General features: G+C 34.2%; 1 protein-coding gene and 1 non-coding gene across 2 annotated transcripts; both read right to left on the reverse strand.

The window, feature by feature from the left end:
* Nucleotides 1-22089: 22089 nt before the first annotated feature.
* LOC123666650 lies at nucleotides 22090-22251 on the reverse strand. Its single transcript, XR_006745302.1, has one exon. It is a non-coding gene; the product is annotated as a U1 spliceosomal RNA (small nuclear RNA).
* Nucleotides 22252-33084: 10833 nt separating this feature from the next.
* LOC123666481 lies at nucleotides 33085-52213 on the reverse strand. Its single transcript, XM_045600572.1, has 7 exons — nucleotides 52203-52213; nucleotides 51883-52133; nucleotides 50644-50775; nucleotides 47852-47985; nucleotides 35217-35413; nucleotides 33874-34019; nucleotides 33085-33155 (listed from the first exon to the last, which is right to left on the reverse strand). Exons 1-7 carry the CDS (start codon nucleotides 52211-52213, stop codon nucleotides 33085-33087), a joined length of 942 nt encoding a protein of 313 aa, XP_045456528.1.
* Nucleotides 52214-72089: the final 19876 nt, after the last annotated feature.

Below are 72089 nucleotides of genomic sequence, written 5' to 3' on the forward strand. Positions count from 1 at the left end.
GGTATAGGGGTATAAAAAATGGGGGTATTTTTCCAAGCAAGCCTCGTTCCGACAATAGCTTACAAAAAAATAAATAAATATCCAATTCGGTCCATTAATTTGGTGGTTAATGTTGCTGGATAACACTACGTACATCACCTAAGTTTGTAATGAACCTAATTTTAAGATGTAAATTTTTATTTTTTTGATATTTTTGCTACCTTAATATTATTTTGTTTTATTATTATTTTTTGTAGATGATATTTTTTTTTGATGTTCGTTAAGTGTGTGTCGCTTTATGGCAAAATAATTAAATTTATTACTCCAAAAAGGAGCTTAAAACGGTAAAATCGGCTGAAGATTTAAAACAAATAACCCAAAAACGAATTAAGGGTTTTTGTAAAGAACGTAATCACTTAATTTATTATTAAGGACGTTGTTTCTTGTTTTCAATGAAATTTAACGGATCCGTCGCGTTCCGAAGTGTTTCTTTTGTTACACGTGTTTTTGTTTATAATTCTTTTCTAATCTGTAAATCTGGGCATTCAATTTGAACTCCATAAAACTTGTTGCAATTTAAATAGCTTAAGACTTTAAACCGATTCATAAATTAAAGGTTTAATTAAAATTAAAAACGAGTTTGATGAAATTTATCACAAAATAATTTTTTCGAGATATGAATTTTTTTTCACAGATCTTGCATCACCAAAAATTAAGTTGATAACGGAATTATTTCATAAAATTACACCTAACCTTACTTTTAACATAGATACTTCAAACAAGTACACTTTGTTTCCTGCAGTCAATTTTGGATAATAAAATTGAAATATTCGTGAAAAATACCGACAAATTGGTAAATTCTCATATTACCTATATACTATTTTAAAATAGTGTCTTTCTGATCCGAAATCAATGAACATTTAGTCTCATTTTTGACCGACTTCCAAAAAACGAGGAGGTTCTCAATTCAACTGTTTTTTTTTTGTATGTTACTTCAGAACTTTTAACTGGGTGGATCGATTTCGACAAAAAAATTTATCGAAAGGTGGTGTCATTTAGTTCCATTTAAATTTATTTGAGATCTAACAATTACTTTTCGAGTTATATTTAATAATGCGTTTTTACTTGACTATTTTTTCGACGACCTACGTTGTATTATACCGCATAACTTTTTACTGGATGTATTGATATTGATGATTTTTAATTTTAATCGAAAGCTGATGTTTATCATGTGGTCACATTTAAATTTCATCGAGATCTGATAACTACTTTTTGAGTAATCTTTGATAATGCGTATTTACTTGACTATTTTTTCGTCGAACTATGTTGTATTACTTGTCGATGTAATTGAAGTCGGTTTTTTTTCGTTTGCAAGCAAATACAATTATTCGCCTTATTGCTTCCACTACCGGTGACAAGAGGGCTGGTGCATTTTTTGTCCAGAGAATCAGCATAATGACTCAACGGGGAAATGTTGCCAGCATTCTTGGCACCATTCCACGCAGACATGATTTGTACTATTACTATGTGTAAAATATATTTATTTAGTTCTGAAGTTGTGAATTTGTAAATAAGTATAGTATTGTGAAATTTCGAAATATTTGTTAAAAAATCAATTAGAAAAGTTAAGTATTTTGTGTGAGAATTGTTTGTATTGAGAATATTTATCATATAAACATATTTTTGTCACATAATATAAGATGTACTTTTATTTTTGATTCAGAAAATTATATAACAAGGTGTGTGTACATATCTATACATATAATAAAATGGTAGGAAAGTCAAAACTGTACATTGAATATTTTTTTAAAAGAAAACTTGGGGTGTGATCTACAATCGATACCGAAGCCAAAAATATAGTTTTTAGAATTTTTGTCTGTTTGTCTGTTTGTCTGTATGTATGTCCGGGATAAACTCAAAAAGTACTGCATGGATTTACTTCAAATTTGGCACGAATATTATTAAGGAGTCGGGTCAACATATAGGATACATAATATCACGCTATCACCTACGGGGAACGAGCAGTCAACCTTTATTTCTTCAACGCATTCTGTTACAACGTGTAATCTAACAACGCATATTTGAATGTTGTTGTTATTATGTTAATGCTATAAGCTAGCTTCACACTATAAACAAAGACATTCTGTAGTATATTTGGTATCAGCATTGCACCCGTGCGAAGCCGGGGCGGGTCGCTAATAATAACTAAATTAATTGGTATTAAACAGCTACAATCAAGAGACGTATTCGATATTATTATATTATTCGATATCTCATCTTAAACTAACGTGAATTTTCTTTAGGACAGCCTTGAAACTAACCTGCATGCCAACCTCCAACATAAATAAACTTACTTTTTCATGGCTGGATCTCTACTCACCTGACATTGTAGAGGTCGCTAAAACAAAATAATAACTTGCTACTCCGATTGTTCTAAACTGTCCTCGATTACAAAACGATCTCAAAGCTACAACTAGAGTCGCCCTTCGTACTATTCCGACAATCCATCTATTTGTTAATTCCAACCGCCACGTCCGTGAGTAACGATCGAAGGGAAATTTAAACTTTCCTTGTATTGCAAATGATTCGGTTTTATTATCGGATCGACGCTTGAACTATTAATTCTTTCACTGTTATTGTTATTCGGCGGTTTATTTCCACATTTAAGCTAAAAATAAATAGAATTGGAGTGTCTGTTTGTAATATTACAATAACCGCTTTTTAATAAATGAATATGGATGTATAACAAAATAGCATTTTTTTACAATCTTTGTCTGTCTGTCTATCTATTTGTTCCGGCTAATCTTAGAAACAGCTAAACCGATTTCGACGGGACTTTCACTGGCAGATAGCTGATGTAATAAGGCGTAACATAGGCCACTTTTGTTTTAGAAATTTATTTAGTTTTTAACACTGCGAACTGAACAATAACTTTTTTAAATTCCATGCGGACGAAGTCGCGGGCACACCTAGTTTAAAGTTATTTTAAAAGTTAAGTCAAGAATGTAAATACTTCGAAGTTATTTTCTGTATAATATTTTGTTAGACTTTTGCTTTTGATATTAGAGTTTAAGTCCTAAGAAATAATTACAACGAAACAACTTTTTCGGATTTTATCGCGGTTTATTAAGTTTTTTAAATGTCAGACGTTTCGGATACTTTACAGCAACCAAGGTCACGGGGGGATTGTTCTCCTTAAAATAGTTTCATTGTAATGAGTGAAATTCGCGTAAACGTTAGAAAACTTAAGAAATAATCATAAGGCACGTGATGTGAAAAAAATATGCAGAGTGAGTAATTGTTTGCTCGCATACGAAAAAAAAAATGACTTCAATTACATCGACTAGTAGTACAACGTAAGTAGGCGAAGATTAGTCAAGTAAATTCTCAAAAAGTATTTAGTAATTCAAATGGGACAACAAGATAACCATCAACTTTTGATTAGAATAAGAACGATCAAAATCGGTAAACCCAGTAAAATGTTATGAGGAATAATACAACGTAGGTCGACAAAAATTAATCAAGTAAATACGCTTTATTAGAGAAGTCTCAAAAAGAATTTGTCCGATAAGCGATATACGAATTTGATTTAAAAAAAAAAACAAAGAAATCGATCTACCCAATCAAAAGGCACACACAACGTACATTAAAAAAAATACAGTCGAATTGAGACCCTACATCTCATTTGAAGTCATTTAAAAAGTATCAAAAACGGTAAAAAACAACCCCTCATTAGAGGTCTATTCAAATTATTAAAATGTAGAATAATTAAATTAAATAGCTTTTATATAAAGTGCGATATAAGTTTATAAATTAAGATCTCAGAAGTTCGAAGTTTATCCTCATTAGAGCCGATACGGATATTGTAATATGAGACGACTTCGTGAACGGTGAACATCATTACTTGAAGCCTCGGTTTCAGAGATCCGTGTTAAACTTTATTATTTCAACATTTTCAGTTTCATAATTGACTATTCCAATTAATTATTAATATTTTGATTTAATATATTAATTTGATTAGTAAATTTGCAGTGACGCTATTTTAAAATCACTTTGGAATGCAGAGAATACTAAACTTCTGTCTGTAAAGAAAACTTATTCAGAAAAAAAAATTGGTTGTCTGTAAAGTTGGTTTACGGACGATAGTTTAACCTGACAACGTCATAACATCTCCTCGCACGCATACGCCAATCGAGTGGAAGAGAGATAGATGCGGCGCAAACGTACAATGAGTGTAACGGGAGAATGAGCGTAACGTTACAATGGCTCATCCCTTTTCGTGCATGCAGATGGAGCTCATCGATTTATTAGACGTCACGTCAAAAAGAAACAATTTTGAAAAAAAGGTTGTTTGAAAGAAATCGCTCTTAGTGATAAGATCGCCTTTGTATCTTTCATTTTATGTATCACTTTTTTGTAACCTTTCTTTATGACGTACAATGTCATAATAGCATAATCTATACAAAAATATTTTCTTACAATATATAGTGATACATCGAGATTTACGTATGCCTTGTATTAGTGAGCCAATAATAACAACGCTGTATTTTGTTGTTATTTGCTGTCACAGTTATCTCAGGGCCATTTATTTTTCGAATTTCATCAATGGTATCAGTCGGGTAGACAAGTGATCTTCTAGTGCATTCTTCATTCATTATCAGGTGACGTAACCTAAAAATAATTCACGAAAATATAACATAATATATAACTAGCTGACCTGGCGAACTTCGTATCACCTTATTTTTTTCTGAAATATAATAATAACATAATATATCAAAATAAAATATAGCCTATCTTTTAAGTTGGATCGAACTGCACATGGTGTGCGAATTTTATTATAATCGGTTAAGTGGTTTAGGAGTCCATTGAGGACAAACATTGTGACACGAGATTTATATATACTAAGATTAATAGTCATGCAAAAAGACAAAATTAAAAAATTATCAAAAAAATTCATACCCAATTTTGTAACACGTATACACGCGTCGGTCTGACAGACCCATTGTTGTAGTTAATACAGACACGTGTTGCATATACGAGTGACGTTTTCCTTATTTGAATTTAGCCCCAAATCATGAAACTACAAAAAAAAATCCATCGTGCTAACCTATTCTGTTTTGAAAAAAATTGGTTAATGTATATCGTCGGTCTGTCAGACCAACGCGCGGGTATAGAAAGGTTATAACAAAGTACTTATACAGCAGTAAACAAACTATTTTTAACTTAAGATATGATGTTTTATACAATAAAGGTTAATAAAAACGAGCCAATAGAGTATATATTTGTATAATACTATACAAGACTGAAAATTATATATTTGACTAGATCGATTATAAGTACTATATATACTACTAGCTGACTCGGCAAACGTTGTCTTGCCGCCAAACGCTATTTAAAAATAGGGGTTGGTGGTAGAAGGGTGAAAATTTAGGGTTGTATTTATTTTTCAACGTCAAATCATAATAAAATAAAAAATAAATAATTTATCTAAAAATTAAGAAAAAAAAATTGGGGTGGACTACCCTTAACATTTAGGGGTATGAAAAATAGATGTTGGGCGATTCTCAGACCTACCCGATATGCCCACAAAATTTTATTAAAATCGGTTGAGCCGTTTCGGAGGAGTTCAATGTTTAACACCATGACACGAGAATTTTCTATATTAGAATATAAATACTATTATAATAACTAATTTATTTTGTTACCAAAAAAAAAAAAACTGAAAAAAGACGAAAATAACCAAGAATATCTTTCGATCTAGCCGTCAGCGTCCAGAAGACACTTTACCACATACAAAAGCTTTAAATTTTTTATATAACATTAAGCATCGAAGTTTTAAAAAGTCGTAAATTCAGACTGTATAACGTACATTGGCCACAAATCGTAAAATCCTGAACAATAACCCGATATAAAGTCACGTTCACACAAACAGACACATAAAATATTTCACACTTTATTCGAAACATTTGCCACGTATCCATAAAACACACTTGTTAGATAAAGGTGGGAAAAGACGATGAGGGATATTGTATTTTTTTTTCTGTGTTAAGCCTTTGAAAGTAAATATATACCACACATAAGATTGCATTCATAGTGGAGATGCTTAGTATAAGACAAATTATTATTCTCTTATTTTGTACTAGCGACCCGCCCCGGCTTCGCACGGGTGCAATGCTTATACTAAATATACTACAGAATGTCTTTATTTATAGTGTGAAGCTAGCTTATAGCATGTTTATTAACATAATAACAACAACATTCAAATATGCATGTCGTTAGATTACACGTTGTTACAGAATGCGTTGAAGAAATAAAGGTTCACTGCTCGTTCCCCGTAGGTAATAGCGTGATAATTTGTAGTCTATATGTTGACCCAACTTCTTAATAATATTTGTGTCAAATTTGAAGTAAATCCATGCAGTACTTTTTGAGTTTATCCCGGACATACATACAGACAAAAAGAGAAAAATTCTAAAAACTATATTTTTGGCTTCGGTATCGATTGTAGATTACACCCCAAGTATTCTTTTTAAAAAATATTCAATGTACAGTTTTGACTTTCCTACCAATTTATTATATCCATTTTTGGGGGTTTCCTTTTTGAGAATTGATTTTCATAATTATAAGGCCCCCAGCACCTCGTTACGTTTTAGTTAACGCCATCTATCGGACCCTATTGGGTTATCTGATTCGTTTATTTACCATTTGGTATTTTTCTTAGATTGGTAAGCCTTTTGTGCCTATTTAGACAGTCGATCTGAAGGAGTAAACTCCAGTCGTGCGTCGGAGATGACACACACTTTATTATTATTATTTTATTCTAAAAATAGTTAATTTAAATAAAGTGTTGATGTTTAACTCCGAGATATTACATTACGAGTTTATTACGTTATTATTCATTTATATTAAATTGAAACTTAATTGAAAGCTGCTGTTCAAGTACAATATATCATATATTTTAACTGAGGTAGGGCACTGTGTAGCTACGGTACTAAAGAATATAGCCACCCCCTCTCTTCCCGTGGGTGTCGTAAGAGGTGACTAAGGGATAACACAGTTCCACTACCACATTGGAACTTAAAAAGCCGACCGGTGGCGGGATAACCATCCAACTGCTAGCTTTGAAATACACAGGCCGAAGACGGGCAGCAGCGTCTAAGGTGCGACAAAGCCAGCACTGCGGTCACCAACCCGCCTGCCCAGCGTGGTGACTATGGGCAAAACACATGAGTTCACGTTATTTTTGGCGTAAACTTGTGGAGGCCTATGTCCAGCAGTGGACTGTATAGGCTGTAATGATGATGATGATGATGAAATCGAGACTTAATTTAAAGCTGATGTTCAAAATACAATATATCATATATTTTAACTGAGGTAGGGCACAGCAGGAAATTTCTTGCTCAAAATCGGGAGCAGCCCGACTGGGGAAGCACCTTACAGAAGATCATAATACTGTTTTCAAGCAGTGTTGTGTTCCTGTTGGTAAGTAAGGTGACCAGAGCTCCTGGGGGGAATTGGAGATAGGTCGGCAACGCGACTGCGATGTTTCTGGAGTTACAGACGTCTACAAGCTACGGTAATCGCTTACCCCCAAGTGAGTCATACGCTTGTTTGCCGACCTTGTTATATATATTTAAAAAATTGCATCACAGAGTTGTTAATTAATCCGCTATCTGAGGAATCCAGAATGCTGTATAAAATTGTGAAAGTAGCTGTTAAGCGTAGATAGTATTGAATATTTTTGTAAGACCTCCATAAATAATAAAGATTTAAAAAAAGGTAATTATTCATCATTAAAATTATCGAGCAAAAAGCTATAACAGTACTGGAACAATTTTAATTGGAAGTCATTTATTTCTTTATTATTTGTTGGGCGTTGCGGAGGGGTCCAGGAGACCCCAGCCGGCAAAACACGTCTGTAAAGTTAGAAAAAGCTCAAAATTTTTATGTAAAATAAGGTATAGACTGTAATTATTATTACTGTTTGCTATTATTATTATATCATTCGATATCTTAATATATATAAATCTCGTGTCACAATGTTTGTCCGCGATGAACTCTTAAACTACTTAACCGATTTTAATCAAATTTGCACACCGTGTGCAGTTTGATCCAACTTGAAAGATACAATACAATACAATACAAATATACTTTATTGTACAACCAAAAATAATACAAATAACATAAAAGAAAAAGAAAAAGAAACAAGTGAGAAATAATAATAATAATAACGAAAAAGGAATGTACAAAAGGCGGTCTTATCGCTAAAGAGCGATCTCTTCCAGACAACCTCCAGACAAAGGACATGAATAAGAATAAAGCGGCATAGAGGTGTACTTTAAAATAATATATGTAAACACATATAATTAAATAACTATACATACACTTGAATAGATATAATTACAGGCATGAAACTACATATAAGAGTACATACATAAACATACATATACATACATACATACATACATACATACATAGATTCATACATACATACATACATACATACAATATAAACAACTAATAGATATTATAAATATAAACGACAGAGTACAAGAGAAATATAGCACTAAATCAGTAACGATATTATAGCAACTTTAAGTAATGGTCTTTCAAATGACTCTTAAATGACTCTAATGATTGTGCACGCCGTATACTTATGGGTAAAGAATTCCACAGTCGGGCCGCTTGGACAGAGAATGAGTTAGAGTAAACAGAAGAAGAATGAGATGGAATTTTAAGAAGGAGGTTACTATCAGAGCGGAGAGACCGATCGTGAGAATTCGATAATAATTCAAAGCGTTCTTTTAAGTAGCAAGGCGTCTTCGGATTGAACAGTGAACAGTAGAGAAGCGATAGAGAGTGAGTATTTCGGCGGAACCTAATTGGGAGCCACCCGAGTTGCTTTCGAAAATCAGAGATGTGGTCATATTTCCTTAACCCAAAAATAAACCGAATAGAGAGATTTTGAATCCGCTCGAGTTTATTAAGTTGGTCTTCCCTTAGGTCAAGATAGCAGGTGTCGGCATAATCAAGGATAGGTAGAAGGATCGTTTTTGCTAACACAATCTTTGTGGGGATGGGTAAAATATTTCGTAACCTGCGCAAAGAACTGATCGCACAAAACATCTTACGGCTTAGTTCCTTTACTTGTAAATTCCAAGCTAAATTTCGGTCAAAAATGACGCCTAAATTTTTCACTTCTGTACTGTAAGGAATGATATTGTTGTTAAAAATAATAGGTGGCAGAAGTGATTCATCTAAGCGACGAACCAAACGAGAGCTACCAATAATAATAGCCTGACTTTTCACGGGGTTTACTTTCAATCCAAAAGAATTACTCCAGTTAACAATTTCATTTAAGTCTGAATTCAATGAACTAATTGTAGAAGGAATATCAGTTAGCTTGGAGTGAGCATAAATTTGGAGATCGTCAGCGTACAAATGGTAGCGAGAAGTTATACGAGAAGTTATATTATTAATAAATATTGAAAATAGTAGAGGCGATAAAACGCCGCCTTGAGGTACACCGGCATTCACGGTTAGCCATTCAGAGCACGAGTCTTGGACTCTAATACGCTGACGACGACCATTTAAATAACTATGAAACCACTTAATTACTGATGGAGATATATTGAGAGATTTAAGAACAGCCAGTAATATGTCGTAATCTACCGTATTGAAAGCATTACTAAAGTCAAGAAATGTCAATACAGTAAGTTCCTGGTTATCCATAGCCAATCTGATGTCATCAGTAATCTTAACCAAAGCAGTAGTTGTACTGTGACCAGTTCTAAGACCCGATTGGAATAAAGATAGGGTATATTTTGTTTTGATATATGTAATTATTATATTTAAGAAAAAAAATTAGGCGATACGAAGTTTGCCAGGTCAGCTAGTTTATTATATATTTTTATAAATCATTGTAAATAAAATAAAATTGTTAAGATAATTTTGTAATGTTTTTTTATCGATAAAAAAATCATAATAAAAAATGTATACCTACCCGAATAATTATTTTTAACCGACGAAAATGGAGGAGGTTCCCAAGTTGACGAGTATATTTTTTTTTTTTATGTATGACGCATAACTTTTCGCGCCGACTCAAAATTACTTAGCTATACTTACATTAGTTTAAGAACTTCGTTATTAAGATTAATTAAAAACTCAACTATTTACAAAAATATATACTTAGATATAGTTTCATTACATTAAGAAGTTAGTTAGTACGGTTAAATAAAAAAGGGTTAGTTATCTTTTGCTTTTCAGTTTTTTCAGCGGTTTATTTTTTTGTTAAAAAGTTTTTATTTTTATACCTACTTCAAATAGAACTTAAAATAAATATTTTATAATATAATAAGGGACTCTGTAAGGTTTTTTTATTATTATTAAATAGTTAAATGCAAAGAAATGAATCTTAAATCTAGATAAAGTCTAAATAAGAACTTTTTATAAAGTGCAATTTGATAGTCGTCAATCTAGATTAGGTCACACAGTATTTAGCAATATTCTAAAATACCTTTCACGCAATACTCCAGGGGCGTAGGTTCAATTTCAGCTTTGTAACTTCGGACGTAATTTTCTAATTAATCTCTCACTATTTAGCGACGGGTCTCTCGTGGCTTGATGCTGAACCCGATGATATAGTATTTTGAATATCCGTCCTAATACTATATTTAATGAGAAATTACTTCAATGCACATGTATGTATTGACAAGCCCGTTGCCACAGTTTGTAGGGCCACTATTCCTGTTGGTGAGTAAGGTAACCAGAGCTCCTGAAGGGAATTGGGGATGGGGTTAGCAAGGCGCTTGCGATGCTTTTGGTGTTACAGACGTCTATAGGCTACGGTAATCGCTCATCATCAGGTGAGCCGTACGCTTGGATTCCGATCTAATTATATATTAAAAAACGTGTGTGTGTCAGCTCTGATGCATGATTGGAGTTTACTCCTTCAGATCGACTGTCTAAATAGGTACAAAAAAGGCTTATTAGTCTAAGAAAAACGAAAAAAAACCGACTTCAATTACATCGACAAGTAATACAACGTAGATCAACGAAAAAATAGTCAAGCAACTACGCGTTATCAAAGATTACTCAAAAAGTAGTTATCAGATCTCGATAAAATTTATATGTGACCACATGATTAAACATCAGCTTTCGATTAAATTAAAAATTATCAAAATCGGTACACCCAGTAAAAAGTTATTGCGGATTTTCAAGAGTTTTCCTCGATTTCTCTGAGATCCCATCATCAGATCCTGGTTTCCTTATCATGGTACTAAACTAGGGATATCTCCTTTCCAACAAAAAAAGAATTATTAAAATTGGTACATCTAGTAGAAAGTTATGCGGTATAATACAACGTAGGTTGACGAAAAAAGCCTCAAGTAAAAACGCATTATTAGATATAACTCGAAAAGTAGTTGTTAGATCTCAAATAAATTTAAATGGGACCAATCGGCACACACCACCTTTCGATTAAAACAAAATTTGTCGAAATCGGTCTACCCGGTCAAAAGTTCTGATGTAACACATAAAAAAAAAAAAAAAATACAGTCGAATTGAGAACCTCCTCCTTTTTTGGAAGTCGGTTAAAAAGATTAATACCATATCCAATGGTAAATAAACGAATCAAATAACGCCATCTATCGATGATTACGTTACGACGATATGGCGTTATTAGAAAACGTTGTTACGCCTTTAGACTTTATGCGATAGATGGCGTTATGAAAAACGTAACGAGGTCATTCGTTCAGCAGATTTTACTCATCATATTTTTTCACACTGGGGGGCCAATATGAATAACGATTCTTAAGGAGAATTCCAATTAAATTAATTAATTCCAAAAAAAATGTTCTCGACGTTACAAAAAGTCACCAAAGGGAAAGTTTAATAGATATGAATTGAACTCAAATAAAAACCACGAAAACGACTTAAGTCCTCAAAAATTTTAACCAATAGATTTCAGTAGTTTAACAATTTAACTCCAGTCTGCTCGGCGAGATATGAGCTCTTTGAGAACAAAAGAGCGCGTTAATGGGATTTCTTTTAAGTAAGAACTAAAAAAAAATGTTTTTATTTTGAAGTTAATTATAAACTTATTTGACTGGGGTAAGGCACAGCAGGAATCAGCAGGAGCCTGACTGGAAAATTACCTTACAAGAAGATCACAGCTAAATAAAACTGCATTCAAGCAGTGTTGTCAAGAGCACCTTTGGTTGTCGAAAAGCCCTCCAGTGGACCATTTAAACTTAAATTATTGCTCAAGCTGAAACGACTCAGTGTATTATCATAGGATTTTATTTTACATAAAAAAAAAATATAAATATTACATAGATTTATAAAGATTTTATTTTACATAAAAATGTAATTTCACTCATTATAATGAAACAACTTTTTCGGATTTTATCGCGATTTCTTCTGTTTTTTAGACGTCCGATGTTCCAGACACATTACAGCTAACATGGTCACGGGAGGACAGGTCGATAAAATTCAAAAATAGTTGTTTTATTAAATAAAAATTTATTATCTTTTAAAATGTCAGGTTTTTAATTATTCAATAGCTTAAAAGTATTTTCAAACATTCATCACATCATCATTATCACAGCAGCCTTTCGCAGTCCACTACTGGACATAGGCTGGCGTGAACTCGTGTGTTGGCCATAGTCACCACGCAGGGCTGGCTTTGGCCTGTGTATTTCAAAGCCAGCAGTTGGATGGTTATCCCGCCATCGGTCGGCTTTTTAAGTTCCAAGGTAGTAGTGGAACTGTGTTATCCCTTAGTCGCCTCTTACGACGCCCACGGGAAGAGAGGGGGTGGTGCTATTCTACTCGGCCACCACACGGCGTACTTTCTACCGCCCCAGAATTAAATACTGTTAGAATTTAAGAACTGAAACTTATCAGATAACCAAAAAATAAAACGCAAACACATTCTCCACCAAAAACTACATAATGACATATTGTGTCTATTCATAATTTTCGCACATTTGTTTGATAAATCAAAAAATCAAAAACGGCTTTACTCAAATAGGCCCCAAAAGCACTTTCGAATCGTCACTTTACAAATTAAAACTTTAAAAATCAATTATTATATTTGTAGAAGTGAAGCTACCGCCGATTTGGAATGTAGATTCTGCAGAGAAGAATCGGCAAGAAACTCCGCAGTTACTCTTTTGAAACATAATATATAAACTGTGTTTTAGTACAAAATTAGAAACATGTTGCATGAAATACAGCGTCACTAAGTCCACACATGTTTATCAACTATGTAATCCTGCACCGAATAATAAGCTTTATCTATGATTATTTTTTTAATTAAAACTTTAAATTTATGTTGAGAAATATTCAGAATATGCGATAAGTACGAATAGTTTGTATGGGAAAATAAAATTATTGTTTTTACTATTTTCCTTGTAATTTCCTCACATTTTATCATCTTTTAAACCTTCCTTGGGCTTCTTTAAATATTTCAAAACAAAAATTTCCCAAATCGGTCCAGTTATTCTAGAATTTTAGTGGGTTTTAAAAACCATCATTTAATCCATATTAGTATGTTAGCCAAAACCGTACGTAAATAATTGTGTTTGCTCGCAAACAAAAAAAAACCGACTTCAATTACATCGACAAGTAATACAACGTAAGTAGACAAAAAAATAGTCAAGTAAATACGCGCTATCAAAAATTACTCAAAAAGTAGTCATGAGATATAGATCAAATTTAAATAAAACTACATGACAACCATTAGCTATCAATTAAAGTAAGAATTATAAAAATCCATAAACCCAGTGAAAAGTTATGCGGCTTAATACAACGTAACTCGAAAAGTACTTGTCAGATAACAATGAAATTTAAATGGGACCAAATGATACGCAACACCTTTTTCATCGAAGTCAGTCGGGTCGACTCAGTCAAAAGTTCTGATTTAACATACATAAAAAAAATTACAATCGAATTGAAAACCTCCTCCTTTTACGGAAGTCCGTTAAAAATTGTCCAAACGACAATTAAAATCTCAAAATTTGTTATTTCGTTCAAAAGAAGATAACGAAAATTTTAAAAGATACTCTCATTTGAGAGTTTTTAGAATATTTCCATTGAGATTTGACATATTATTAAAGAATAACAAGGCTTGAAACTTTGATACTAGGTCGCGACCAAAGCACACCGTTTCCCGGTAGATGGCGTTAGTCGTCCGTTGTATCGCGCTAACGATGTTTCTCGCTCGGATATAGAAGGATCTTGAGGCAGATTGGTCTGTTCCTGTGTTACGCAACGAAGGATTCTATATTTGTACTGTGTGTGAAAATTTTTGCATGTTGGGACGTGTTGCAGTTCGTGCACTCGTTCCCAAATAAATAATTTGTTACCAAATAAATAATTTGTTACCAAATCACGGTGTTGACAGGCTGCAATTACATATTCGTTGTTGTATGCATGTTGTATGTTACGTTTTAGGTGATTAATTGCTAGGGACGTGAGATTAGTGGAAAAAGAGCCGATGAAATGTAAATCGATTTTTTCCATTATTAAAAATTTATATTCAAACTTGCTGACTCGGCAAACGGTGTCTTGCCGCTAAACGCTATTTAAAACAGGGGTTGATCGTAGAGGGTTGAAAATTTAGGGTTGTATGTATTTTTTAATGTTGTATCATAAACAAATGAATAATTTACCTAAAAATTAAAAAAAAAGTAGGGGTGGACTACCCTTAACATTTAGGGGGATGAAAAATAGATGTTCGATTCTCAGACCTACTCAATATGCACACAAAATTTTATGAGAATCGGTCAAGCCGTTTCGGAGGAGTTTAACTAAAAACACCGTGACACGAGAATTTTATATATTAGATAAAAGTCTAAGAGATTCATAATAACAATTTATCAGATTAAATGTTAATTAAAATGATATAAATAACTAATAAACGCTTCATACTCAGCGATCCCCAGTAGTATTATCACATGTGTCGAGGGTCCGCAAAGACACACAATACACAAGCAGAAACGCCCAGACGACGACATCTGTATGGCCAATACAAATGATTTTCATGTGAGGGGATCGAACCCGCGACCACTAGTGCAACAACTGGCGATGTGACCGCTGCACCAGCGCGTCGTCAAAATATGAATAAAAAAATAACCAATTCAATATTCAATATATATTTGTTTTTTTTTTTAATGTATGTTCGAAGATAACTTGGTTGTTTATGAACCGAATTTGATAATTCTTTTTTTGTTAGAAAGGAGATATCCCAAGTGTGGTACCATGATAAGGAAACTAGGATCTGATGATGGAATCCCAGAGAAATCGAGGAAAACCCTCGAAAATTGTAATGACGACTAGTGCGTTTGTAAATTTTTTTTCGCCTACTTACGTTATACAGTGCAACCTCGTTGTAATTCATTGAACTGAGGTTTGTTACGTTGAGGTTAGGTTGGTCTAAAATTCGTTATAAAGAGGTAAAAAAATAGTTTTATTTGCCTCAACATTATGTAGGTACACATCTTGTTATAGCGAACAGCTTCTACTAATAAATGATAACACATTTTTATCAAATTATTGCATGTATTTACTATATAAAAACAATTAGGTAAGTAACAAAAAATTTTCTTTCTCAAAAATAAATGCACTGAAATCCGTAAATTAATGATGTTTCGCTTTTCTGCGACCGATAAGGTACTTCTTTTACGTTTCTGAGACATTTTAACTTAAATCTTTAACAATAGTGACGAGCAGAAGGTGTTTACATTACTTTCCATCAAACAACAATGATTGTTTTACGAACAAACAAAAGCGTGTTGAAACATGTCGCGACATGAATCACATACTATGAGATTAAGAGTTATACATTGCAGGGAACTTTATATAAAAGTTTTGGGTTGACAAAATTCGTTATAAAGAGGTTGTTCGCAAAAAATGTTCGCAATGTAAAGGTGTATTTTGCATGTACTCTTATGGACAATTCAAGGGGATTACAAAAATTTTGTTAATTTGAGGACGTCGTTATATTGAGTTATGTTATATTCAGGTTGCACTGTATTACTTGTCAATGTAATTGAAATCGGTTTTTTTCGTTTGCGAGCAAACATAATTTTAGTGCGTATACTAATAACATTGACTTAAAAAAATTTTTACAAAAAAAAACCGACTTCAAAAAGGAAACTGTAAAGTAAAACAACAACTACTCTAATATCTACTCGTAAGTTGTATTCAGTTTTCTTTCATAATTTGTTTCATTGACTATTAGGTTGAATACTGTTATTATTCTGTTATTGTTTTGACATATCTTATAATATTTTTTGTACTTGTTTGTTGTGTGTGTGTTGTTTGTATTTGCTATTTTAGCCAGGTTATTTGTAGTATTTACTTGGCACCAACTTCAAAATTATAAAATATTTATTGAATCATTTCTGATTAACTAAATCCAAATACGAATTACTTTGTACTAAGTAAATTTATTTTTCACTTTTTAGTTTCCTTTTTGAAGTCGGTTTTTTTTGTTAAAAATTATTTTAATTTACAATTTTTAGTGATGGGTAGACCTAACAAGGATGCTTTTTCTCTTATGTCGGGGGTTCGGAAACATACACAATACACAAGCACAAACACCCAGATCATGACAAACATCTATATGGCCAATACAAACGTCTGTCGTGCGCGGGGATTGAACCCACTAACGCCAGCGCAACAGCCGGTGCTGTGACCGCTGCGCTAACGCGTCGACATACTATGAGTAAATTTCGCTATCAGGTATACGTAATAACAGCCGGGACTGACAGCCTAGCGTGTTCTCCGAGGCTAGGTTGAGAGAACCACAAGGATTAACAACTAGACCGAAAATAAATATTTGTATAAACATAAATATCCACTCCGAGCGGGAATAGAACCCGCGACCGTCGGTGTTTAAGCGCCGCCGACACGGCACATGCACCATTATATCAAAGCGGTCGTTAAACAGCAAAAGGTAACTGCTATAAATTGTTGAGAAATTCCCTCGAGTGTTTATGGGCTCCATCATCAAACCTGGTCCTGCTACACAGATGATCACACAGCAGGTAATTGCTATAAATCGTTGAAGAGTTCCCTCGACTATCTTTCGTCTCCATCATCAGACTTTAATGGCACTTGTAACTCATATAGGTGCAAAGTTCTCATCAATAGAAACGAATTAAGTTCAACCAGCAGGTAATTGCTATAAGTCGTTGAAGAGTACCCTCGACTATCTTTCGTCTCCATCATCAGACTGAAATGGTACTTATAACTCATATATATGCAAAGTTCAAAAACAATAGAAACGAATTAAGTTCAAACAGCAGGTAATTGCTATAAATCGTTAAAGAGTTCCCTCGACTATCTTTCGTCTCCATCATCAGACTTTAATGGCACTTGTAACTCATATAGGTGCAAAGTTCTCATCAATAGAAACGAATTAAGTTCAACCAGCAGGTAATTTCTATAAGTCGTTGAAGAGTACCCTCGACTATCTTTCGTCTCCATCATCAGATCGACTCCAGACCTTTATTAAATAGTACTGCCTTATAGTACTTAATGAAAACATGATTAAATTTACTAGTCACCAATACGATTTTTGAAATTTTCCCTCGATTTCTTTGGGATCCCATCATCAGATCCTGGTTTCCTTATCATGGTACCAAACTATGAATATCTCCTTTCCAACAAAAAAAGAATTATCAAAATCGGTTCATAAACGAAGAAGTTATCTGCGAACATACATAAAAAAAAATATATATATATATACGGTCGAATTGAGTAACCTCCTCCTTTTTTTGAAGTCGGTTAAAAAATAGGTTTCCCTTTTAAAACTAATTACTTGGCAATTGGAATAGGTACTAGGCTACGAAAAATAATTGTGTTTGCTCGCAAACGAAAAAAAAACCGACTTCAATTACATCGACAAGTAATACAACGCAGATCGACGAAAAAACAGTCAAGCAACTACGCGTTATCAAATATTACTCAAAAAGTAGTTATCAGATCTCGATAAAATTTATATGTGACCACATGATAAACATCAGCTTTCGATTAAATTAAAAATTATCAAAATCGGTACACCCAGTAAAAAGTTATTGTGGATTTTCGAGACTTTCCCTCGATTTCTCTGAGATCCCATCATCAGATCCTGGTTTCCTTGTCATGGTACTGAACTAGAGATATCTTCTTTCCAACGAAAAAAGAATTAATTAAATCGGTACATCCAGTAGAAAGTTGTGCGATATAATACAACGTAGGTCGACGAAAAAAGCGTCAAGTAAAAACGCACTATTAGATATAACTCGAAAAGTAGTTGTTAGATCTCAAATAAATTTAAATGGGACCAATTGGCACACACCACCTTTCGATTAAGACAAAATTTGTCAAAATCGGTCCATCCGGTCAAAAGTTCTGATGTAACATACATAAAAAAAAAAAAAAAAAAAAAAAAAAAATACAGTCGAATTGAGAACCTCCTCCTTTTTTGGAAGTCGGTTAAAAATTGAAACATTCTATCCCGTAAATTTTTGACCGAATTACATTTTTTAATTTTTTTTAGTAATAGCGCGTAGTACCGGCAAGCATTAACTATTATTTTTGAAATAAAACTTTTTCACGCACGCTTGACTTGGGGAGTAAGCTGGTGAATGCGTGACGAGAGCGTTACGAAAAGTGTGATCGTGCGAGGCGAACGGAAGTTGAGAGGGAGATATAAGTTAGATGGAGCTAAAGAAGTTTTACTTCAGTTGTTTGTCGTCGGTGTGTAGGCGTCATCGTATCAAACGTCAACACGGCACACGCCCTACCACACCAGAGGGGTTATCAATATTAACGCCAGACGCCAGCGTGTAAAGAACACGATTAGAACCAAAAATTCTTATTCTAGGAACACGCGTGTCATCAATAAAAATAAATCTAGATGTGCTAAAAAAACCCCAAGCATAGCCCGTTCCATTGCACGTTGAGCGACCCTAAACTTGTGGATCAGTCCCTTCGTCAGTGTCCACGTCTCGGCTGCGTATGTTAACAAAGAGAGGATTAGAAATGAGACTATCCGCGAGAGAACGAAAGTAATCGACATAGCCTACAGAATTAGCAAGTTGAAGTGGCAGTGGGCTGGTCATCTGTGTCGCAGGACCGATGGCCATTGGAGTAGATGGGTCCTAGAGTGGAGACCGTGTCTTGGCAAACGCAGTGTGGGACGTCCTCCGGCCCGTTGGACCGACGATCTACGTAAGATTGCCGGTGTCAGCTGGATGAGGATTGCGGAAGACCGGGATGTCTGGCGCGAACTTGGGGAAGCCTATGTCCAGCAGTGGACTGCGATAGGCTGAAGTGAGTGAGTGAGTTCTAAAGAAAATACATTGCTGTATTTGTGATGTGAAACACCTAAGTATAGGCGAGGGTAAACCTGATTGTTGGCGTGGCGATACAAGCCGTGGCGACCGCTGTATGATGGAATATAATTATGTAGTAGTGCGTAAGACATGGCGACGCGATGCCATGATCAAGCGACTGGGTACTGTATATTTTTTATCATGCCATATTTAGTTCCTGACATAATCTGTACCTTTATGCCTATTACTTGTGCAAAATAATTTCGATGTTTCACATCTGCCAGCCGTCACGTGACAGCTCACATTTTTTAATTTAATACACTTAGATATGTAAAAATAACTATTATTTGGGGGTAAAGGAAATCCCAGACCTATGTAATTGATTGACCCTCCAATATTAAATGTTGATTATATAATTGTGTTTGCTCGCAAACGAAAAAAAAACCGACTTCAATTACATCGACGAGTAATACAACGTAGATCGACGAAAAAATAGTCAAGCAACTACGCGTTATCAAAGATTACTCAAAAATTAGTTATCAGATCTCGATAAAATTTATATGTGATCACATGATAAACATCAGCTTTCGATTAAATTAAAAATTATCAAAATCGGTACATCCAGTAAAAAGTTATTACGGATTTTCGAGAGTTTCCCTCGATTTCTCTGGGATCCCATCATCAGATTCTGGTTTCCTTATCACGGTACCTAACTAGGGATATTCCCTTTTCAACAAAAAAAGAATCATCAAAATCGGTAAAGTAGTTGTTAGATCTCAAATAAATTTAAATGGGACCAATTGGCACACACCACCTTTCGATTAAAACAAAATTTGTCGAAATCGGTCTACCCGGCCAAAAGTTCTGATGTAACATACATTAAAAAAAACAGTCGAATTGAGAACCTCCTTCTTTTTTGGAAGTCGGTTAAAAATTATTTCATCAAAGAACATTTAAAAATCGTAAGAATGGTCTTCCTAGGACCAAAAAAAAACTATAAAATATTCTTTTTAAAAATTTGTTTATCCGTCTGTATGAATGTAGTAAGTCTGTATGAGTGTAGTTTTCGCAATTTTACTACTGTAGAACTAAATGAAAAGCTGGTATATGTTTCACGTTAATAAGCTGCTTAGATTGTTTTTTTTTTTTAAATTATAATAATAATATCTTTATTTCACAAACTTAGAACTATATTACAATGATAATGTGGCAACAATATCAGAAGTAATGAGATTAGCATCTGTAACCGAACTAGGCATAGCATAGATACATACAGTTAGTCTTCAATATGACCAACACATATCTCAAGTCAATCCCGACTAGAAAAAAGGTCAGGCTCAACCAGATCATGTATCTGGACCTGATCAGGATGAGATGAGATTTCCTGATCTGGACCCGATCCTCATTCTGATCAGCCGGTTCACTCCGGTCCTTTTAAAAAACACGAATGTATATTCTTGAAAAAATTGTTTAACAAAAAAAAGCGAATTGATCAGGCATGCCTGGTCCGGTCCTTCTAAGGAAGACGAAAAAATTTCGACCAAAATATTCAAGGAGATTATGTTTTAAATGAATATAGCAAAGTAGCGCTTCAATCAGTTAACAGCGCCTCTTCGAAACTCAAAACAGTAAGTTTGTAATTGACTTCGGAATGAAAGTATTTTTTAGTTCTTTCATAATAGAAATCCTATTAAAGCGGTCTTTTGTTCACAAAAGCTCATATCTCGCTGCGGGCTGGAGTTAAATTTTTAAGCCACTTATAATTTATAGGGAAAAAAATTTCAGAATCTAAGGGGTTTTTGTAGTTTTTATTGAAGTATAGGTTTAATATATATATTTTTGTTATGATTACTATGTTGTTAGTACAATGTCGGTAGTACTTTTAATTGATCTCTAACTATTCTTTGCGTTATAAGTAATAATATTTAGTAGTGATTGAACATTCGCTAATAGCGTACAGGAATACCCCGACTTACGCTACCTCGACTTACGCGAATTCGGAGTTACACGATTTAATTTTCTCGTCTATTCGTTTTTTGTTTGACTCCCCCCACCCGCATTATTATTCGTTCAGTTTACAACAGGCACAGACGTGTAGTGCGGATTCGGCGCGTAGGTACATAAGTTACGATTTTGTGTTTTTTTGTGCTTTGTGCCGCACAACGCACAAAAAAACACGCACAAGTTGTGCGTCGACCTGAGATATTTACTAAGTACAACTATGGCATCCAAACGAAGTAGAACCGACTCTTTTGCTTTAAACAAGAAGAGAAAAACATTATCTTTGGAGTGTAAACTTAACATTATTAAAGACTACGATTCTAAAACAAAAATTTGTGATTTAGCGAAGACGTATGATCTACCGGAATCGACAGTCAGATCAATTACGAAAAGTACCCCCAAAACTGTACCACGACTTAGGCGAATTCGACTTACGCGGATAGCGCTCAGTCCCACCTATCGCGTAAGTCCGGGGTATTACTGTATATAATTATGTATTTGTGGTTTCTTTTGGTACATTGTAAAATAATGATAAGTAGACCAAATGTTCTTTTGTTATTCGTATTGCCTTTATAAATTAAAATTCTGTACTATAGTTTTAACCCATAGAAGGTGAATTGTGCATCGATTTTTTTTTGTTTCATCTGCATGTCCCGCTGTGCTCACCTATACAAGAGCAGTCGCAGTTAATTGCCAAGTAGTCTCGAATGTTAGAATTTTTTATGTAGTTGTATAATATGAAACTAACAGACTTGGTTAGGATTTATTATTAGAATTTATGGGGGGACGGCGCGTACGCAGTCCCCACTACCAAAAATTACGCGTCCGAGTTATCCGCATTAGGGATAATCACAGAGGTCAACCCCACCGCAGTGCAATGGTGAGGTCTCGCTCTGGGAGAACCGCCTTCATGATCACGGTATCTCCTACGCCAGGTAAGTATGCTTTTTTAATCACTAGTATGACCCCTTATACATTCAAAGAAGACACAACGCTAGCGCGATTCAATGTACTAGTAGCGCCATCTATTGAGGAACTGCACATGTTGCAACAATGCGGGTTGTTCTCGACTCCACTGTAAACCCACATATGTATGATATAGTCGCCTCGCGCCCATTTACAAGTTCGTTTTATATTCGTCGTTCAAGAATAACAATGTTTTGTATATAAACGATACAAACTAGGCTTGCTATTTACGTAATATTTCCTACAATTCTCAAGATAATTTTAAGAAATCACTTTTTCCAATAAATTTGCGATTTTCTAATATTTACAAATAATTTCATGTGTAATGAAACATTGGGAGACTTCTGGGTTCTTGTTCGTTAGCTGAGTATTACGTGTTATTATTCAAGTTGAAGTGACCCAGTGGAACACTTGAATCGACACTCAGGTCGAGGTTTTAGATCTCGTGTACGATGGCGATAAAATCTTGAAACATACACCAGGATGTTGATGTGTGGCGCACAAGTCTAAGAATATACTGCATGAGAAAAAACAAAAAAACGTGTATGTACTTATGTACGCACGTAAGAAGTTATACTTCATTGGCTAGTTAACTTCACGTTGCTAACTTCTCCTTCATTGACTAGCTAATTTCATGGTGTCGGTTTTTTATGATGGCGTGCTCATCGTTAAAAAAATACTCTCATAATATTTCCCTAACGCTTAAAAAGAAGTAAAACTTCGATACTTTATTCAACAATTAGTATATCTAAACAAATTATACACAACATTACAAAAAAAAAAACCCTCAACCCTTTCAAATCTACTCAAAACTCAGTAAATCACACTTCTGATATAATAAATAATATCTGGTCGCTGCGATAGATATCATATTTTGTCAATCGTAATACCAAGACTTCAATGCCTCGCCCTGATAACGCGTATCGCTGACAATCGTGCCCCTCCTGCTTGGCATCTTTGTCGGTTAGTCTGGCACGACGCCAGCCGATGCCAACTAATGGCGTACTCCGGGTATTGGGTCTGACTCTTTCATGAAATTTAAATATCTCTCGTACCGTTAGCGACGGAAGTTTACGATACATTTGTGAAGATTTATATAATAAATGTATTTAATTTAAACCGGATCTATATACACAAGTTACGTTTGTAAGTTTGTTTGTTTGGATATTTTGTATTATTGTGCAGTATATTCTGAACGAACCCAATAGTTGTGCAACAGCTTTTTCGAATTCGAAGGACTTCTGCTGTAAAGTATTCGAAACGTCGGGTATCTAAAGAATTTAATAAACCGCGATAAAATTTGAAAAATATTCTTCGCTATAATGAGTGAGATTCGCGTGAAAATTACAAAACAACAGCCAATATTTGTACAAGAGGTAATTTTTTTTTTTTTTTTTTTTATAAAAACATTTCACAATTAACTTTATGCTTCTACAGAAAAAAAAAATTTAAATGCATCGAAGGAAAATAGAACGCCGCCTTTTAACTAAATTAAAACAATAAGTAATAAATAATAAATTTAAGCTGTTTTTTTTTTTACTTATAAGATTAAGATTTTTCTATTTGTCTTTGATGGACATGTCAACGTAAGTCTACCTAAAATAGAAAAGGTCTCATAGAGTTATTTCTCAAGGACGAGTTATGTAAGAAATTACAGCCGAACCCCACATCAACATTGAAAAACGGTACATAACGGTACATCGGTACGATAAACCGGGAAGTATTGTGCATATTATAAAGAGTATACCATCGCTTATCGCACAATACTTTACATAATCTCAGAAAACAATAAGTTACGATCCATTTCACACTGAAAGTGTTCCGTAAGCTTTATAACATTAAACAAACTACTTTTGAAGATCGTGCAAATTATATTTAACTAGCTGGCCCGGCGAACTTCGTATCGCCTAACAGTCGATTCTTTAATTTTATTAATTTTTTTTTAAGAATTTTTCTTTCCGTAAGAACCATCCTCGCACTTCAAGGAATATTTAAAAAAAAAGAATTAGCGAAATCGGTCCAACCGTTCTCGAGTTTTGCGCTTAGCAACACATTCAGCGACTCATTTTTATATTATAGATTACGTTTGTTTGCTTCCTTATACGCGCTAATCTTAGAACTACTTTTTTTTTACGTGGGGAAAATCTATCATGGATACCCTCCAGCGCGAGGACGCCAGAGGGTTATATCAGACTCCTACTGACTAAAAAGCCACCACGTGTGAGCAGTCGTCCGCCTGGGTGGGGCGAGATGGGGTCGCGCTAGCATTCGTCACCTAATCTTAGAACTACTGGGTTGAGTTAAGAAATTCTTCATGTTGAATAGTTCATTTACCGAGGAAGACTATAGATAGGCTATTTAAAATTTCTGTACGTTTTTTCGTCAAATTCATGCGTACGAAACTACAGGACACGACTTGTCTTTCATGATATGATTTATTTCATTAAACATTGTTTAAGCATTATTCCTTTTTCTCAGAAAGTAAATTATCTTTCTTATCTGTTATTTAAGATGTTGTGTCTAGCTTTAATAGGTTATTTGTTAAACTCAAAAGACTATAAAAATTAAGTCATACAAGATAATATATTTATTAAGGTTTTTATGCGCAGTAACTAATATAATTACATTTTGTTATCTGTTAATGTAATAAAAAATAATAAAAATAAAACCAAGCAAATTAGTATCTTGTCTTGGAATATTCTTAAATTAGGTTTTAAGAAATTGACAGATAACAAAATAATTCATGACACACAGCGGTCCTCCGTAGATAGTAAAATTTGAGTCCTTAAATGTAGGAACACAAGTACGAATTACCTAGACCAGAACTAATACCCATGTTCCATACAAATATTTGTCATGTGCGGAGATGCAACCCGCATTACTGCTACTGTTACCCGGACACTAAAATTTTTACGGATGGTCCATTAATCGCATGATACTTAAAGGGTTTGAAAAATTCACGAAAGTGTGTGAAAATGATTTTGGGTATGATATGGTTTGGGGGTAGTCTAGAGTAGTCTAAAATCTCACCTCAGGTCCTTATGGGTGAAAGGGTTAAAAAGTTATTTAAAAACATCGTGTAATCGTCATCGTGCCCACACTAGGATATACACAATACACCCATCCGGAAACACAATAAACATGCACAAACGCCCAGACCACGACAAATATCTATATGGCCAATATAAATGTCTGTTGTGAGCCCGAACCCGTAACCACCAGTGTAACAACCAGTGCTGTCACTGCTGCGCCAACATGTCGTCAATTAAAGGATGACTCCTTATCACATAAAAATGTTTTTATTCATTGAACGTTATTAAAATAATACATCTCATCGTACTGATAACATTAAAAGCTTCTATCAACTATGTCAGTCTCAAATTGTCCTTTGACAGACAGACGGATGGACAGGTAACTGAATCCTTAGTAAAAGCGTCTCATTGATGTCCATTGAGAAAGGAACCCTAAACATAGGCAAAAGGCATAATAGATTTCGTTATAAAGGGCCTTAGGGGACGGAGGATGATATGTGAATGGTGAGGTCTGATGGCGTTTTTATTAGATATTTCAATGATTATATTACACACGAATAGAAAGAACTTTTTCGAATTCCGTGACTTTGTCCCATTCAGTTTCACGGTCTTTGTGAAAAACTAAGCGTTTTACGTGATTTTATTTAAGGTTACAATTTTTAAATTTATTTCTTTTACTCGACTTCTAATAATTTATTCTTAACAAATAAATAATAAATAAATATAATGTGCTGTGTGGCTACGGCACTAAAGAATATAGCCACCCCCTCTCTTCCCGTGGGTGTCGTAGGAGGCGACTAAGGGATAACAAGGTTCCACAACCACCTTGGAACTTAAGAAGCCGACCGATGGCGGGATAACCATCCAACTGCTGGTTTTGAAATACACAGGCCGAAGACGGGCAGCAGCGTCTTCGGTGCGACAAAGCCAGTACTGCGGTAACCAATCCGCCTGCCCAGCGTGGTGACTATGGGCAAAACACATGATTTCACGTTATTTTTGGCGTAAACTTGTGGAGGCCTATGTCCAGCAGTGGACTGTATAAGCTGTAATGATGATAATGATGACACAAGCATAAATATCCAGACCACGGTAAACATCTGTATAGGGCCAAATGTTCCCCATGAGCGGAAATCAAACACGCTACCGCTTTAACAACAACCAGTGCTTTAACTGTGTGTAGTAATGTTTAATAGCCTAAAATATATCGCAAAAGACAGGTTACCTAACAACTTCTAAATAAAATTCAACGTTAACTTTTAGTGACCATTTGAGGGTATTTGCACATTTTATTGGTTTGTATTAAACTATAGAATCAAACTGCACAGAGAGTAAATGTCATTGTTAGTCTCATTTTATGGGACATTCACAATAAAACGGGGGATAGTTTGAACATACTCTCTGTTCACAAATACCGTCGAACGGGATAAACGCAGGTTGTATTTAAATCGTTTTTTTTTTTTCAAATATATGCAATATTTTCAACAATTTGAAAATTCATAAATCCAGTAAATCCGTGATAAAATATTAAATTATTGTTACATCGCTATACTATTGCAGTCCACTGTTGGACATAGGCTTCCACAAGTTCGCGCCAAAAAATGGCGTGAGCTCATGTGTCTTGCCCATAGTCACCACGCTGGGCAGGCGGGCTAGTGACCGCAGGGCTGGCTTTGTCGCCCCGAAGACGCTGCTGCCCGTCTTCGGCCTGTGTATTTCAAAGTCAGCAGTTGGATGGTTATCCTGTCATCGGTCGGCTTTATAAGTTCCAAGGTGGTAGTGGAACTGTGTTATCCCTCAGTAGCCACACAGCGTTTTATTTATTTATTTAGATTTAACCACACCATGAAGAGTATTAGTGCTTTAACACTTTTAGTATTCTACTTTTCATTTTTGTTGATTTAGACCAAGAAGGTTGTGTTATTTCCCTCTTAAAGAAGAATAAATAATTCAGAAAAAGCAAGTGAAGATATATCGATGTCCAGACTTATTTCGATGTCTTATAAATAGTACTTCAGGTGTGTCAAGGTACCAAGGTACCTAAATATATGAAATCATCAGTATTAAGGTTACATAAAACCTGTTAAATTTACCTAAAGTGATAAGCCTACTCATTGCCAAGTTTTAAAACCACCACAGAATATTCGATTTCGATTGCATATTATTATTATGACCAATTCATAAAAGTAAAAACTGTGTATCGTGAAACTTAAATAAGTTGCTATTCATGTCATAAAGATATATATTCATGTAGAGTATGATTTTTAATGTTATATTTCGAAAGTTTCTTGTTCAAAAAATGCCAAATCAATCTATACAAATAAATAAAATTGAAGTGTCAGCTTGTAATTTTAAAATAACCACTTTTTACTTAATGCGTATGGATGTATACACGGTACATATACCAAAATATTTTTTTTACAATTTTTGTCTACCTGTTTGTTTGTTCCGGTTAATCTCTGAAACGGCTGGACCAATTTTGATGGGACTTTCACTGGCAGATAGCTGATGTAATCAGGAGTAACTTAGGCTACCTTTACTACCTTTACCGTACATAATATAATTATTATCATAAGTAAGAATATGTTAAGTTATTTTGATATTGAACAATTTTTTTTATATTTTCATATCTTTAGAGTCAAATTTATGTTTCGTATCAGACATATTGTGCAAAAAGTATTGAATTTTACACTGTCATTTCATTGAAATACTTTATCTAAACATTATTATATTACAATATACTTAATTCAAAAAACTTTTTATTAAATACTTGTTAGAACCCCATAATCCATTGGGGTATTTTCGACCCGGTAGCGGCAGTCCGTGTAACAATATAGGACACGCCTCCCGCAGAGTTAAAAGTTGCTTAAATATATTAATAGAATGTATTTTTACCAACTCCGTATCAGGATGACAAGACAAGTTTTCTTACACTGTTAACCTCATCAACGTAACAAGGTCAGCTCTGCTGACTAGCACACTTGCTTCTGGCTTTGCTCCAATTCAACACTTTATTGTAGGACCCTTTCCACTCCTTGAGTACTAACGACTTCATTGATACTGCGCTTTAAACGAAATTAGCTCTTATCCCTTTCAAATAAGTAATGCATCGAACGCAAACGCTCCTAGCTAAAGTCTGACTTTAGAAACTTGGGATTTCCTGCCTTATGTCAAGGAGATTAAAGGTGATTGTAGCCTGTAGTTGAGCCTGAAATTGAATAAGAGATTCGGATCTGAGCGAAGTTATCGCGGATTGTATTACGACAGTGGAAAGTTTTTTAGTTGGAGGTGTATTTTGCATTTCAACGACAAATCGCTCGGAACGAGTTCATTTTGTATTCTACGGGTCTGAGATTAAACTGGGTGTGTTACTTTGGCACTTTTATTAACTGATTCAATCGATAAAGGTTTTTTGATCATTATCGCTTTTGCTAAAATGGTTGAAGTCGCAATCTCATAAATTGTAATTGTGTAGTTTCTATTTAACTTTACTATTTCCTTTTTCTACCAGAACGGTTGTAATAATTTGAAGATTTATATTGAAATCATGATTCACAATCATGATCCACCTCCTATGTAAGAGGATCCACATTTCCTAACGTAGGAGAAGGACTTGAGCTTCCCTACTATTATTAACGATCGCTTTCAGGTATTTATGATAAGAACCGGGACCGGCAGGAAGACAACCCACAAGGACAGACATCCAAACCGATTTTTTCTTTTACAAATTCAAATATCCATTCCGCGCGGGAACCGACCCCGCAAACCGTCGGTGCTATAATCACCTACACGCACCACAACACCAGAGCGGTTGTTTATTTATATGAATTGAAATCTTTGAATTTATGTTCATCATTTTATCGTTATCTTACACAAATACAAAATTTACTATCACAATTGCAATTAATTCATAGCGTGTATTAACGTTCATATTTAGAGGATATTAGCACGACATTAGTAACTCGAGAAGAAGCTTATTACTCAACTTATCCCGATACTGTTTTCCTGTTCCTAGAAATATTTATATTCAGACTTTGTTTACTTTAACACTTAGCTATCTAAAAACAACAAATTAATTAAAATTCATTACCAAGTTATTTTGCGAAAATTTCAATTAAAAAGTTGTTTTTAACGGAAGATCAAAAGTTAATATCTCGAAACATTAACAGCCCAAGTGAATTCGCAATTTGAAACATTCCAAGCAATATTCACCAAGCTTAATACACCCATATCTTTTACATAAAGATTCGGTTCATATCTTAAGGTTAGCTCGAAGACAGCTCAGCGGAAAATCTTGATTCTACTTTACATTTTTATGAGTCGAGTTCCTTCAGTATATTTTTCTCTAGTATCAAGTTATTCATGTCTCTAGATATTCCTGATTAAAGCCGAAAAGCGCTTTCTGCTAGAATCTATAAATGTCCAATTCCGAAGATTTCTCTTTTTCCACATATAGGATTAGTTTTGGACATCTTATTGCCTGGTAAATGAATGAATTGGTAATTCTATAATGGAAGAGTCTACATTTTCTCAGACAAAATTTTTAGAAATATTTGTATCAAATTAATTTTTAGTTTTAAAATGATCGTAGATATTTGGCATATCTATATATTGTTTTGTTGCACCTAAAAACTTATTTTATAGTATTCTATTTCTTAGAAAATCAATCAATATGAACACATTTCATTCTAAAGATATGATATTTAGTTCCTTCTTGCATTGACTGCCCCAGCAATCTTCTGCTTTCAGGCGGAGGGCGGGAGCTCGATGCTCGCGCTGACATCAAATTAGCAATTTTGGAAACATAACAATAAAAATAAAAATAAAACTCAAAAATTATTTTTTTTTATTTATGAATTTACAAATTAAAATTTCATTTGTTTTAATTACTTAAAAGTGAAACCACACCGGAATGTAAATTCTGTAGAGAAGGTTCGATAAGAAACTCCCCCGTTACTGTTAAAAAAAGTGTTTTATTATAAAATTAATACAATTTTGCTTAGAATACAGTGCCATTAAATCCACACAATAATTTTATTAAACCTAATGTTACCTCTAATAAAAGAGCACATTTCAAACTGTATTCCGAGAAATTGTCAGGATTTTATAACTTTAGAACTAAGGAGAAATCCTCGTTCGACTTTACTTCAAATCGATTGAGTTCATAGGTTGCGTGGATAAGGCAGTCATTAGACGTCTTTGTTCAGACTTTGATATTGTTATAGCTAAAGTTCGAGGCTCATGATATCGATATGCACTTATATATTATCTGTGTGAGCTCCATAGCGGCTTGATGTAGTAATAACATTTAAAGGTAAGGTCGTAATTTTACGAAAACTTAACAAAAATAACAATGAAATATTTTTTTCAGAAGATTTAAATTTTAGGTCGAAAAATTTTCTTCAATAAATCGTGTTTTTTATAACAATATTTAAATGTCCTGGATTAATAAATATTGTCTTCAACAAATAGAAAGGATGAGTTATTGAAGTGTAGAAATAAAACAAAATAATTAAGTAACTAATAAATTTATTTACATATTCACATATAGTATAATTAACATTGAAATAAGTATATTATATAATAACTTATATCTAGTACACACGGCAACACAGCTCATGTAACACATCAATAATGAAATTGACACTATTGTCACATATTTACATGACACTAAACATAATATCGAAATTGCTTATATAAACTTCGGTTGCCGACTGTACGTATCAACTATTATTACTCATTAGCCAAACCGATTGATAGTCAAGCCACATTTGAATATCAGTTAATTGTTATTATATATGTAGTTTGTATCTTGTATTGATCACTTGTATAATATAATAGTCGGGAAATAAGCATATTGATCAAAATAATTACGTGGTATGCGCAATCAAAGAGAATAATTTTGAATTACCGTTAATTAACTTTCTAACCCAATAATGTAATAAATCATTTATATAGAATATCCGCATTCAGCCTGTAATATCCCACTGCTGGGCATAGGCCTCTTTCTCTATGTAGAAGAAGGATTGGACCACACGCCACGTTGCTCCACTGTTAGTTGGCGGATATGTTCCCTGCTATGAGTAACAGTCACTATCAGGTATTTATGATAACAACCGGGACTGACGGCTTGAAGTGCTCTGCGAGGCACGACGAGACCCACAAGGTCAGACATCCAAAATGGAAAGAAATATTTGTAAAAATACAAATATCCATCCCGAGCTGGAATGGAGCACCACTACAACAGAGCGGTGAGCGGTAGTGCACCGGCTCCCATATACTATAATTTGGATGGGAAATAGTATTATAGATCACGGTAAACACAAAAATTAAATTCGGGCTTCCTTATGCTTTAATTAGTTTTAAACCTACTTTGCATAAAATTGTCCAACTGATGATTTTTTTTTAATTTTAGGAACAATATTTTTTGTTAATGTAACTTAATGCGACACAGATGACCAGCCCTGTGTCGCAGGACCAATGGCCGTTGGAGTAGACGGTTCCTAGAGTGGAGACCGCGTCTTGGCAAACGCAGTGTGGGACGTCCTCCGGCCCCTTGGACCGACGATCTACGTAAGATTGCCGGTGTAGGCTGGATGAGGATTGCGGAAGACCGAGATGTGTGGCGCGAACTTGGGGAGGCCTATGTCCAGCAGTCGACTGCGATAGGCTGAAGTGTGTGTGTGTGTGTGTGTGTGTAACTTAATGGAAATTGAACAGTTTTAAGCTTATTGTTAGGGAATTGTTTGAGACAGACATTGTTTCTGATTGCAGTACAAAAAAACACACCTGGACACTGACCTCGTGAGTGACCAGAAATAATTTTGACGAGATTACTCACAACATAAATAATTTATCAGCAGAAGATTTAAGTTAAAAAAAAATGTGTAATGAAATTTAGAAAATAATTTCCAAGAACTAAAATACATTCTTGGGATATCCATCATTTAGCAAAAAATGTTTTGAGGAAAAATTTCTCTCACCTCTCATTCTTTGTGCAAAAATGATTCAATGCAAAAATATAAAAATTCTAAAAGATTAAAAAAATATGAAGATTTATAAAATACGTCGAACCGTTGATCCGGAAAACCTTTTCCGTAACAACGGTTTTGTAAGGAGTAATAATGATCTTATTGAAAGAATTCAAGGGAACATGACGATGGCTAAGCAAATCGTCGATTTTACTTAAGTCTACATAACTTTGTAGGAGATTAAGGTGAAAAAAAAAAACAGCTGATCACTTCGCCCTTTATAATCATAAATTATTATATATCAATTGTCAAAATAAATAAATAAATTGTTTGTGTGTAGTTATGTATGCACGTAAGAAGTTATATTTCATTGGCTAGCTAATTTTACGTTGCTAATTTCTTTTTCGTTGACTAGCTATCTTCAGGGTGTCGGTTTTTTGGGACTGTGCATCGTAAAAATTTACTCTCCTCATTTTCCCCTAACGTGCCAAAATAAGTAAAACTTAAGCATGGTGGATAAATTAAGTAATATTTAAAATAGTTATTAAATGTAAAAAAGCAAAAATTTCATAAGAACATTCAAATTTACGATTTTGGTTAAATATTTTTTTACATTTACTATATTATTTATTCTTATTTACACGAATTTCCCAACTAATACTTAAATTTAATATAAAAGATCCAAATTCATAAACTATACATTTATTCCATAAAGATCTAACCATCAAATGTGACCTGATGATCAAGGGTCCTTAGTTTCTATCACAACATTTAGTTTCCTTATGACCTTACTGTTCAGTGCGATGATCATAACGCACGCAACAACAGAACGCATGCAGAAACAGCTGTCAGCAACATGTTGTGGCTTGTGAGTGTACCTGAAAAAAAATTATACCGTAATCATTTCATAGTATAAAAAAGTCACTTCCCGCTGCCTGCATGCTTAGATCTTTAAAACTACGCAACGGATTTTGATGCGGTTGTCTTTAGTAAATAGAGTGATCTCAGAGGAAGGTTTATATCTATAATCTCTGCTCCGTTTGTTATCATATACACCTGATATCAATTGTTACTTATGGTATATATATATATATATATATATATATATATATTACTCATATATCCGCCAACCAGCAGTGGAGGAGCGTGGTGGATCAAGTCTTGGTCCTTCTGCTACATGGGGAAAGAGGCCTATTCCCAGCAGTGGGATATTACAGGCTGAATCGTGACACGTTACATAGTTACGTGGTAAATTTTGGAAAATTACACATTGCACCCTAACTGGGGGCGGAACATCTGGAATAGAAAGTACTTGTCTGTTAAAACCATGGGGTCAGCAAATTGAACCAAAAATTTTAAGATCTCGTTTTCTACTTTCAACTAAAATTTGGATAAACCAGATCTGTGATACAAAAAATGGTAACAGTTAAGAATTATGATAGCTTAGTAATTTTTGGAAAATAAAATATTTGAAATGTAAGATGTATACATTTAATTATTCTTCCTTTTTAAGAACACATATAGACAATCAATTTAATGAGAAAAAGAATCCAATATTAATTAATGAGAAAGAGAATCCAATCTTTGTATCCAAACCTGAAGAATCTTCTCCGGTTACAGAGGCAGGATGGGGGGCATCTTCCCTGATGTACGTTGGTTCACTCTTCCGTGCGTAGATATCGAAGATGGTCGCCACACAGCCGAGCGTAAACTGACCACTTGGAGGTGATACCATCGTGTATCTGAGGACACGTTTGTAACATAAACTGTATAACTTAAGCTTAATGAATGAAGTGTTGTGTTAGAGTTATTTGTACACACTGTATAACCATAGCTTATTTATCACAATAATTTAATTAAAATATGTGAATTGACTAACAACTAGTTGCTCAATTAATTAACTTCCTTCGACAAATCATAACTAATTAGTTAATTGAACTTAAATAAAACCGCTGCTATGTGTGTAAATTATATTTGATATATTTAAAGAATTTTAGAATATGTTATTAAATTGTAATGTAATATGTTGATATTTCACGATTAATACTGTACAAATGTCTGATTCCCGTCAACATGTCAAAAAACTCAAGCGGAGCGGCATCCGTTTTGGGTAGCCTGCAGGGAATTAGCCTCTTACGGGATCTCTGAAGAATTATAAGCTATATGTATTGTGAAATACCTGTATAAAGTGTGTAAATAAATAATTATTGGAAAATACCGTTATTTTGAACTTTTGGCCATCCCAAAAGTTGTAATAATCTTAAATGCAATTAATAACTTGAAATTGAAATCTTAACATCAATCTTGTCACTGTCTAAACAGTAGCTTTAGCACGATTTGCTGCTTTGATACAGACAGACAAAAATGAAACAACATCGATAGTAAATCAAAAAATGTATTGTTTTATTCTTCGATATTTAAAGATTCTTTCTAAAAATTTTCAAAATATTTTCAACGTATAGAATCAGACTTGTATTATTATTAATAACACACTTTTATTATAAGATTACAAGGGTACATTACCTAAGTTTGCACATAATGTTAAATTAGAGCTATTTTTTTTTACATAACTTGGTCGGCAAACAAGCATACGACTCAAGTGATGGTAAGCGATGAACGTAGCTAATAGAGGTCTGCTACACCACGAACGCATTGCCAACCCTTCCCTCCCCCACATAGATCTAGTCACCTTACTCACCACATGATGTATTCCTGTACTGCTCGAAAATAGTATTATTTAACGGTGATCTTCTGTAAGGTCGAGGTATTTCCAACATCGAGTTGCTTCAGATTTTATGTAGGATATATCCTGTGCTTTATCTAGGTTGTAGTTCTTGATTCAGACGAAATTATTTCGCAAGTAGTGAGCTATACGATTGATGGCTGACACAGTTGAATAACAAAAAACTACAAAACGTCAACATTATACCCAAACTCACCGAATAATATCGCGGTCATCTTCCATATCCCTATCGAAGACATAATGATCCTGGTAGGCGCGGTTCAAACTCGAGCTGGTGTAGGTCAGACCGACCTTGTAATGTTCTGCTTCCAATATAGTCAGTTCCAACTGGCTAAAGGCTCCTCGTTCCTTGAAATCCAATTCTGACGACCTCCAGGAAACAGTTTCTGCTATCTAAAACGTAAACATATATAAATATATATATATATATATATATATATATATATATATATATATATATATATATCATAATATCATATAAAATAAACTTCACATGAATATCGAACAAAGTCACTATTGAATTTCAATATCCACGTATTTATAGATAGATGCCTTTTTGCTTGAATACGTTCAATCAAATACGATATTACAATTTTGATTTGGTATGTGATATGTTTTGTAATGGACCTGTAAATATATCTCTAGTAGTACGGTATTTGTCTGTTTGTTGTTATCCGCAACAAAATTTTTAAACGTCATTCAGTTCAGCCTGTTGCAGTCCACTGCTGGACATAGGCCTCCCCAAGTTCGCGCCTTTCATCCCAGTTTTCCGCGATTCTTATCCAGCTTACATTGGCAATCTTACGTAGATCGTCGGTCCAGTGAGCTGGAGAGCGTACCACACAGCTTATGCCAAACGCAAATGAAGCTATTTATTAAGGTTCTTTGAAGCAAAAGCGAATATCGATAAATATTCAATGAATTCACTTACGATATGCAAGCTACTATGGATTCAATTGGAAAAACAAACTCTCCTCAAGATCATAATCAAATAAACTCAAAGGGAAGTTCATAAGATATCGTTACAGAAGCAGAAGTTTATACAATAATAAAAAAGAGAGAAAAAAAATCTCAGTCTGTTTATCCGAGGTAAATTGGAGAAAAAAATACACCCTTTCCGCTGCTAACGAGTGGACTCGATTCAGACAACAAAGAGAAATGTAAACAAAACTAAACGAATGAAGTTAAAAAAAGTGGTGAAGCTAGAAACGATTCTTAATTTATCATAACGTTTAAAAAGTATGAAAAATTTAGTAACTTTTGTAACTCTTGGTTTTTAGAAGGCTAGGAAAATTATAAAGAACACTTTGTTTTATAGGAAACTGCAGACTTAAGGGATAGTTAATTTTTTGGAGTTTCTTCTTAACAATCGATTTTTAAATAAAGCCCCGGTATAAAAATATATGACGATTGAAATCTACTGAGCGAATGACCGTTTTACGTTTCCTGTAACGCCATCTATCGCGTAAAGTCTAAAGGCCAAACGAAGTTTTTTAACCGACTTCAAAAAAGGAGGAGGTTACTCAATTCGGCCGTATATATATATTTTAATGTATGTTCGGGGATAACTTCGTCGTTTATGAACCGATTTTGATAATTCTTTTTTTGTTGGAAAGGAGATATTCCTAGTTTGGTACCATGATAAGGAAACCAGGACCTGATGATGGGATCCCAGAGAAATTGACGGAAACTCTCGAAAATCCGCATAACTTTTTACTGAGTATACCGATTTTGATGATTTTTAATTTAATCGAAAGCCGATGTTTATCATGTGGTCACATTTAAATTTCATCGAGATCTAATTACAATTTTGGAGTAATCATTGATAATGCGTAATTACTTGACTATTTTTTCGTCTACCTACGTTGTATTACTTGTCGATATAATTGAAGTCGGTTTTTCTTCGTTTGCCTGCAAACACAATTATCTAATAACGCCATCTCGTTGTAACGTATCATTGATAGATGGCGTTATTTGATTCATTTATTTACCATTGGTATGGTGTTAATCTTTGTCTTAGACTAGTTAGCCTTCTTTGTGCCTATTTCGACAGTCGATCTGAAGGGCTAAGCTCCAGTCGTGCGTCGGCGCCGGCACACACATTTTTTTTAACCCTATAACATACACTCACGGACGTCCGTTCTCATGGCAAGCACTTAATGCTTGTTATAGGTAACGGCTGACTGTTATTACTATTTTTTTTATTAATATAAGCATGCCCACTACAAACTACGTCAACGGGCTACTCAAAAAATTTACTACAGATATATATAAGAATTAAGATGTGAGCCGTTTGAAGACTTAAATACCTCCTTAATACCTTTTAGATAACTATATTATAAACAAATAAAAATTTGTTTGAGATATAGATTATCATAACGCCAATTAAGACAAAAAAAAAAAAAAAAAATTACATGGTAAAAAGAAACGAAAAAAGAAAAAAAACCTTTATAACAATTTTCTAAAATAAAAATAAAATGCAAAAAAAGGAGAAAAAAGTTACTAGTTGATACTCCATGCTTCACCCGCATTGAGTTTCAATGCATGATAAATTTGTTACTACAGTGGTTAGTACTTCGTTAAGTTAACCGAAGTTAGGAAGCCGAAACCAAGTTACGTAGCTCTAAACTGTAAAGCCATGACTAGCAGTATCACATGCATGTATAATGGGGAACTTATTGGTCGAACTGAAATCCATTGTTTTGTCTACTAATAACATTGTACAGGAGAGAGTTATGTTGGACCAAAGCATGAGAACAATAGAAGTTAATGCTTAATCAGCGGAATAGGAATAACAAATGATTTCTCACGTTGTCTCATGCTTTGGGATCATATGTCTTGAGAAAGTATTATTAGAATTAAATCACGATTAATCCAGAGCATGTAATTCTGTTCGGACGTGTCCACTGTAATTTTAATTAATTTTTAATTAAATAGTTTTAGTTTAATTAATGTAATATTTTTTTAAAAAGCCCTTTCGCGCTCCCGTAAACTTGTCTGGCGCAGCCGGTAGGATTGTTTCAAAATAATTACAGCCTTCGTTCTTAAGAATTCGTCTTCAAAATCAGCGAATAATTGGGCTTTCGAAGGTCTGTAAGAAACAATCCCGAACCAAATAAATAAGACAGTGATCGAGGAGTCCAGGAGCTGGCGATGCTGGTGACCGGTTGGTGAGTAGAACTTTTCACCTTCCTTCTGTCTCTTGTTATTTTGGGATAAGACTTCTCCTATTATAACGTTTTCTGGTTTTCTTATGTGTTTTTGTTAATAATTAATTTAAATATTAAAAATTGTACTTGTGATAAAAATAATGTGAATAAATTGTTTAATACATTAGTAATTTAATATTTCAATTCAAAATCATTGAAATATTATTAACATAATTTGTGTGTAAAATTAATAATTTTAGTTATAAAACTTTTCATTAACAATAAAAGAAAAATGGAACAAATAACTCTGATTCCAAACGAAATATTAAAATTGATTCCTCTTTTTGGTGGCGATAAACGTCAATTAAACTTATTTATAAGAAAATGTGAATATGTAATTAATAAATTTCAAGGCAGTGAGGAGCAAAATGTCTATATTATGCATAGTATCACGAGTCGTTTAGTCGATGACGCTGCCGCGCTTATCAGTGAGCGTGAGGATATTGTTTCATGGAGTGAATTTAAAGATTTATTAATACAACATTTTGGAGATCCGCGAAGCGAAGAATGTATCGCAATAGAATTAGAAAATTTAAAAATAAAATCGGGAGAAAGTTACCTTGATTTTTGTAATAGAATCCAATCAGTGCGTTCTGTTTTATTATCCAAGGTTAATCAAATATTAAACGAGGATATTAGGCAAAGTAAAATAGTTATTTACAATAATACATCCCTTAACGTTTTTCTTTATAATTTACCCGAAAATATGGTTAGAATAGTTAGATTAAAATCAGCGACATCCTTAGAATCTGCGTTAAGTATTGTTTTAGAAGAATTAAACTTTTACGAACAGTATAATCAACGTAACGAATTTTCAAATTTATTACATTCAAAATTAAATTTTGCTACTAAACCTAATATACCTATGCCGTTTAATTCATACAATCAACAACCTCAATATAAATTTGGAATACCTCAAGGAAATCAAAAGGTACATATGCCAATGCTTACAGGCTTTAGTCCAAATTTTTATAAAGGACCACAAATACCAACACCAAGAGTTAATCCTCAGTACGGACATCGTCCTGTACAACAATTAGGGTATCGTCCTTCATTTAATAATAATCATTATAAACCCCCGACACAATTTGGTTATAAGCATAATTTTAGACCAGACGGACAAGGACAAAATGACGTTTCAATGAGAACGGTAACTAATAATAAACCGAATTTCCCGATTAATAAAACCGATATTCATGATTATAACTACAACGTGTATGACGTAACATACAATATAGAACAAACAGACGAGCTGACTGACGAAGGAAATTCTAGTGACCTTGATAATGATGAACAGGAAGAAAAATTTTCCATATGTATAAAATTAAATGCAATAGAGTCAGATGATAATACTTCTTTGTCAGTAAATGTTGATGATAGAGAATCTCAACTCCAAGAACACTTACGTAACGTGACAGAGACAGACACAATGTTAGAATTATCCCCAAAATGTAATACAGACGATTCTAGAACTTTAACTGTAACTGACTCGGAGGCGACAATATCAGCAAGTCCTAGAGATTTATCTGAAATCGAACCTCCAGATCATTCTGATTCTAGCACTAGTATTGAGACCGTCCACTCAAATGTAGAACGTGATTCTTCTAGTATTCCAATTTTATATGAAGCTATCAATACTAAGCCTAATCAGATATTAGTATTTTCGTGGCTTAAAAACGAAATTCAGGTTAAAGATTTAACAAGGTCAAAACAGAAAATCCTTGAAGTTTTCTTACCCTTAAATAATTTACAATTAATAAAAAAATTCCTTAAAGAGTATATCCGGCCCAAAATTAAATATTTTATATATTTTGAACACCAGGAACATAGGAAAGATTTCGCAAATATAATAATTTCCTTATTTAAGAAAGGCACTATTAATATAAAAGAATGTATCAAACGTATAATTAATCGTAATTTAGTGCCTGTAAAGATTAGAAAGCGGAGAACTAAGGTTCCATTAAAAAATATAAAACGACCTCCACAGGTGGTGCTTAATCGCCCTGGCGATGATGAAGGAGACCCAATCCCTTCAACTTCAAAAGATTGAAGGTAACCCAGGCCTGTTGCCTGTCAAACAAGGTCAGGCCTATAAACAAGAAAATAAGTGGTTAATTATAAAAGTATTAGATTTAAGTTCTATATTTGTCGATTTAGAGTTTAATATAAATAAGTATAGTGGTTTTAATAGAGTAATTAATACAGATAAACCTTATATGTATGAATTTAGTAATATGAAAATGCAAGTAGAATATTTAAAAGATATAACTATAGAAAAGGCAAAACAGATAGCACCAACACAAAGATTTCGAAGAGGTTTGCTTAATCCCGTAGGTTCTATTATAAAATCGATAACTGGTAACTTAGATCACGAAGACGCGCTTTACTATGATAATCTTATTAACAAATTATATAACAAACAAAATTTAATCGATAATAAAATTACCCTGGTTTCCAAAATGTTGGATTACTCTATTAATAGTACAGAAATTTTATATAACAATTCTTTAATTATTAATGAACGTTTAAAACGCGTAGAAAGTATGTTGAAAGACATGGTGACAAAAGAAGAAAACTCAATATATTCCACTTATGTTCTAAGTATATATAGTACGTTTATTAATAATTTCCGTTCAATATATATAACACTCAATGAAATTGAGACAGCCTTAGCCTTTAGTAAAATTTCTGTGCTACATCAATCAATAATTAATTCTACTGAATTGTTTTACATATTTTCTTCTATAGAAAAATATCATAGTTTATTGTATCCTGTAACAGAAAGCAATATAATTAAAATAGAGCGAACATTGTCTGTTAAGGCGTATGTAAAAGGAAACCAGATAACATTTATAATAGAAGTTCCTCTTACAGATAATAATACGTATAATTATTATAAAATTTATTCATTGCCTATTTTTGATCAAATTAAAAACAAAACTTTCATTATTATTCCCGAATATCCCTTCCTTATGGTGAAAGGTTCGAAGTACTTGCCGGTCGCGTCTCCGTGTCAACATGTGTTCGGCGATAATCAGTACATATGCACTGAACATAATTTTATCCCTTACTCAACGATAACGTGTATGGAACAATTGATGCAGTTTCACAATGACTTAACTCAATGTCATAGACGAGTAGTTCATATCGAAGAAGTTAAAGCACAACATCTTTCTTCTGCCCGTTGGATAATATATTCACGAAATAAGGAAGTAATGTCTTACAAATGTGGAAACGATATAACAAAAACATCTATGATGGGAACTTATCTCGTTCAAATAGATCCTGGCTGCGAGATTCTACTTAATGATCTTCATTTATATTATCTTCAACACACATTGGAAAAATTTGAATACAAGGTGACACCTATTATTAATTTACCTCAGCCAAAGAAGGAAATCCCTATTCCTGTCGATCCGATTGATATTAAGGGAATTAATTTGGATGACATAAAGTATCTATCTGCGGCCTTAAAAATGAAAAGTTCAAGTGAAAGTGAAAGTAAAAGTGAAATTAAATCAATAATAAAAGTTAACAGTGTCAGTGTAGGAACTCTAATTTTATATCTTATATTAATTACTATTTGTTTAATTTTAGTTATAAAAAGTGTTAAGAATAAAATTTTAAGCAAGGGTCGAAACCTTCAGAAGTCAAATTCTTCCGACGGTTTCGAACTTAAGGGGGGAAGAGTTATGTTGGACCAAAGCATGAGAACAATAGAAGTTAATGCTTAATCAGCGGAATAGGAATAACAAATGATTTCTCACGTTGTCTCATGCTTTGGGATCATATGTCTTGAGAAAGTATTATTAGAATTAAATCACGATTAATCCAGAGCATGTAATTCTGTTCGGACGTGTCCACTGTAATTTTAATTAATTTTTAATTAAATAGTTTTAGTTTAATTAATGTAATATTTTTTTAAAAAGCCCTTTCGCGCTCCCGTAAACTTGTCTAGAGTCTGTTTGTTTGTAAACAGAGTTAAGAAATACATGATTAACTGTAAAGCGTTTTATGTAAGATTAGACAATCTAAAGCTTTTTGTAATCAATAATCTATATAAATGTAAGTGGCATTTTTAATAGAATTTTAAATTAAAGTTGAGTTACTGTGGACTTTGTTGCAGTTTCTTTGTGGAATCTATATTCCGAATCGATGGCAGCTTCACTTGTAACCGTAATTAAAGGGAGAAAGAGAGAAAACTTTTTCATAGACCATAAAAATAATCAATTTACAATTTATAAAAAAGAAGTAATAAAATATAATAATATAAAATAATACGGCCAAAAAATAAAGGACAAAAAAAAACAGGAATAAAAAAGAAATCAATAATTTAATTTTCAAAATAACGATTCGAAGGTGCTCTTAAGCCTGTTTGAATGAAGTTGTTTTTAATTTTGTATTTTGAGCTCCCAAGGATAGATGTGTTCAAAACCAGAGTATAGTCATTAACGCACTTGCAATGCTGCTAATGCTGCAATCATCCATAACCACTAACCATTAGGTGAATTATATAATTTTTGCATTTTTTCTTTCATTCAGGTGAATTCTTTATATTTCTTTTGTCCATTTTCCCGATCAAGTTTAATTTTTTAAACATAGACTACATAACGTCACGAATACAATAGTAACTAAAAAGATTGTCTAAAGGTAAATGCTGATGACCGTTCAAAGAAATAAATATAGCACGAATAAATTATTTTAATTAAATAATCAGAGAAATTAAAACTGTAATAAAAAGTCAGAGGAGATGAAAAAAAGAAACGATTTAATTTAAAAAATTATCTGAACTGAACTCTAAATCTATGAATATTGAATCCGTCTTTGTTTTGAACTCCGGCCGCGTCTCCAGAACGAAAACTTCTGTTCCGTATGTAAATGTCTACGGATTCATGAGCGCCGATTCTTCGGACTTCTGATTGTTCATGAATTTTAAATACTTCTTGTTTTTGTGCAATTTAACAGTCGCTACTACTTCGGAATTTTTATACAACGAACAATCTTAAATATTAAATTACTCTCTACCTAAAAAAATATTCATCATCATCATCATCATTTCAGCCTATCGCAGTCCACTGCTGGACATAGGCCTCCACAAGTTCGCGCCAAAAAATGGCGTGGACTCATGTGTGTTGCCCATAGTCACCACGCTGGGCTGGCGGGTTGGTGACCGCAGTACTGGCTTTGTCGCACAGAAGACGCTGCTGCCCATCTTCAGCCTGTGTATTTCAAAGCCAGCAGTTGGATGGTTATCCCGCCATCGGTCGGCTTTTTTAAAGTTCCAAGGTGGTAATGGAACTGTGTTATCCCTTAGTCGCCTCTTACGACACCCACGGGAAGAGAGGGGGTAGCTATATTCTTTAATGCCGTAACCACACAGCATAAAAAAATATTACAAGCACTGATTGTTTTAGTTTCATAAAGATCTTTAATGTATCTCGACATGAATATCGAACTGCGAGTAAATTAATTTTACCTGACTGCTTACACGACATTGGCAAAATGATGTATACTTTTTAACCGACTCCAAAAAAGGAGGAGGTTGTCGATTCGACTGTATTTTTTATGTATGTGACTTCAGAACTTTTGACTAGGTGGACCGATTTCAACAAAAAAAAAATTTAATCATAAGGTGGTGTGCGTCATTTGGTCCCATTTAAATTTACTTTAGATCGAACAAGTACTTTTCGAGTTATATCTAATAATGCGTTTTTACTTGACTATTTCTTCGTCGACCTACGTTGTATTATACCGCATAACTTTTTACTGGGTGTACCGATTTTGATTGAATTTAATCGAAAGCCGATGTTTATCATGTGGTCACATTTAAATTTCATTGAGATCTGATAACAACTTTTTGAGTAATCTTTGATAACGCGTGTTTACTTGACAAATTTTTCGTCTACCTACGTTGTATTACTTTTCCGTGTAATTTAGGTCGGTTTTTTTTCGTTTGCCAGCAAACACAATTATTGACTCCATTGAAATCCATTAGAGTGAAGCCAAAATTTAAATACCTGACTTGACTAAATGAAGCCAAAATTTAAGTACCTGCCTTTTTAGTTGAGATAAGATATATCAAAAATGACCAAAAAAATTACCATTGAAATTGTGTAACTATTATCTTTGATCTCTAATCCTTTATTTTTAACTTTAAAATTCACTAGTAACCTTTATAATATGTCGATACTGAGTTAGAAATTCTGAGTACAGGTAATTTAGTGATCCAGACCGTCTCGTTGAGCCGGCCCAATTATAAAGTCTAGACAGACTCCTTTGACGATCAAAATCACAAGAAAAATTAGCTAATGCATTCAGACGAACTTATTTGGGTCACAATTAAATTGGCTGAATCGAATTATACCTTATCTATATCCATAGGATTGGATACTTCTGATTAAATAATTTGACTAATATTTGAGAAGTCATAACACTTTTATTTTATATTGAGCTGTTGTGCAAATTGTCCAAAACAATGTTTTCTAAAATTTCCCAATTATTTGCGCAACACATGATTAATATAAGAATTAAAAAAAAAAAACAAACAGGCCTCATTGGTCAAACCGTTCCCGAGTTTTGCGTTCAGCAACATGTTTGGCAATTCAATGTTATTTATGTAGATTATTGTTAACGTATACATTATGTAGGCATATTAGACACAGTTTGCACTCCTCGATAAACTAACGCCAGGACTATTAAGAGTCACATTTTTCTTAGCACCAATCCAAAAATTACTTATGTACTGCAAAAGAAAGGGTGCTGAGAATTTGCGTAAGCATCAGATGCTGTTGGCGAAGATATTACATCTGCTTTATATTCATCTCACGTACATCTTTTATTTAATACTATTTCATCTGTACTGTTATTTTGTAACTTAAATTATAATGCTATACGTTGACTGTATTTTTCGTCTTATTAAATTCCTCGAGTGACTCGCCACGGACGCTTGCGAGATTTGAATTTCAAATGTTTCGTGAATCTTCATCAAAACAAAATCTTAATAAAGTTTCTTTTAGTTTATCTTTGAAATGACAGAAAATATTTGTAAATTTAATTAAATTTTCAATTACGAATTTATCATCGTCTTCAAATTTTGAATTCCGAAATATTTACGTAGTTTTCGCATTACAATTTTGAGCGTTTTAAATCCGCTGCGGTCGGGAAGACATTCCCAGATTTCCCGTGAGACTTGAGTCCATCGTCGGAGTCGATTCAGCCTTCTGTTTCTAGATTTCACTATCAACACCAGTCACTGTATATTGGAACTCTAGTGCAGTTAACATTTAAAAAGTATGTAACGATTATATTATGATCTGGTAAGTTGCTTTTATTGTTTAGCTTTTCGACTGAAATTTTTTGAACTAAATGAAAAGGTTGATAATTTTTGCAAAATTTCTCAGTGTTTTCGCAAAAACAATTCGTGTTTTATATACATATAAAATTTACTTCTATTATTATTCTTTACGTTCAAATGCCAACAAATAATAATCGTCTATAAGGAATTTCTTAAAGGATGTCCCGTTTGATAGTTACATTTGGCATCACTACGTAATGTAATATGAAAATTTCAAATATCTATAAACTGACCTATATTATCATGGTAATATAATTCATTAGAACTCGCGTTAAATTACATCACAGCGTATCCATTCGCAACGAATCGCATACAAAGTAATTGTATTTGCCCGCAAAGGAAAAAAATATTGATTGCATATACATCGACAAGTAATACAACAAAGGTAGACGAGAAAAAAGTCAAGTAAATACGTGTTATCAAAGATTACTCAAAAAGTAAATTTTATATATACTAACTGGCCCCGCAAACGCTGTTTTGCCATATATTTTATTAACCTTCACAATAACTTGGGGGAATGGAAAATAGATGTTGTTCGATTCTGAGACCTACCAGATATGCACACAAAATTTTATGTGAATCGGTCAAACCGTTTCGGAGGAGTTTAACTACAAACACCGCGACACGAGAATATTATATATAAAATTTCTTTTAAATCAATTAATTAGGCTTAAAAAGAAGCTACGAGCAATTCAGAACGTAAATTCTGCATATTGTTTACTAATAACTTTTAGGCGAATTTCACTCATTATAATGAAAGAACTTTGGATTTTATCGCGGTTTATCATGTATCATGTCATCATGTGCTGTGTGGCTACGGCACTAAAGAATTTAGCCACCCCCTCTCTTCCCGTGGGTGTCGTAAGAGGCGACTAAGGGAAAACAAGGTTCCACAACCACCTTGGAACTTAAGAAGCCGACCGATGGCGGGATAACCATCCAACTGCTGGCTTTGAAATAAACAGGCCGAAGACGGGCAGCAGCGTCTTCGGTGCGACAAAGCCAGTACTGCGGTCACCAACCCGCCTGCCCAGCGTGGTGACTATGGGCAAAATACATGAGTTCACGTTATTTTTGGCGTAAACTTGTGGAGGCCTATGTCCAGCAGTGGACTGTATAGGCTGTAATGATGATCATGTATCATGCCCAACGTTTCGGATACTTTACACCATGGTCACGGGAAGGCTGGCGATTAAATCCGAGAAATTGTTTCATCATCATCAAAAATCAACAAACAACATAATTTTATACCAGCATCTTAGTTTTAACGACTTTAATATACCGTTACAAAAACCTAAAACATTTCATAATTCAGATAATACTATTAAAGCACTGAAGACTTTCGGCTCCAGTACGAGCAATATGAAACTACCCACTTGCATAAAATTTATACGAACATTTCAAGGAGTCCACCACTTTACAGCGAATTAAATTTCTCTCAGGTTCCTTGGAACATCGAGTCCCAGGCGATCTGTGTCGTAGAGACAATTTGTAGCTTCCTAGTAGTAGTTGAAGTAAAATCTATTTATATGGCCGTCTAGCACTCCTCGGGGAAAAGTGTGATTTTATTAAAATAAGGAGTTAGTGACGCAGTTCTGAACATTTTTTCGAATTACTCGACGTGAGGAAATTGAAATTTTAAAATCTGTTTTTCGCGTTCGTATAAATCTGCTATGAACATTGCCTTTAATTTTTAGAATTTTAGACAGTATACACTATTAATGTTAAAAAAACTTTTGATAATAAAGTTTCTTTAAAAAAATATATTACTCAAGTAACTAATTAGGATTTGAGATTTCAGTTCCAGTTTGAAAAATTTAAAACAACTTTGAAAAGAGAATAAAATAATAACTGCAAACATAAAAACGCCAACCCACAATGGAGATGCGTGGTATATTAAATCCCAATCCTTCTCTTATATGGAGAAAGCGCCTATGAACTACAATATGATGTTACAGGTTGAATGCGAAATATAAAATGTCGATAGAAACAATAGACTTTGTAAACAATAAAATAAATTATTTAAAAAAAAGGTTATCTACAGGTGCCATTTTAGCGCCTTCACTTTTAAGCCACTACTTTTATAGGTTCTAAAATGGTAAAATGTACTATACATGGATATCTCCGAATACGTACGAAAATATACTAATTTGTATATAGCAACCAATCTCCAGTCGATTAACTTAGCTAGTTTAGCTCTAAAATTATTTAATAATAGACTTTTTACCCACAATGGAGATTTCCAGGTAGAACTTATACCCACAGTACCTTATGATCGTCCAGAATCCAAGTAATGTTGGGTGCAGGGTAAGCTTCGTCGATAGAGCAGTTGGCGTGTATGACGTCACCTCTTGAGTAACTCCTCTGAGAGACGGATAGACGCGGCGCTCGGAAGGGAGGATCTGTGGACAAAGTCTAATTAGTAACTTGTAATTGTATTTGTACAAATATTTCTTTCCGGTTTGGATCTCTGTCATTGTGGGTCTCCCCACCGTGCCTTGGAGAGCACTTAAAGCTCATGGAATGGAATGGAATTATGGAATACATATATCCACTTGCCCCGTATCGGAGCAGCATTGTTGATTAAGCTCTGATCCTTCTCCTACATGGGAAAAGATGCCTAGCGAAGAATATTACAGACTGGAGCGAGACCTTAGCATCACAACATACATTTATTTAATATATTTTCTTATTTAACAAGGTCGGCAAATAAGCGTACGACTTGGTAGGATGGACCTGACGGTAAGCAGTTACCATAGCATATAAACGCCTGCAACATCAAAAGCATCGCAAGCGCGTTACCGACCCTAACCCTGATCTTTTCCCAGGAGCTCTGGTCACCTCACTCACCACACGAACATAACACTGCTTAAGAGTAGTATTATTTAGCTGTGATCTTCTGTAAGGTCGAGGTTTCTCAGTCGGGTTGCTTCAGTTTTTGAGTAGGACAATCTGCCCTATCTGTATAATGATATAAAAGTCAGATGAATTACTCTCATTTAAAATATAATTCAATGTAAACAAACATCAAATCAAATTATTAATTTTACGGGTATTGAAAATGATAAACAGGATTTCATAATTTTCATATCATGTCCGTCTTGATTTAATTAACAATTAAGAAATAATTTATATTTTATAATTATGAAGGAAAAACCTTGTAAATCAAATAAATAAAACATCCAAATAAATTTTTCACACTGAACGGGCTTCCCTTGTGTAACTTGAATCGTACGACAAATATCTGAAAGGCCTATAAAAATATTAGTCATAATGCCTAAGTGTAGGCACCCCTAACCGCACCGCTGATATATAAGCCAGTCAGTGTGACCACTGCACCAACGTGTATATACAAATTACTGTTTTCGTTCTTGTGTCTTTTCTTTGTATTTTCAGATTAAAAAGTAATGACGTTTTTGCAACAGAATAAAATATCAATGTAGCCGAGAGAGGACAAAGGCTAAAAGTGAAATTCTAAGCAGACAAATCTGCGATTACGTTCTAGTTAAAATCTGTTGCTACGAATAAAAACAATTATGGCAATTGGAACAACAACGACTTATTAAATTTCTCCTTTTAATAGTTGAGCTGATTCATAAGAAAATAAAAGATAATTTATGCTTCTGAATAATGTATAAAGCATTTCAGAAATTATGTTCTCTGCAGAGAATTCATTTGCTTAAATTGAGTTGGTTTCTGCTATTGTCAATAAGCGCTAAGTTACATTAGTTATTAAAATTAAGTTATATTAGTTATAGACGCCGCGTTGGCGCAACGGTCACAGCCATGGATTGTACCTGTTGCGTTGGCGATTGCGGGTTCGATCCCCATACATGAGAAACATTTGTATTGGCCGTACAGGTGTTTGCCGTGGTCTGTGTGATTGTGCAGTCCTTGTGGGTCTCCCCAACGTGCCTCGGAGAGCACGTTTAGCCGTCAGTCCCGGTTGTTATCATGTATATCTGATAGCGATCGTTACTCATAGTAGGGAATATATCCGCCAACCCGCATTGGAGCAGCGTGGTGGATTAAACTCTGATCCTTCTCCTACATGGAGAAAGAGGCCTATGCCCAGTAGTGGGATATTACAGGCTGAAGCGTAGATGTTGGCACCAGCACCGGCTGTTGCGCTGGCGGTTGCGGGTTCAATTTCCCCTCACGACAGACATTCGTATCGGTCATATAGATGTTTGTCGTGGTCTGGGCGTTTTGCTTATATATTGTGTGTGATTCTGGACTCCTGACTCAGGCGAAAATCCTACTGGGAGCCGTTGAGTGTGAAGTGTTTATTTATTAAAAAAATATAAATTAATTAATGGGGTTACTATGTTTGAAGCATGACTTCAGTGTCTGTCTTAAAGGTACTATAACAAAATAAAACACGAATCAATAAATAAAAACTGTATAACCTACGTTCATAAATAAATAAAAAAATCGACAATTTTTTAAATTATTTTTAGCTCATTAATTCTCAGTAAAATAAATATTCTGACGATCTAACTCCTGACAACCTAAAAGACCTGGATACCTACACAAAAACAAACAGTTTATACCTGACAAAACTTTCTGACAATAACTTTATGCCTTTTATAAATATGTAATTGCTCTAAATCTAAAAAGAACGGCGATCGTTGGTTTAAGCGCAAGAATTAATAGCTACGATGTGACCAAAAAGGCCAACTGTTATAGTTTAGTTTTTTTTTTATTATGTGATATATCCACAGGCTTATTATGTCCGTGCTTTTGTTATTCCATATATTATTATTATTATTATTTTTAAACATGCATCGGTACTTCACCGCAACTTTAGAATCTAGAAGCCTTAATAACTAGTCTTAAAATTTCTAAAAGTCGACGCGAGTCCACTGATCAAGACTATTCTACATATTGCTTTTTTATATTTTTATATAGTAATTATTTTTATTATATTTACACTTATTTTCTAGCTACAATATATGTACACTTATTTTCTAACTACAATATATGTACACTTATTTGCTACTTACAATGTACACTTAACTATAGTTTAGTTTTAAATGTAATTTAATTTTTTTACAAACCAACAACAGTAAGAGGAGCAGATCTGATGTCGGTGTGAAAGAGAGGCGCGTCAGCGGAGACCTCGCACTGGTAATCGCCGCTGAGTCTCCTGTTCAGGTTCACAATCCTGACTTGCTGGCTATCTGACTGGGCTAGCTGTTGATTGAAATTAAAAAAAATTGGCCAAAGTCAATGATCTAGTTAGAACGAAGTAACTTTTAATATTTTGATTATTTTGACTGAGTTAAGGTTGCACGTAACACTGGGTATATTACCTAAGTTTTTAATGTACCCAATGTTAAGTTATTCATTTTTTTTATTGCTTGATTTTTTTGCTACCTTAACTTTCATTATTGTCGAGTTTTTTTTTATAAATTTGTATTATTATTTCTGTAAATGACATTATTTTGACTTTCGTTAAGTGTGTATATCACCTTATGACGAACTAAGTGTTTTCATTTCATTTTATTTCATTTCATTGAGTTTTGAGAAAGTCTTGCCGGATGGCAAAATAAATGTATAACAATTTAAGTCAAACATTTAAATCTCTGTTACGTACACTTTGTGAGGCTAACAATCACCTATCAAAGTTTACAAAAGGTTTCTATCACTCGTAACAACATAAAATACTAAATATGACAAGATAAATACACATATGTTTTACTGTGATCTATTAATAGTAGAATCACTTTTAACAAGAAGGTAGATTAAAAATATAAGAATATATGAAACAGTTAACTGCATAATAGTAGGCGATCTTATCGACCAGTATGATTAACGCGACGTGAGTTACCTTGCCGCTCGCTCCCTCACTGTACAGGCACTTGCGGGGATGTCATTGCGGTAATTTTTTATTTATCTATACAAATAAATAAAATTGGAGTGACTGTTTGTAATATTAAAATAAACGCCATGTTTGTAATTTTACAAAATGCATATGTATGCACTGTACATATATCAAAATAACATTTTTACAATTTTGGTCTGTCTGTCTGTTTGTTCCAGCTAATCTCTGAAATGGCTGGACCGATTTTGACGGGACGATTTTTGTTAAATTCCACGCAGACAAAGTCGCGGGCACAGCTAGTTTTTAACTAGTCTATCAAAATTTTAAATACAATAATTTTGATCAAAATAGAATATAAGACAAAAAAAATTAAATTACTAAATTCAGAATTTAACAATCTTTGTCCAACATTTAGATATACACAGGCTGTTATACTAATTTTTAAATCATCTCATTAAAATATTATAATAACTTACATCAACTGACGCTCCAGGTAAAGGAAATACCATTGTAGGTGGCATTTCCCTCGGGACAAATCGGTAGAACTCGGTTTCTGCTCGGTACCACCGGATTGAGTACAGCATAGCGCCTTCCAGGTCGTAGGAGCAGCGTAGAACGGCTGACTGACCCTCACCAGAGAGGACAGCCCTGGGGACGGAGATGGACAGGTTCCGTAGAGACCAGACACCACCTGTAATTAACAACGATTTGTTTTTAATTAACCTTGTCAAGTAACGAATACTTCATCAGAAATAATCGTGTGTCCGAAATATCTGGAAACACCTTCTTTACACTATGCACATATTTATAAATAGTCCGATCAAATTAGACATAATATTGATCAAATAAACAAAATTCCGACAGAACTAAAGTTCGCTAGACATCAGTAGAAATAAAATGCCAAAAGTCCCCCATCAATCCCGCGTGAGCTAAAAAGTGATTCAAGGTCAAAGGTCAAAAGTTTTGGTTTTTCTTGGATAATTTTTTCAAAAAATGGTAGGTTCTAACAAAATGAAATAGTAGATCATAAAATTATCTACAAACAGGGTCCTATCACTTTTTTTCCAAACAATCACCAGATATCGCGGTTTTAAAAGTTAAAGGCTACGGTCTACATCATGTGAACACTTATATACCACTTTCCCGGCTAGTCTCTAGTAAAATTTAGCCCAGTTGGAATTATTGTAATTTAAATTGTCTATTTTGATTGAACTCACATTCATCACATCAGCCTAATACAGTCCACTGCTGGACATAGGCCTACACAAGCTCGCGCCAAAAATTGAGTGAACTCATGTGTTTTGCCCATAGTCACCACGCTGGGCAGGCGGGTTGGTGACCGCAGGGCTGGCTTGATCGCACCCAAGACGCTTCTGCCCGTCTTCGGCCTGTGTATTTCAAACCCAGCAGTTTGATGGTTATCCCGCCATCGGCCGGCTTCTTAAGTTCCAAGGCGGTAGTGGAACTGTGTTATCCCTTTGTCGCCTCTTACGACACCCACGGGAATACAAATATTAATAATTTAGTAATTAAAACTATGTTAATTATATTATGTTCATCAGTAAAAGAAAGTCTATGACAAATCTGTTGATTTCATATATGTTATCAAAAAAAAAAAAGTAATATAGGAGAACTATCTAAAATAAAACAAGTTTCTTTATTTTGTAAAAAGTATTGTAGTTATTTTGTTAATCAAATTTCACCACCAAAACGTAAAATTTATTAAAACGTCCTTCACATCCAGAACACTCAGGAAGCACATTTTCAATTGCATGTAAACATAAACAAAAACAAAAACTTCTTCGATAATGCAGGAGCTTCAGCGTGAAATTGCTGAGATCAGAAGCGATCCGTCTCCATTCCCTTGGGTGATATAAAAAACTTTGCACCACATTTAGCCTAAAAAATGTCCGTGGAATTATTTACTAAACTTTCCTCCACGAAAAGAATCCTTTAGGACTTCCCTCGAGAAAGACCGAACGCTATGTTTGCAAGGAAATATTATTCTTTCAAATATTTAATTGAATAAGGGCAAACAAAGTACAATTTTGTTAAGATGTTTTGGGAAAAATTGCTTTAATATGCTGTTTTCTATTCACCAAAGTCAAAGTGCTTGACTGCAATCAATTGAAATTAAACAATCTGTCAATATACCCACATAGTATCAATTTAACTCTTGTACTAAGTAATGTCATTATATTTGCAAGGGATGAAATCGTGAAAAACAAAATGAAATATTTTGAACACTAAACGCATCATCACAAACTGTCTCCAGTATTATCAAAACCCTGTGTCGAGATCTGGAAATACACAATATAGTCAAATATATCTAGACAACGTCAACAACACGTCAAACATCTAGATAGACTACAAAAACACATCTCATAACCGAAAATTGAATCCACGACAACTCAAAACTTGTCTACATAAATTTGAGTTGATAGCGGAGCTCAGCAGTACCAGAGTTGGCTGTTACATAGATGGTGTATGTGTGAACAACATTAGCTACGCTGACGATATGGTGCTGCTGAGTGCGTCCGTCTGTGGCATAAGAAAATTATTGTCAGTATGTGAGTCGTATGCTAAGTCACACGGCTTAATTTATAATGTAAAAAAGAGCCAAATAATGGTGTTTAACGTCCGAGGCAAGTGTACGAAGGAACTACCACCGGTATTTCTAAATAATTGTATCCTAGACAGAGTGGATAATTTTAAATATCTCGGACACTATCTGTCTTCCGATCTCAAAGATGATGCTGACATTGAACGACAGCGGAGAGCATTGTCGGTGAGAGCGAATATGCTTGCTCGTAGGTTTGCACGTAGTTCACCCAATGTTAAGATAACATTATTTAAAGCATATTGTACATCTTTTTACACGTGCAGCCTATGGGCGAGATATACTCAAAAATCTTGTAGTGCTCTCCGCGTTCAATACAATAACGCGTTCAGGGTGTTGTTGGGGCTACCTCGATACTGCAGCGCCTCAGGGATGTTCGCAGAAGCGCGTGTTGATTGTTTTTACGCTCTCATAAGAAAAAGATGTGGGTCTCTGGTGCGTAGAGTGCGGGGTAGTGCCAACAGAATTCTGGGCATGATATCCACTAGACTGGATTGCATATACATGAATCATTGCTGTGCCGTTGCAAATGGAACGGTGCAGCGGTGATTCATGTGTTCTGTAACATTTATTTATTTAAAAAAAATGTAATAACTAAACTAACATAGTATGTAAGAAATATTGTTAACTAACCAAAATGAGTCACTGGTCACTTTAATAAAGAATATATTATTATTATTATTATTATTATTATAAAACTCTGGTCACATTTTCCAACATTGCCAGTGTATGGTATTAAGACTTCCTTATCTAACTTTCTTCCATGTATGGTTTTAATTAGGAAGCTCCTCTTTACTTCAGAGTCTCTCATTAAGCACGTTTCTCTTGTTAACTTCGCTTATAGAACAAACACATCCTTTGTTTTAGCTTTATGGGATCAGTCTTTAAGACCTCTATCCCAATTATAATAAGAATTAAGTGCTGATTTTTTGTACGATGTTTAACTGATACATGATATTTTCTTACTAATTGTTATAGTGGTTCGTCGACGTTCACCAATAATTGTATCACATGGGAACGGTGTATTTTTTATGTTAACAGGTTCTATGAAAGCGGCTTTTGCTCAACAGTAAGATGTTATAGGCAAAATACAAAAAAGAAATCTGTCTCTCTTCAAATGACACACCAAATTATATCCTGGTGTGTTCTACCTTTAATTAATTAACATTTTATAATAAGGAACTTCGTTCCTATCTGCTGTCCCACGACACCACACGATTTTTTTGACGTATTTATATATTATTTCGAGTATCATATAATTTATGTGGGTCGTTCTTCTTTTTAACCTATTACCAGGAAATTACCATTATTTTTTCGAAATTGTTTTTATGAATATACACATTAGGAGTGTGCGCGATTAAATAAAATATCTATTGAATAATTTTATTGTAGTTTCCGATGATATTTACTCGTATTATCCGTGCATTCAAACTATCATATTTAGTATTAAAAATTACAATATCAGAAAACTAAATCAATGAATACAGGAAATAATTTTATAAATACTTCATAAATATCAATAAAACTTAAAGAAGACATAAAAATGGAAACGAAAACGACGTTAAGTGAATCAATTTCGCTGTACCTGTTCTGGAAGATTCCAGAAAAGGTAGCTCACGAACGATGACCGACGTGAAACATGTAAATCAACATGTGTTACCCCATACCCATGTGTTTTGCGAAGTGACAAAGAAAAGGGTTACCACTTAATCACCGGACACCTGCTCACCTTTCGACTCGAGGGACAGCCCTTAAGCGAGCTTATTTAAAATTGAAATTTTGTTTCGAATATTAAATAGGATTAGTTTTTGTTGAGCGATGGTTTGTATTACAAATTAATTGTTTGTGGAAATTGAAAATTTATTTTTCAACCGACTTCAAAAAAGGAGGAGGTTACTCAATTCGACCGTATACATATATTTTATGTATGTTCGGGGATAACTTCGTCGCTTATGAACCGATTTTGATAATTCTTTATTGTTGGAAAGGAGATATCCCTAGTTTGGTACCATGATAAGTAAACCAGGATCTGATGATGAGATCCTAGAGAAATCGAGGGAAGACCTCGAAAATCCGCATATCTTTTTACTGGGTGTACCGATTTTGATGATTTTTAATTTAATCCAAAGCCGATGTTTATCATGTGGTCACATTTAAATTTCATCGAGATCTGATTACAACTTTTGGAGTAATCTTTGATAATGCGTATTTACCTGACTATTTTTTCTTATACCTACGTTGTTTTACTTGTCGATGTAATTGAAGTCGGTTTTTTTTTCGTTTGACAGCAAACACAATTATAGGTAACTAGCGACCCGCTCCGGCTTCGCACGGGTGCAATGCTGATACTAAATATACTATAGAATGTCTTTATTTATAGTCTGAAGCTAGCTTATGACATGGTTATTAACATAATAACAACAACATTCAAATATGCGTCGTTAGATTACACGTTGTTACAGAATGCGTTGAAGAAATAAAGGTTCACTGCTCGTTCCCCGTAGGTGATAGCGTGATAATGTGTAGCCTATATGTTGACCCGACTTCTTAATAATATTCGTGCCAAATTTGAAGTAAATCCATGCAGTACTTTTTGAGTTTATCCCGGACATACATACAGACAAATAGACAAACAGACAAAAATTCTAAAAACTATATTTTTGGCTTCGGTATCGATTGTGGATCACATCCCAAGTATTCTTTAAAAAAAAATATTTAATGTACAGTTTTGACTTTCCTACCATTTTATTATATGTATAGATTATATGCTATTTGCTGTACAAAAAGATAACAAATAAACATTTTCTTATTAAATGACGATTCATGGGTGCATATATAAAGTACCAGATATGCTAGCGGTGACTGGTCACATTCATATATATGACAAATAATTGGATAAGCCATATAGATAGATGTCTGTGGTGGTCTGGGCGATTGCTAATGTATTGTTTGTTTTCCTGACCCTAACACAGGATTCATACTTAAGAGACATTATAAATTATGAATTAAGTATTTTTTTTAGTTCACCCGACTTAATTGTAAAAAAAAATCTGCTAAATTTCTAATGGAGTTATTGTGCTGGTATGAATATCCAGTTGCATTCTACCTATCCTATTCCATCTACGTATCAAATTTTATTTCAATTATCCCTGCAGTTAACAAACGTACATTCGTCCATCTTTATAAACTTCCCAATTATACAATATTAGTATGATAAAAGAATTCCGTGAACAGTCAATACATAAAGATTTATGTACATAACTAAGGTCACGAAAAGTTTATTTAATGAGTATAAGAAAAATACGTTCAGAATCGAATAAGAAGTGAAATAATAAGGTCACGTCAAACAAAGAAATATAAATGTTATCAAAACAGTAATTGTCTAGATATTTAAGTCTGCCTTTTATTTGTTTTGACAGATGCTCGTTCTGTTTAGTGGTGTATTCGCTTTCGCATTTTTTATTTAATACTAGCTGTGCCCGCAACTTCGTATGCGTGGAATTTAACAAAAATTATTGTTCAGTTCGCAGGTTTATAAAATAAATACATTTCTAAAATAAAAGTGTCCTAAGTTACTCCTTATTACATCTGCTATCTGGCAGTGAAAGTCCCGCCAAAATCGGTCCAGCCGTTTCAGAAATTAGCCGGAAAAAATGTTATTTTGGTATATGTACCGTGTATACATCCGTATGTATTTAGTAAAAAGTGGTTATTTTAATATTACAAACAGACACTCTAATTTTATTTATTTTATATAGATTATTAACTTAGGTACTTATTCATTTATTTATTTGTCTACTGACAAAATGTGAAGTAATAAACACGCGCAAATGTTCCAAAAATAAAGTTTTCGTTTATACAAATCGATATTTTCATGAAAGAAAATATTGTAAGGCAAAGTTCGCGGGATAAGCTTGTTAAGAATTAATCGAAAAATTTAGAGTACATATCGCTCCTTGAATACAAAAGGGCCACAATAAGAAAGTAAATGTTGTTAAGAAAAATATTTTTTTTCATAGTTTTTTTTTCGCCATAAAGCTATTTTAATGCTGCATTTAACTTTTTTCTTTCTGTTAAATGAGCCCGTAATTCGCAGTCCTTCTGTATTATCTCCAAATAACTTATTTACTATATTTTTGTGTTTTTTCTGGAAGGCGAGATCTAAAAACGTCCTACGTCCACAAGTGGACTGCGATAGGCTGAAGCAAAAGCGAATATAAGTTCTTTACATAATATAAAACTTTAAATAATATAAAAAGTATGATAACTATAAACGACATAAAAAATGACGATAAAAAAACGAGTGTACTTAGACCACACTGAAGTAAAACTAACATAACACTCTCTCTTTCTATCTTCACTAACTCATATCTCAGTCTCAACTTTCGTTCGCCTCACCCGACCACACTTTTCGTAACGCTCTCATCAAACATTCACCAGCTTATACCCAAAGTCAGGCGTGCGTAAAGAAATTTTACTTCAATAATAAAATATTATATAATGACTAGCTGACCCCGCAAACGTTGTTTTGTCATATATTTTATTAACCTTCTCAATCCTCCCCCCCCCTATAACTTAGGGGAATAAAAAATAGATGTTGGCCGATTCTCAGATCTACTCGATATGCACACAAAATTTCATAATATTTTATTAACCCTCTTAACCCCCCCTTTAACTTAGGGGTATGAAAAATAGATGTTGTTCGATTCTTAACGAACCTACCCGATATGCACACAAAATTTCATGAGAATCGGTCAAGCCGTTTCGGAGGAGTTTAACTACAAACACCGCGACACGAGAATTTTATATATCAGATAATCTTTAGTAAAAATATTAACAAATTCTCCAGCGTTTACCACCAGTGCAACATGGAGTATCTGCTGACGTCCATGTCAATCTAAATATTTTATGTAGTAAGAATTACGCCCTACTTTAATATCACATCATCATCACTTCAGCCTATTGCAGTCTACTGCTGGACATACGCTTCCACAAGTTCGAGCCAAAAATAGCATGAACTCATATCTGTTGCCTATAGTCACCAGGTGGGTTGGTGACCGCAAAGCTAGCTTTGTCGCACCGAAGATGCTGCTGCTCATCTTCGGCCTGTGTATTTCAAAGCCAGCAGTTAGATGGTTATCCCGCCATCAGTCGGCTTTTTAAGCTCCAAGGTGATAGTGTAGTATCCCTTAGTCACCTCTTACGACACCCCCGGGAAGAGAGGTAGTGGCTATATTCTTTACTGCCGTAGCCACACAGCTTAATAGCAAGTTATACATTACACGCCGATCTGAACGTGTAAATTACATATTACGTAATCAGTTCTAATATCAACGTGTTAATATAATGATTATCCAAATTACCAATGTACGATTAACAAGATCTCTCAAACAATCCACTACACCGTCTTACAAAGGACCTAATATCCTTTAGGATGACCACAAGTAAATTGTTTCTCACATACCCTCGACAGCCGAATTATGCACGCCCCCTGTCCACACAAGGCGAGACAATTTATTGTTATTAGCCAAGCAGTTATAGTCCTAATCATGTAGATTTAAAGTTCAGTATCCTGTGTGGTGAAAGTTTTTGCGTTGTGATTGTTGAGGTCAGACATGTAAATGAGACCAATGCAGATGGTGCTTAGGATCTGATTGTAGTGACAACATAATGAGATTTAGAATGTGTTTTATATAATATTAATTTATAAACATTTTTGAATATCATATCAAAAATTGACCGCTCCAGCGGTGTCGAACCCGCGTCTCCGACTGACCGTGTCGGCGCTCTAGCCAATTAAGCTATGGAACGATGTACCCGCTAGATCGAAATTTTTGATATGATGATTTTTATGTTCGGTTTAAGGGAACCGTGGCGCCGTCTATAGTGAGTTCTTTACAGAAACCCGTAACTATTCGAAGTTTCATATTACAATGAGAATCATTGATTGATTAAGGCTAAGTTGTGGCGTTGAAAATAAATGTTGGTTTGAAGTTCTTTATTTTATCAAATAATAATTTATACATTATTAATATATCATATATTAATAATACCTTGATATATTAATAATGTATAAATAATTTAATAATGTTTAAGTAACTCAATGATAAATAATCTACAGTTGATGTTAAAAATATATTGTATCGAACCACATTGATATTTCATATTTGCACACCGTAAGGTAGAACATGTTTGGACTATACTAATCATAATCTTATACAACTTCAACACCATGTTCTTGCAAAGAAACAATTATTATTATTATTATTATTAAGAATACAAAAAGTACACTTATAATAAGATAGACACACTTAACAATTTAAAGTTAATATTTAAGATAATTTTAAGACTAAAGCATATTATTCATCATCATCATCATTACAGCCTATACAGTCCACTGCTGGACATAGGCCTCCACAAGTTTACGCCAAAAATAACGTGAACTCATGTGTTTTGCCCATAGTCACCACGCTGGGCAGGCGGGTTGGTGACCGCAGGGCTGGCTTTGTCGCACCGAAGACGCTGCTGCCCGTCTTCGGCCTGTGTATTTCAAAGCCAGCAGTGGGATGGTTATCCGCCACCGGTCGGCTTTTTAAGTTCCAAGGTGGTAGTGGAACTGTGTTATCCCTTAGTCGCCTCTTACGACACCCACGGGAAGAGAGGGGGTGGCTATATTCTTTAGTACCGTAGCCACACAGTACACATATTATTCGGTTTAAGATTATTATGATAAAGGTTTGTTAAGATGGGTTCTGTAGCGCTTCTTATAAAAGACATGACTAAATTTATAACGAGTGTGCTTTAGATCACACGACTGAAGTAAAACTTCTTTAGTAATAGGCCTGCACTGTGTCTTAGATATACGAAACGTAACTGGCTATGAGAGAAAGGGAGAAAGAAAATGTGTACTCGCACCTCTTTTTATTGCCCCGTTCGCCTCGCCCGATCACACTTTTCGTAACGCTCTCGTCACGCATTCACCAGTCTATTCTCTAAGTCAAGCGTGCTTAAAAAAGTTTTACTTCAATAAGTATAGGTTTATTTTTAAGAGAAATTGAAGAATCTATTGCTAATTAGGTTTAAATAATAATTGTGTCTGCTGGCAAGTTACGAAGAGAAACCGACAAGTAATGCAACGTAGGTAGACGAAAAAATAGTCAAGTAAATACGAACTATCAAAGATTACTCCAAAAGTTGTGATCAGATCTCTATGAAATTTAAATGTGACTACATGATAAACATCGGCTTTCGATTGAATTAAAAATCATCAAAATCGGTACACCCAGTAAAAAGTTGTGCGGATTTTTGAGGCTTTTTCTCGATTTCTCTAGGATCCCTTCATCAGATCCTGGTTTCCTTGTCACGGTACCATGCTTAGGATACCTATTTTCCAACAAAAAAAGAATTATCAAAATCGGTTTATAAACGACGAAGTTATCCCCGAACATACATTAAATGTATATATAATTGAGTAGCCTCCTCCTTTTTTGAAGTCGGTTAAAAAACAAAATTTTTCCTAAGTAGAAATTAATCAGCTAAAAATAATATCTGTAGAAACGCGGCATTTTATCTCAGAATATTTACAATCAAAAAATCTCCGCACATGACAAACCTTTGTATTGGCCATACAGGTGTTTGCCGTGGTCTGGGTGTCTGTGCAGGCCTTGTGGGTCTCCCCACCGTGCCTCGGAGAGCACGTTAAGCCGTCGGTCCCGGTTGTTATCATGTACACCTAATAGCGATCGTTACTCGTAGTAGGGAATATATCTGCCAACCCGAATTGGAGCAGCGTGGTGGATTAAGCTCTAATCCTTCTCCTACATGGGGAAAGAGGCCTATATCCAGAAGAGGGATATTACAGGCTGAACAAACAATCAACAATAACAATAACATAACATGTTACCTTATATTTTTTCCATATCACCGAATATTCTTTCTGGTTTATTTTTGCTATCAAACTTGATTCCCAAAAAAAAAACGAACGTCAATATCTTCATCAGGTCCCAGTATGTTGCCATTCAAAGCAAATTGATTCAACAATCTTCGTGAAACTCTTTGATGTTGGTAATTTCCTGACGTCAAATCGACACTCTCAATCATTGCGATTTCGCTTGTAGCTAATGAAGGTAGTAAATGTGTTCGCAGGCTCGTACGGGCAGCGATGTATAGATTCCATTGAGATAATGACGTACGAGCAATAAGGGAATGGTCTGATAATGTGGATGATATGTTCTACGCTCGCGATGAAGGTACAATAGGATCATTTGTTTTGGTAATATTAAGCTTTCTGAAGCTTAAATTAGTTAATGGAATCTTAAATCAATGTTTGAGTTTGTGTAATTGGGTATTTGTCTTGCTAAGTGTATGTGTCTTCTCAAATTGAAAATTGGCAACGTGACTTTGTAATTATTATTGTGACATTAAATTTTGACGTCACATGTTCTAGTATATGGAAAAAAATAGATAAAGATTTTACTTGTTTACCGTACCTTTTTCACTTAACTATTAAACCTGCTGTGCTGTGACCGTTGGTGCAACGGTCACAGCACTGGTTTGTGGCTGTTGCGCTGGCGATTGCGGGTTCAATTCCCGCACATGATAAATATTTTTAATGGCCATACAAATGTTTACCATGGTCTGGGTGTTGATGCAGTTCTTCTGAGTCTCCCCACCGCCAGCCATTAAGCCGTAAGTCCTGGATCGTTACTCGCTTCAGCCTGTAATATCCCACTTCGAAGAGGAGAGGAGAAGGAGTAGGTCGTTACTCATAGTAAGGAATATATCCACCAACCCGCATTGAAGCAGCGTAGTGAATTAAGCTCTGATCCTTCTCGATCGATGGGGAAAGAGGCCTATGCCCAGCAGTGGGATATTACAGGCTGAAGTTATTAAAATAATTAGGAACCCCTAAAATTGCCTTTATTATTTATTTAGCAACCAGTTTCTTTGTCAAGTTGTCCTTCAACGTAGGCCTGTTCGTGTTTCTGTCGGTTATCATGTAATAATTGTTTACACTTTAATGTTCGTGATACAATGGGGATATGCATTAATTCATCGCACTATAAAAGATCATACTTAAAGTTACAAAACCCAAAATATTTTAATAAAAATTAATATTCCTTGTAAACAAAACCGTTAATCATTCGTTAGAAAGATTATCAGAAGAACAATGACTGACATGTAACAGCGACAATAGCTATCGGAGATCTGTTAAAAACGAAAACAGAAGGAAACGAAAAATACATTTTCCTCGTTTCTCTCGCAAAGATTGCTTTTCCACAATTCCGAGACGTCCACAATTCCCGCTCATTGTCCCCACATCTTAAGCACACGCTTTTGTATAGACAGTATTTTCAAAGGATAAAGCGATTACGTTCCTCGAACCTAATTCTAACGTTTCAACGTCGACTCCTGTTTTGACAATTTATTATTTTCAAGCGATTACTTCGCTGACAATAAGACGTGTATGGGTGACGAGTTGAGCTTTTATTTCACAATAAATATGTGTAATAAATTATGTAGGAACAGCGAAAATATTCGTCAAGTATTCCAAATTACAACTTGGTGCCATTTGAAAATATTTGAACCTAGAAGTAGCAGTGTAAAAACCTCTAATTTAGCAGAAATATTAAATATTTAACTTTCGAAAATAATTTGTATGTCATCCATACTTTAGATTTCGGACTCTTGGAAGCTCTGGACTCCACAGGAACACAACACTATTTGACAGCAGTAATATTTCATCATTTCAGCCTATCAGAGTCCACTGCTGGATATAAACCTCCACAATTCAACTCATCTGTTTTGACCATAATCACCACGCTGGGAAGGCGATTTGGTGACCGTAGGACTGGCTTTGTCGCACCGAAGACGCTGCTGCCCGTTTTCGGCCTAAGTATTTCAAAGCCAGCAGTTGATTGGCTATCCCGCCATAGTCGGCTTTTTAAGTTCCAAGGTGGTAGTGGAACTGTGTATCATATGTTATTGTGGTGTATGTATTGGTGTGTATTTAAGGTAGCCACACAGCGATTATTTAGTGTAATATTTATAATATAGAACTAATCAGTCTTGCTGCTTCGAAATTTCGAGCAAAGTATTTCCTGATACGCGGTGTGGTATTAAAATTGTAGTGTTGTATATAAAGTAACATACACACTTTAATCAATGACAAACAACAAAATAATTTTGTATTTGATGATAACATCAAATACAAAATTATTTTTTTCATTAATATTCGGCATTTTCTACGTCTCTATTTTCGACTACAGCGTCTTTCATTACGGTGAAACTGATATTTTAATTGATAGCGAGTTGAAACAGTCGTCGCTATTTCGTGACAAATTTAGAGAGAATTATTAATATTTAATTTTTGGTGACGTTTACAGGTCAATAATAATATGTGTTTTAGCATATAAATATTTAATTCACTAGGTAAGCAACTTAATGTCATTGCTCAGGTATCAGGCGAGTGATACGCATACTTGTAATAATATATTACAGGTTATTGCCGATTATTGTCTAATTTCATAATGTCTTATTAAATAAATACATTTATAAGCATTATCAGGATCGAGAATCATAGGAGGAAAAGTATGATAACTCCTAACTATGACCAAAAGGGCAGTCAAATTTTTAATTTTTAAATATTTAACGATTGATTTTTATTAAAGTTGTTATATACTAGTAACAATAGATATGTTGAGAATATTCAGTGTGTTTGCTTAAAACCGATTGCTTCCTAGAATTTTTAATTTCTTTATCATACAATTGCCTTTTTTAGAAAACAAATCATTTCCTCAGGATAGACTTCCCCAACACTGCGAGGTTCATTTCCGTTACGCCTCGACAAAGGCATTCGTTTGCTACGACTGCTGTGAACGTATCAATGTCAGGTAGAGAATTTTAAACCTACCCATTTCAGGTTTTTAGGTCTAAAATTGCACGTTTCAACAGAGTAACGTGTAATAAGTTTATTTTTTTCGATTTCTTGACCGGAAATTTCGTGTTGCAATTTCCATTTGGATAGATGAAAGAAATGTATTAATTTATAATTTTTAAGAAATAAAAAATATAATTGAAATTTAAGCTATTTTTCGTGTTACATTCGAAACCCAGCCAATGTTTGTTTCGTTTTGTATTCTAAAATAATTTTTGTTGATTTTTAAAGCATATTTTAAAATAAAACGAATGATTTTACGCTTAGAATACGAACTTGACAGTAAGTGAAATTATCTTCGTTTTATTAACAGTTTCACCATCATCATCATCATCATTACAGCCTATACAGTCCACTGCTGGACATAGGCCTCCACAAGTTTACGCCAAAAATAACGTGAACTCATGTGTTTTGCCCATAGTCACCACGCTGGGCAGGCGGGTCGATGACCGCAGTACTGGCTTTTTCGCACCATTAACAGTTTATTAACATTAAATGATAAAATTTATAGTTGCTGCTGTTAATCGAAACTTTTGAACTACATACAAAATAGACATTACGAAATACGATTTAGTATGTGTGTGCGTTTGTGAAATTAAATTCATATCACATTGGCAGACTAATAAATAATCATTTTTTTATATATATAAGTAGAATGATAATCCACTATTTTACAATTTTGATAATAATTAGTATGCAATTAAATTCGAGTTTTTTTTTTTTTATGACACTAGGTCGGCAAACAAGCGTACGACTCACCTGATGGTAAGGATTACCGTAGCTTATAGACGCCTGCAACACCAGAAGCATCGCAAGCGCGTTGCCGACCCAATCCCCAATCCCCCCAGGAGCTCTGGTCACCTTACTCACCAACAGAAACACAACACTGCTTGAAAACAGTATTATTTAGCTGTGATCTTCTGTAAGGTCGAGGTACTACCCCAGTCGGGCTGCTCCATATTTTGAGCAGGAAATTCCTGCTGTGCCCTACCTCAGTTTAAGACTGTTGACTGTTGCAATTGGTGTAGAATTGCCCGCAACTCGCAGTGGGGCAGCGTGATGGATTAAGCTTCAATACTTTTCCTTTATGGAGAGAGAGCTCTATAGTAGTGGAATGGTACATGCTTAATGTTTAAATGCATGCAAATGAAAATACAAATCTTATTTAAGGCAAAACAAAATGGAATTTATAATAACAATTTACCCAATCTATGGGTTAATCACAACTTTGGGCGGAACATAATTTCGTAAATTAAATATTGAACGTAAGCTAATACGTTCAAGGATTATATAACAATTAGATTATGGCTTATGGGGAAGTTGGATCGTTTGCGAAATTCCGTTAATTAACGCATATTATTAATGACCATTGAAGTGAAATTAACTCGCTCTGAGAATCCTTAATGCGCACATAATTGATTATGTTGTTTGCCTAAATTTTATCATCATTATTACATATTCTTGTACCATTTGTTATTACAGCCTAACGTTCTGGTTTGGGTAGATATTTATTCGTACAATTTTTTTAAAATAAAACTAGATAGGCATACAATTGTACGGCTCACTTTATATAATATAAAGGTAAAGTAAGGTAAGGTATAAACCTTATTGTACCTTATAGTGTTTAGACTAGCCCGTTGGCGCAGTTTGTAGTGACCCTGCTTTCTGCTCCGAGGGTTGTGGGTTCGATTCCCACCCCGAGTCTGGGTGTAATATAAATATTTATTTATATATTTATATATGTATTATTTATAAGTATGTTTATCGAAAAAAAAAAATGTAGCTATATACTAGTCGGTTGTTACCTATAACACAAGCATTAAGTTGCTTACTTTAGGAACAGACGACCGTGTGTGTATTGTGTAGATATTTATTTTATTTTTATTTATTTATAGACACGTGCAAAACCTGAAGCAAGCACGTTGTCGACTTTCATTTCATAAATTACTATCACAACTACAGGGGATAGTTATAATAAGACCCCAGTAAGGTGCATACACATAGCTATTTAAGTAGGATCTTAGAAGCACTCTCATATAGTTAGTCTACTATTATGTCGAGACAGAACTAAGAGATGCCACCAGTTTGGGAATACAGGTTAGTGTACTCGGCTTGTTTTAAGACTATTTAGGAGCTGTTGACAATAATTATTATTAGAAGGTAGGATTATTATTAAAAAAAACCGTTAGGCTAATTTTTGCGAATACAAATATCTCATAAATACAGTGGAATTCGATGATGATACACCAAAAACTTTTAGCTGTTGGTTATCGTCATCTTTCAAATAGTGTTTGTTATCCAAAGTTCGTGGAACAGGCCTTGAATATTATATTATAATCACATCGTTAATACGAACGTAAATCTTACCTTTATTGATATTTGCCAGATGGCCACATTCACCACAATTCGTTCGTTGTAGATGTCAATTGCGGTCATAGCCGTAATATTATTGTTTATTCTTGTATGTGCCAATTAGCTTTTGTGGTTAATTAGTCATGTTATACACGATTAAGGATTGCTTAACCATCGTGTGTGTGGGTCCGTTTCCGGTTGTTGTCAAGTAAACATATTCTGTCATTGCTCCCACGTAGTAAATAAAAAATCACTGCATTTCTCACCGAAAAGTCAACAGAAGCACTAAAATCATTAAAAGAACAGTGAACTACAACTATTGAAGTGTAAATTCGGTAAGGAAGTTGAAGAAAATTGGAATAAATCGTGAAATAAATTGTGGTTTCTGTGGACTGGAGGGTAGAAAAAAAGTACGAAAGTAATATACAAAGTGTAGTAATATAATAAGTGACATTGACTGACAACGTCAACGCCAAACGCCACCTTTCATCAAGTGTCATCTGTCGTCTGTCAAAAAAAAAAGGGTTACCACATCGAAAAATATTCCCAAAAAAATGGAAAATGAAAACTCAATGGAACTTTTACTAAACAAAATTAAAGAGCAAATGGCATTACAAACTATTGAAATAACGGCTGCAATTACGGAAAGTGTTTCAAAGAGCATGGACGAGAAGCTGGCGGCTTTGTTAGAAGAAAACAAAACACTTAAACAAGAAGTAGCAACAATGAAGCAAAAACTGAATTATTTAGAAGATGAAAAGAAAAAAACAAATTTGATATTTTTCGGAGTTAGCGAGGAAGAACAAAATAACGACATGATTGATTATGTCACAAAAATTATTGAAAAAGAAACCAAGATAACCATAAAACCATATGAAATAAACAAAGCCTATAGATTAGGTTCAAAGGGCATCAATGCGGGTCCCATTCTTGTAAGCTTCACTACGATCTGGAAAAGAAACCAAATTTTCAAAAATAAGAAACATTGCAGTTTAGGTATCCATATAAAAGAAGATTTCTCCAAAGAAACCTTGGAGAGACGAAAAGAACTGATTCCTAAAATGCTACAAGAACGCAAAAATGGCAAAATAGCCTATATCATAAAAGACAAGCTGATAGTAAAGGGCAAAAAGGAAGACAACATAGTGAAAAGAAAAAGAGATCAAGTAGATTCACCTCATAAATCACCGAACCAAGTACCTGCGTCTGCTCCAAAGAAACTCAACAAACTAAATCTGGATAGCTTTGTAACCAGGACTAGATCATCATCACTATCAGAAGCAAAAAACTAAAGGAAATTGGCAACCGGAAAACACAAACAAAAACAAAGAAACACATTAACAACACCCCAATCCGGCTAGTCACCGTGGGGGAAGAAGACTGCAACCTTCCAACTTCAAAAAACTACCAGCATAGACCTACACAGATATCCCGGTACTATATTGCTTCATATAACACACTCACACTGAAAACCGACGATAGTCTACATGAGTTGATGTTAGCGTTAGAAAAAATAAAATGGACTATTATAGGACTTAGCGAAGTAAGAAGATACGGAGAGAAGATAGAAGAACATGACAAATTTATTTTTTACTACAAAGGCGAAACACCAGGAGCCTACGGAGTTGGTTTTATTATAAAAAAAGAATTGAAACATCAAATAGAAGAAATAATAGGCGTATCTGAGCGGATCGTAGTGCTTAACATGATAATTAACAACAATAATTGGTCAATAATACAAGTATACTCTCCTACCGAACAATCTTCTCGCCAGCAAATTGAATTATTCTACGCTCAATTAAATACCACAATAAAGGAACACACACATAAAAATCTAATAATCATGGGTGACTTCAATGCACGAGTAGGGGAAAGAAGGATAGGAGAAGACATTGTACTAGGACCCTACAGTTATGGTAATCGTACACGAAATGGTGAAAAATTATTGGAACTGTGTTTCGAAAACCATTTAAGAATTCTCAACACAGATTATAAAAATCGCAGTAGATGGACGTGGTCGTCACCAGGCGGAGTGTATAAGAATGAGATCGATTATATTTTAACCAATAGAAGTAAAGCGTTTGAAGACTGTAGGAACGTCAAAAACCTTAATTTTAATAGCAACCACAGAATGATAAGAGCAAAACTCTCAATAATCAAATATAAGGAAAAAAGAAAAATTAATTATAACTTAAGATCCAAAGGGCAAAACATATGTAAAGAAGAACTCAAGTTACAATTACAAAATTACGAAGAAACTGCAAGCGAACTCCAGCTACAAGACAAATACAATAAACTTGAAGACATTCTCAATAGCATAACAAAAATTAGTTCAAAAAATATTTGCAAAAGTTAAAATATAACATCCACAACAACAAAAGCACTCTTAGAGAGAAGGGCCAAACTGATAAATATTACAGGAAAGACAAAAGAAATAAGATCAGAAATATCTAAAGTAAGTAAATCAATCAAAACATCTATAAGGAAAGACAGACAATCACATAGACTAGAGACATTAGAAAAATACATAGCAAAAACTGGAGGTATTAAAAAAGCCCTTAAAATACTGACGGAAAAGAAAGAATGGGTACCAAAACTACAAAACCGAAAAGGAAGATACGCAACTAAAAGACCAGATATTCTTACTGCTGCTACAGAGTTCTACCAAGAACTCTTTACAAATAAGACTACCAATTTAGAAATAAACCTTTCGGGAACCAGCAACGTACCAGAGATACTTTTGAGAGAAGTAGAAAAGGCTATCGAAACACAGAAAAAAGATAAAGCACCTGGCCCAGACAATATCACAAATGAATTACTAATAGCTTCCAAAGATTTACTCGGAATAACCCTAACAAAAATATTTAACGAAGTATTAGAAAGCGAATACATACCAAAACAATGGCTAACATCCACCATAACACTTCTTCACAAAAGAGGAGACAAAAGCAATATTGACAACTATAGGCCAATCAGTCTAATGTCAAATATTTACAAAGTTTTTTCCAAGGTTATCCTTAATAGAATCACAAAGGCATTAGACGATAACCAACCAAGAGAACAAGCTGGATTCAGGAGCGGATATTCAACACTTGACCATATTCATGTAGTCAAGCAAGTAATAGAAAAGAGTAAGGAGTTCAATATGCCTCTATACTGCTGCTTCGTAGATTATAGTAAAGCATTCGATTCGCTTGAGCACGGAAAAATTTGGCAAGCTCTTAGAAACCAAGGAATCGAACATAAATATATAAGAATAATCAGAAACATCTATAGGAACAGCACCGCTAAAGTAAAACTAGAGAGAGAAGGCAATGAAATAAGAATAGAAAGAGGAGTGCGTCAAGGTGACCCGCTATCACCCAAGCTGTTTTCCGCAGTCTTAGAGGAAATATTTAGAGTATTAAAATGGGATAGTTATGGCTTGAACATAAATGGCGAAAAACTCAATCATTTAAGGTTTGCCGATGACTTGATAATTTTCTCATACACTCCAACCGAGCTGACTGAGATGCTTCAAGAATTGGATATCGAAAGTCGCAAAGTAGGTTTATTAATGAACACAATCAAAACAAAAGTCATAACAAACAGCAAATTTGAACCAATAATAATAAACGGAAATGAAATAGAGTACGTCGACGAATACACCTACCTCGGACAAGTTGTTTCACCAACAGACTTAACTTCAAAAGAAATTGACATCAGAATAGGGAATGCTTGGAAGAGGTATTGGTCCTTCAGAGAAATAATGAAAAACAAAGAGATAAGTATAACCGTCAAAAGTAGAATATACAACACTTGCATCCTTCCTGTATTAACATATGGTTGTCAAACATGGGCATTAACGAAAGCACACAACCAAAAACTCGAAGTCTGCCAGAGGTCTATGGAAAGGAGTATGTTGGGCATAAAGAAATCGGATAAAATAACAAACAAATACATCAGAAAAATGACAAAACTTGAAAATGTAACATATACAATACGCAAAAACAAATGGAGATGGACAGGACACATACTGAGAGGTTCAGAGAAATGGAGTAAAACGATTATGAACTGGTATCCTATAAATAGAAAGCGAAATCGAGGAAGGCAGTACAAAAGGTGGGAAGATGACATCAAAGCAGTCGCAGGTACTGTGTGGTCAAGAATAGCTCGAGAAAGAAAATATTGGAAGAAGCTGGAAGAGGCCTATGCCAACCAAGGGCAAACGGACACGGTGTCGATAATTTAGAGATAAGTTAGTTAAGTAAGAAAAATAATTGTAAGTGTCTGAAATAAAAGGCTTATATTATTATTATTATTATTATTATTATATTAACCATCGTGTGTGAGATTAATTGATGTGTCTATTCCTGTTGGTATATGATCGTCGAAATGGTACAATAGATAGAGCGCGTCTAGCGCATTTACGTAGTTTTGGTCAAGTGAGTGTATTTACTTGTTTTCGTTTTTAAACGGTTTTATTTAGCTCACCCCGTTTGTTTTATTTTTTTTTTTTATTATTTATTCTTGGGTCAAATTTAGTAATTCAAATTTCACCCTCTTCCTGTCAACCGATTAATCTGAAATTTTGTATACACTTTGGATTTTGGTGACAATACAATTATGTTTATTCATTATCATTATAAATTCAAGATGGCCGCCGCTACAAAATGGCGGATAATTTATGTTTTATTAATCCCATCAATATGGGTATCAAATGAAAGGGCTCAACAAGCAAAATACAATATACTATAAAAAATTGAAATCCAAGATGGCGGCCGCTACAAAA

The sequence above is a fragment of the Melitaea cinxia genome, chromosome 26 (assembly GCF_905220565.1).
Source record: "Melitaea cinxia chromosome 26, ilMelCinx1.1, whole genome shotgun sequence".
NCBI lineage: Eukaryota > Metazoa > Arthropoda > Insecta > Lepidoptera > Nymphalidae > Melitaea > Melitaea cinxia.

What these genes read in the sequence shown, in the direction of transcription:
- LOC123666481 (XM_045600572.1), bottom strand. An exon ending in GGATTCTGGACGATCATAAG is followed by an intron (nt 35,414 to 47,851) that starts GTACTGTGGGTA and finishes TTTACGTTTTAG; the next exon opens with ATAGCAGAAACTGTTTCCTG. An exon ending in GATGACCGCGATATTATTCG is followed by an intron (nt 34,020 to 35,216) that starts GTGAGTTTGGGT and finishes ACGTGTCCTCAG; the next exon opens with ATACACGATGGTATCACCTC.